We start from the raw sequence: 70954 nt of genomic DNA, 5'->3' as shown, positions 1-70954 counted from the left end.
ACATACAATACTAGGGCCCAACACCCCCACACCAAGAACTACTACAATACTAGGGCCCAACACCCCCACACCAAGAACTACTACAATACTAGGGCCCAACACCCCCACACCAAGAACTACTACAATACTAGGGCCCAACACCCCCACACCAAGAACTACTACAATACTAGGACCCAACACCCCCACACCAAGAGCTACTACACACAATACTAGGGATGGGGGAGACGGGGGAGGAAGGGGAGAAGGGGGAGGAAGGGGAGAAGGGGGAGGAAGGAGAGAAGGGGAGACGGGGGAGGAAGGGGAGAAGGGGGAGGAAGGGGAGAAGGGGGAGGAAGGGGAGACGGGGGAGGAAGGGGAGACGGGGGAGGAAGGGGAGACGGGGGAGGAAGGGGAGACGGGGGAGGAAGGGGAGACGGGGGAGGAAGGGGAGACGGGGGAGGAAGGAGAGAAGGGGGAGGAAGGAGAGAAGGGGGAGGAAGGAGAGAAGGGGGAGGAAGGAGAGAAGGGGGAGGAAGGGGAGAAGGGGGAGGAAGGAGAGAAGGGGGAGGAAGGAGAGAAGGGGGAGGAAGGGGAGAAGGGGGAGGAAGGAGAGAAGGGGGAGGAAGGGGAGAAGGGGGAGGAAGGGGAGAAGGGGGAGGAAGGAGAGAAGGGGGAGGAAGGGGAGACGGGGGAGGAAGGGGAGACGGGGGAGGAAGGAGAGAAGGGGGAGGAAGGGGAGAAGGGGGAGGAAGGAGAGAAGGGGGAGGAAGGAGAGAAGGGGGAGGAAGGAGAGAAGGGGGAGGAAGGGGAGAAGGGGGAGGAAGGAGAGAAGGGGGAGGAAGGAGAGAAGGGGGAGGAAGGGGAGAAGGGGGAGGAAGGAGAGAAGGGGGAGGAAGGGGAGAAGGGGGAGGAAGGAGAGAAGGGGGAGGAAGGGGAGAAGGGGGAGGAAGGGGAGAAGGGGGAGGAAGGAGAGAAGGGGGAGGAAGGAGAGAAGGGGGAGGAAGGGGAGACGGGGGAGGAAGGGGAGACGGGGGAGGAAGGAGAGAAGGGGGAGGAAGGGGAGAAGGGGGAGGAAGGGGAGACGGGGGAGGAAGGGGAGAAGGGGGAGGAGGAAGGGGAGAAGGGGGAGGAGGAAGGGGAGAAGGGGGAGGAAGGGGAGAAGGGGGAGGAAGGGGAGACGGGGGAGGAAGGGGAGACGGGGGAGGAAGGGGAGAAGGGGGAGGAAGGGGAGACGGGGGAGGAAGGGGAGAAGGGGGAGGAAGGGGAGACGGGGGAGGAAGGGGAGACGGGGGAGGAAGGGGAGAAGGGGGAGGAAGGGGAGACGGGGGAGGAAGGGGAGAAGGGGGAGGAAGGAGAGAAGGGGGAGGAAGGAGAGAAGGGGGAGGAAGGGGAGAAGGGGGAGGAAGGGGAGACGGGGGAGGAAGGGGAGAAGGGGGAGGAAGGAGAGCCAAGGAGAATGCTGAGTAAACATTAACCTGCTCTGGCGGCAAGGAGGGAGGGAAACTCCTTATTTAACTTTCAGTGAAGGAGGAGGGGTAAAGAGAATTAGTCTTCTTGAGTTGGCAACAGGGTGAGCTTGTGAAAGAGCTACACTACCCAACACCAGCAGTAGGGTTAACCCTAACCTTAACCCTAACACCAGCAGAGCAGCTGGAACCTGATCCCCTTGAGAGGAACAATCACAGGGAGCAAACCAGTGTTGAGCAAAGAAAGGTGTGAACGCATGAACACTGTTCCAGTTATGCGCATCCTGGTGAAAGGGGACATTTCATGAGCTAACGAACAAACATTTTGGATTAACCAACCAACCACCGTTTCTGACATGAGTGCGTAAACTATAATGATAGTTCGCTATGCTAGCTAGTGTTATAACTATGCTAGTATTATAACTATGCTAGTATTATAACTATGCTAGTATTATAACTATGCTAGTATTATAACTAGCTGGGCTCATTGGCCGTAGCGTTAAATATAATAGCCTTCTAACGTTAGCTAACCTTTAACCTCTGCTACCATAGCAACCTAACGGACTTGATCTGATTTTGATCAACTCTTCCAGCTCGCGCACGAAATCACCCGCGCTGCGCGTCAGAGAAAGTTAGTTTAAATTTAGTCACAACGTTAGAACAGCACTTAGACACATTAGAACAGCACCTAGACACGCGCTGTTTCTCACACATTGTGGTCAAGGTTTATCAATGAACCTGACTCGCACTGATTGACGCGCCGGTGAAAGACGCTTCCTTGAGATCTTTTGTTCGCCTTTGCTGACTGGACGACAGAACAACACAATCACACACGGAGGTCGATTAAAGTTACAGAAATAACTATCGTGCTGCAGCCCCGGTAGGTAGGTAGGTAGGAACACTAGGGAGGAACACTGACCACTTTGAGGTCCAGCACGCCGTCCTTGGCCTCCTGCAGCAGAGAGACGAACCTGACGGTCAGCAGACCCAGACTCTTCTCATGGCGGCTCGCCTGCGTGCTCGCGCGCTGCTCTGCCATGGTCTCGAGCTCCAGCTGGGAGAAATCTCAACCGTTTTTAACCGTCAACTGTCTACAGCAAACTTATCTTACTTCTTTGTCCGGGAGGTGTAGCCTATGACAAACTAAAAAACCCCCATTCCGCTTATTATTATTTTTTACCTCAGGACGGTAAACCTCAGTTTGAGGTTTTTTTTAAATGAACGGAAATTGCGTTGGATTACAGTTGCCTAGGTAACGACGACGCCGCCACACCTCCATGATGGACACGCCTCCTTCCAACCAGAGACGGGGCCAAGAACATTCATGTATTATTATTACTTTCTCAATGTGTATATTTGTAAATGTGAGTTGATGAATGTATGTATATGTATTTACAGTACAGGTATATACAGCTATTTATGTCTACTATTGTATTGCTCTCTATGTGTATATTTTACATTATTCTGTTATGAGGAGCACTGTGCTACGTTTGTAGGAAATGTGCTTCAATAATCTAATAGCAAGTCCTCATTTAAAAACCATATAAAATAGATTACTTAAACAGTTGATCAATAGTCCAGTGTTGGTTTTGTACAATGTATTGTCCTTGTTTCTTGATGAATGATTGCAAAAACACTTGAATGTAACACAATTGAGGTGAATGTGATGATGCATATATACATGATGTATATGAAGTATATGATGTTGAAGAGGAATGGTGATTTCAGACCCCAGGAAGACTAGCTGGTGCTATTCATCAGTTAACGGGGATCATTTTAAGTAAATACATAAATAATAATAATGTAGCTTGGTGTTGTGGTTAGCGAGCTGATACCTGATCTGTAAGTCACTGTGCTGTTGATGGTCATGGCACTTTCACATCTTTCAGGGGTGAAACGGTCTGTCCCCGGTGTAGTCTTCTTTGTCATGAACTTGTACAAAAATACTGCTAGACACACATCCAGTATTTACATTTTGGGGTCCTAATTAAGCTATACATGAATTCTGATTGGTTTATCAACTAGAGAGATCCCGCAATGTGCCTGATCTGCCAGACGATTAGAAGATGTTTATGAAAATCCATGATCAAACCAGAGCTGTCAACTAATATTAGAATTACTTAATATCATAGATAAAACTTTTCTCTATGGATGAAGATCATGAAATACGCATTCAGCCCACCACCTAACACACTCAAATCAAACTAAAAGTTAACACAGATTTAATTCACTGTTGTCAAATCATGATACACTTTAATAACTTAATAAAACATATTTACACATTTCCTCAAAAATGAATTTCAAACCTGTTCTTAATTCACCATTAATTCACAATTATATTGATTAAAAATCAGTTAATTTAAAGTAGGTTACTGTTACTGTCCCAGCTTTTGAGCCCAGCTGTGTCATAAACACAAGGCCTGGTTGACTGAGGCTAGAAGTCTTTCAGCACGCTGGCCAGACGGATCATCTTCTCCTCCGCCGTCCTCTTCTTGCTCTCCATCTCCTCCAGGAGCTGCCGCATCTCCTCCTCAACCTGAAACACTCTCTGATTGGCTTGTTCCACCTGTCTATGCTCGTCATTGGCCAGTTGCAGGAGCTCGGCCTGATGGGATGCCTGCACCGACTCCAGCTGCCTCCGGAACGCGTCGTCAACGTTGTGGAGTTTCTCCACTGCAGCTCTGGAGGACAAACACAAACACAGTGTGAACAGTGTTATTACTGTAGCTATCAGTGTTATTATCGTAGCTATCAGTGTTATTACCGTAGCTATCAGTGTTATTACCGTAGCTATCAGTGTTATTACTGTAGCTATCAGTGTTATTACCGTAGCTATCAGTGTTATTATCGTAGCTATCAGTGTTATTACTGTAGCTATCAGTGTTATTATCGTAGCTATCAGTGTTATTACTGTAGCTATCAGTGTTATTATCGTAGCTATCAGTGTTATTACCGTAGCTATCAGTGTTATTATCGTAGCTATCAGTGTTATTACTGTAGCTATCAGTGTTATTACCGTAGCTATCAGTGTTATTACGGTAGCTATCAGTGTTATTACTGTAGCTATCAGTGTTATTACAGTAGCTATCAGTGTTATTATCGTAGCTATCAGTGTTATTACCGTAGCTATCAGTGTTATTACCGTAGCTATCAGTGTTATTACCGTAGCTATCAGTGTTATTATCGTAGCTATCAGTTATTATCGTAGCTATCAGTGTTATTACCGTAGCCATCAGTGTTATTACCGTAGCTATCAGTGTTATTACCGTAGCCATCAGTGTTATTACTGCTATCAGTGTTATTAGGTGGGCTAGCTTGTAGAAGTTAGCCCAACTTGTTATATTCCCACTATTTCTTTCTTTCTTTATTATAGTTCTCCCCAGTTTTTGGCCCTCAACTACTTCTTCATACTTTGTGCTAGAAACTTCATTCAAACTTTAAAATGTTTTGCGATGTTTAGCTCTTTAACGGATCCATTCAGATTTTGGATATTTTTTATAGTTTTTTAGAAATTTAACTTTTAAACTATTTTTTGTCCCATTGAAACTGCTTGAAACTGCTTTTGGAATGTTCAGAAACTTAGTTTTTAGAGTGGTGGCAGCAGTTGCTTTGAAAATATTCACACATTTTGTAAACTGCTGGCACTCCTACAGTTTTAACAGCTCACACACTTATTATACATCAAAATGTTCACACAACTGTGCTTATTCGTACAATGTAAGTATCTAAGCTGTGTGACGTATAGCTTTCGCTGTATGACGATTTGCTCGGCAACTGCGCTCCCCATTGAAATGTATGGGCCCACACTACCTTTTGAGCTGCTAATTTTGCATTTTTACCTTTTTTCTAACTGGTCGCCATGGCTACTATAGTGTTTAAGCTACACAGACATATTATACATGAACATGTTCTGCAAGTTCTCAGGATTCCTATGGTGTCAATATATAAGCTGTAACATGTATAGTTTTTGCGATAGAGCTGTCTGCAGTGGACCATGTCTAGGATCAGTGTCAGTTGGGATTAGAGTGGTGGCAGCTATTGCTTTTTTTTTAAATTTGTGTGCATGTGCAGCCTCTCTTAAAGGTACAGGCACCCTTTTATAACTAATGTGGTAGCACAGAACTCAGCAGAGGGAAAGTGGAATAGAGACACATGATCTTCACTGGTGGGGGCCGGTGGGTAGCCCAGAGAGGAGTACACCGTCCCTGACTGGCTATGACCAAAAGGGGCGGAGCCTCGCCACCACACCACTATTCACGCTACAGAACCCACTTTTCAGCCCCTGAGTGGGCTAGAGACACACAGTCTTCAATGGTGGATGCATGGAAATTGCCCGGAGGTCACTGTACTGTCCCCGACTAGCTGTGACCCAAGGGGGCGGAGCCTAATCAGTACACCACTATCCACGCCACGGGCCCCACAACTCAGCCCCTGAATGGGCTAGAAACACATGGTCATCACCGGTGGAGTCAGGTAGGTGGCCCGGAGAGGGGTAAACTGTCCCCGACTGGCTCTGACCTGAGGGGGCGGAGTCTCACCACCATGCCACTGTCCACACCACAGACCCCACAACTCAGCCCCTGAGTGGGCTAGAGACGCACGGTCTTCGCCGGTGGGTGCATGGAGATTGCCTGGTCCGTAGTAGTTCTAGCAGTAGCTGTTACATACAGCTGCAGCAGCTAGCCCACCTCACATTTTCTCCAGGAAATGTACTTTCTAGTTACTGTAGCTATCAGTGTTATTACTGTAGCTATCAACTTGCATGTATCTAAATGACATTTGTTGAAGCGTACTGATGTGCTTGTGAGGCGCGGTCTCTCTCATCCAGTAGCAGCGCTTCCTTAGAGTCGAAGCTCTCCTTCATGCGCTTCACCTGCTCCTCCAGCCGGCTCAGAAGCTCCGCCTTCCCCCGCCACTTCTGATTGGAAGCGCTGGGGAGGAGACACGCCTTCATTAGAGTGAGACACACACCTCTCTCTCTCTTACACACACACACACACACCTCTCTCTCTCTTAAAAACACACACACACACGCACAACACACACATACAGACAGAGACATGCCTCTCTCTCTCTCTTATATACACGCACGCACGCACGCACGCACGCACGCACGCACGCACGCACGCACGCACGCACGCACGCACGCACGCACGCACGCACGCACGCACGCACGCACGCACGCACGCACGCACGCACGCACGCACGCACGCACGCACGCACGCACACACACACACACACACACACACACACAGCCTGCTACCTGTAGGCCCTGTTGACCTTGTCCAGCTCCAGCTCCTTGTCCTCCAGCTGCTGCTTGAGCTGGTCCTTGCGGAGGCTGAGCGTGTCCAGCCGCTCCCTGAGCTCCCCCAGGGGGGCCGTCTCCTCCTCCAGCTGCTGCTGGAGCCTCCTCTGGGCCTGGACACCCTCCTCACGCACCCTCCGGACCTGCTCCTCCCGCTCCTGCAGGGCCTGGGAGACCAGGAGGAGGGAGGGGAGGAGGGAGGAGGGAGGAGGGAGGGAGGGAGGGAGGGAGGGAGGGAGGGAGAGAGACAGGAGGAGGGAGGGGAGGAGGGAGGGAGAGGGAGAGACAGGAGGAGGGAGGGAGGGGAGGAGGGAGGGAGAGAGAGAGAGGGAGAGACAGGAGGAGGGAGGGGAGGAGGGAGGGAGAGACAGGAGGAGGGAGGGAGGGAGGGAGAGAGAGGGAGAGATAGGAGGAAGGAGAGGAGGAGGGAGGGGAGGAGGGAGGGAGAGAGAGAGGGAGAGAGAGAGAGGGAGAGACAGGAGGAGGGAGGGGAGGAGGGAGGGAGAGACAGGAGGAGGGAGGGAGGGAGGGAGAGAGAGGGAGAGATAGGAGGAAGGAGAGGAGGAGGGAGGGGAGGAGGGAGGGAGAGAGAGAGGGAGAGAGAGAGGGAGAGGAGGAGGGAGGGGAGGAGGGAGGGAGAGAGAGAGGGAGAGACAGGAGGAGGGAGGGAGGGGAGGAGGGAGGGAGAGAGAGAGGGAGAGAGAGAGGGAGAGACAGGAGGAGGGAGGGAGGGGAGGAGGGAGAGGAGACGGGAGGAGGGAAAGAGAGAGAGACAGGAGGAGGGAGGGACAGGAGGAGGAAGAGACAGGAGGAGGGAGGGAGGGGAGGAGGAAGAGACAGGAGGATTAACTGCTACATGTCCAGGTCATTTTCAGGTTCCTTCTGTGCAGGTTGCATGTTCTCCCCGTGCTCACTCGGGTTCCCTCCACATAGAACCCCTATGAACAACATGTAGAAGAACAGATGCTCTTCAGTCCTGTCCCTGACCAGGACCTGGACTGAGCACTGGGACTTGGTCCCTGGCTGCCCACTGCTCCTTCTGCCCCTGGAGGACAGCTTGGATGGGAGAAATGCAGAGGACAAATTTCATCTGCAACTGCTTCAGCATGTGTGTGTGTGTGTGTGTGTGTGTATGTGTGTGCGTGTTTCTTGTGTCTCTGCCCATTGCATGTGTGTGGTGTGTCACTGTATGACGATAATAAACAACTCTGAAAAAAAGTCTATATTTGTTTATGCTTGTTACCTTGGCAGGCACATTGTTTACGGAAACCTGTTTGTGAGTGTTGTTGTACCTGTTTGAGCTTGTGGATGGTCTGGGTCTGGTCAGGAAGCTGTTTCTGAGTGTTGTTGTACCTGTTTAAGCTTGTGGATGGTCTGGGTCTGGTCAGGTAGCTGTTTCTGAGTGTTGTTGTACCTGTTTGAGCTTGTGGATGGTCTGGGTCTGGTCAGGTAGCTGTTTCTGAGTGTTGTTGTACCTGTTTGAGCTTGTGGATGGTCTGGGTCTGGTCAGGTAGCTGTTTCTGAGTGTTGTTGTACCTGTTTGAGCTTGTGGATGGTCTGGGTCTGGTCAGGTAGCTGTTTCTGAGTGTTGTTGTACCTGTTTGAGCTTGTGGATGGTCTCGTCTGGTCAGGTAGCTGTGTCTGAGTGTTGTACCTGTTTGAGCTTGTGGATGGTCTCTGTCTGGTCGTCGATGACCTTGGCCTTTATCCTCACAGCGTCGTTGTCTCGTTCGTTCTGTTTCTTCTGCGTCTCCAGCTCAGTGGACAGAACCTCGATCCTGGCCTCCAGACGACCGCGGTCCTGGGCCAACGACACGCCTGCAGGAGGGGGAGGAGTCAGGATGACTGGACGTCTGATTGGACGCCTGACTGGACACCTGACTGGACGTTTGGACGTCTGACCAAAAGGAGGGGTGATAACTGGTGATAACAGAAGTATCAAGGATGTGATTGGAAGATACAGAATGAAAGAGGGCCTCCAGGAATAAACAGGCAGATTGTATGGAATGTACTTACACTAGCGAACTATATTATTAATTATATTTATGAAATGTAAAGTACTTACACTAATGAATTACTAACAATGACATTTTGAGATAGAGAGTCGTGTATTTATTGACTGTGTATTAAAATAGCCACAAGATGGCAGTGAAGTTACAGGACTAAAGGACTAGTTTGGTATTTAGCATTATACGCCCTGTTATAAGGTTATTTACATAAACAGTCCATATCCAAACTGACAGACTGTGCGCTCTTGAGAGATCAGTGCTCGTTGCTCGTGTCACAGCTCAGTTTAATGAAGTTTAATGAAATTCACTGATACAAGGACCCAGCTCAGGTCAGCATGTGTGCAGGTGGTCCGGCGGTCCTCCCCTGCTGGGCCAGCTCCTGTCCCCAGAGCCCCCACCCTGCTGGGCCAGCTCCTGTCCCCAGAGCCCCTACCCTGCTGGGCCAGCTCCTGTCCCCAGAGCCCCTACCCTGCTGGGCCAGCTCCTGTCCCCAGAGCCTCCTCTCCGCCCGGAGGCCGTGGATGAGAGACTCCTGAGCCGTGAGCTGGGACAGGAGGCGGGACTTGTCCTTCCTCAGGAGCTCCAGCTGCAGGCCCAGACGGCCGTCCTGCTCCGCCCCCGTCTCCAGGACACGCAGGCGAGCCTGACGCACAGACAAGGAAGAAGAGGTGAGAGGGACCAGCAGAGAGACCAGCAGAAGGACCAGCAGAGGGACCAGCAGAGGGACCAGCAGAGGGACAGCAGAGGGACCAGCAGAGGGACAGGGAGGCAGGCAGACAGAGAGGCAGGGAGGCAGACAGACAGACAGGGAGGCAGACAGACAGGGAGGCAGGCAGACAGACAGGGAGGCAGACAGACAGACAGGGAGGCAGACAGACAGGAAGGCAGACAGACAGGGAGGCAGACAGACAGGGAGGCAGACAGACTTAGAGACAGCAGGAGTTGATATTTCATCATGTCCCTAAGGCTTTCCTCTCAACCTCTCTCAGCCTGGTAAAGAGAACGAGGAAGACACAGGTAGCTTGTTAGCTTTAGACACAGGTAGCTTGTCAGCTTTAGACACAGGTAGCTTGTTAGCTTTAGACGCAGGTAGCTTGTTAGCTTTAGACACAGGTAGCTTGTTAGCTTTAGACACAGGTAGCTTGTTAGCTTTAGACACAGGCAGCTTGTCAGCTTTAGACACAGGTAGCTTGTTAGCTTTAGACACAGGTAGCTTGTTAGCTTTAGACGCAGGTAGCTTGTTAGCTTTAGACGCAGGTAGCTTGTCAGCTTTAGACACAGGTAGCTTGTCAGCTTTAGACAGGTATCTTTCTAGCTTTTGCTAGTTAAGGTTCCTGAAAACCCACATATCTCAGCTCTGCCATCACATTGTTACCTTGAGCTCTGTCACAGCGTCTTTCTTGGCTTTGATGAGCTCAGCGATGCGACTCTTCTGCTCCTTCACCATGGCGGTGAGCTCCAGCACCAGCGCCCCAGAACGCTCCTCTCTCTGCTGGGACTGGCTCAGGGCTGACCTCACCTCCGCCAGCTCCGCACTCAGCTGATCACACCCCGCCTTCACCTAGAGAGAGGGAGGAGAGAGAGAGAGACAAGGAGGTGATCACACCCCGCCTTCACCTAGAGAGAGAGGGAGGAGAGAGAGAGACAAGGAGGTGATCACACCCCGCCTTCACCTAGAGAGAGAGGGAGGAGAGAGAGACAAGGAGGTGATCACACCCAGCCTTCACCTAGAGAGAGAGGAGAGAGAGAGAGAGACAAGGAGGTGATCACACCCCGCCTTCACCTAGAGAGAGAGAGAGAGACAAGGGAGTGATCATATCCATCCTTCACCTAGAGAGAGAGAGGGAGGGTTAGGGGAGAGACAGAGGGATAAGGAGGTGGGGGGTTAGGGGAGAGACAGAGGGATAAGGAGGTGGGGGGTTAGGGGAGAGACAGAGGGATAAGGAGGTGGGGGGTTAGGGGAGAGCCTGGACTGGACTAACTGGACTGGACTGGACTGGAATAGACTGGACTGGACTGCTTCTACTCATCCTATCATATTAAATGAGATGTTACCTCATGTAAGGGAGGAAGGAAGGAGGCATTTAGAGGATTGGAACAGTGGACCTGGATCCTGGTGCTCTGGTGACACGAGCAGAGCAGCTTTCCTCTTCTCCTCTCACTCAGGAAGTACATCTGGCATCGTTTCCTGTTCTCCTCTCACTCAGGAAGTACATCTGGCATCGTTTCCTGTTCTCCTCTCACTCAGGAAGTACATCTGGCATCGTTTCCTGTTCTCCTCTCACTCAGGAAGTACATCTGGCATCGTTTCCTGTTCTCCTCTCACTCAGGAAGTACATCTTTCATCGTTTCCTGTTCTCCTCTCACTCAGGAAGTACATCTGGCATCGTTTCCTGTTCTCCTCTCACTCAGGAAGTACATCTGGCATCGTTTCCTGTTCTCCTCTCACTCAGGAAGTACATCTGGCGTCGGCACTTTCAGCAATCAACGTCACCTTCGAGACTTGATGACTGAAAGTGCTGTCAATCTAGAAGCTCTGTCTGTCCTAATCCACCATTCATTTGCCGCTCCTTAAAACACACTTTGCTGAAGGTCAAAGTCAAAGAATCGACATGTCTAAGTGGTTCCTAATGCATTAGTGTTTGAAAAGAAGATAGAATTTCAGAGAGTATGAGGAAATCTGACATTTCTACCAACTGATCCAGATGGAATTCTGAACTAACATTCTACAAAGAGGTTTCTAATATCTGCAGACTTGGGACAAGCGAAGGCTTCTCCCTGAATTCCAACCTTCAAACAACAGCTGGAGAAACACCTGCAGGACGACTCACCTGCAGGACGACTCACCTGCAGGACTACTCACCTGCAGGACTACTCACTCAGAAACCCCTGCAGGACTACTCACTCTAACCTTCAAACAACAGATGGAGAAACACCTGCAGGACGACTCACTCAGGACTACTCACTCAGGACTACTCACCTGCAGGACTACTCACTCAGGACTACTCACTCAGGACTACTCACCTGCAGGACTACTCACTCAGGACTACTCACTCAGGACTACTCACCTGCAGGACTACTCACTCAGGACTACTCACCTGCAGGACTACTCACTCAGGACTACTCACTCAGGACTACTCACCTGCAGGACTACTCACTCAGCCAGACATTCCACAACACACTCAAGAAACCTTTTCGTGTAGTTTAAAAGATATGTATAATTGATTGCTTAACACTCCCAATCAACCATATTCAAGTTTAGCTTTCGTAATTTTCTGATCAAGACCTTATTTCAGTGTTAGTCAGGCCTCTTGAGCCTGTGTGAGTGATGGAAGGGTTAGGGTTAGGGTTAACCCTCTTGGAGCCTGTGTTAGTGATGGAAGGGTTAGGGTTAGGGTTAACCCTCTTGGAGCCTGTGTTAGTGATGGAAGGGTTAGGGTTAGGGTTAACCCTCTTGGAGCCTGTGTTAGTGATGGAAGGGTTAGGGTTAGGGTTAACCCTCTTGGAGCCTGTGTTAGTGATGGAAGGGTTAGGGTTAGGGTTAACCCTCTTGGAGCCTGTGTTAGTGATGGAAGGGTTAGGGTTAGGGTTAACCCTCTTGAGCCTGTGTGAGTGATGGAAGGGTTAGGGTTAGGGTTAACCCTCTTGGAGCCTGTGTGAGTGATGGAGGCCTCGTTAGTCAGGTCTCCCGCCCAGCTGTCCAGACAGACCTCAGTGAAGCGCGCGGCCTCGATGGTGAGCGCCATGCGGAACTCGTCCTCCAGGGCGGCGTAGTGCTGCTTGGCCTCGGCCAGACGCTCCTCCTGCTCCGCCTCCCGCTGGGCGTGTCTCTCCTCCGCACGCCGCACCTCCCTCGCCACCGCCTCGCAGAACTCCGCCCCGCCGGGCGCCAGACGCGACTCCAGCTCCTTCCTGTGGAACACAACATCAACAACATCAACAACATCAACATCCACCAGGGTCGTACCATTTCACCAGTCAAACCTTTAAGGAACACACCTCAGATTACTGCAGTACCTCCAGTGCCAGATCAGCAGGGTGAAAGGTCGCGCCTGCAGTAACGTGGGATCGTATCTACAGGAACGATGTTGCACCTACTATTCTACACGCAGTAAACCCTGTCCCCCTGTACCTGTGTGCTTGTTCCCGGCAGGCCAGCAGCTCCTGCAGCTGCTGCAGCTTGTCTTTGTGCTGATTGGCCAGGGCTCTGTGGAGCTCCGCCTCCTTTCTCAGGGCCGCCGCCCGGCGCTCCACATCCTGCTGCTTCTTCAGCTAATCGGTCAACAGCACAGGTCAGAGGTCATGGGATTGTCCGTGGCTCAGAGTAAATATTGCTGAATAGTGTTTTTCATTAATACTGCATGAAAACACATGAGCCAAATGAGAGTTTGACCGTGCTTCCTGTTCTTGGTGATAAGACGACTCTGGCCTGGCCTAGCTAGCTACCTCCGCAGCCTGCTGTTGTGCCCTCAGGGCCTCCCGCTGGGCCAGGCTCTCCTCTAGGCTGCGCAGCGCCCCCTGCTGCTGGTCCTCCCGCTGGCAGGCCTGCTCCAGCTGCTGGGTCAGGCGCTGGCTCCGCCCCTCCAGCTCCTCCACCCGCACCCGCAGCCCAGAGCCCTCGGACCGCTCCCTCAGGAGCAGCTCCTTCAACCTGGAGAGAGAGAGGGAGGGAGGGAGGGGGAGAGGGAGGGAGGGAGAGAGAGGGAGTGAGGGAGAGAGAGAAGGAGGGAGGGAGGGGGAGAGAGAGAAGGAGGGAGGGAGGGGGAGAGGGAGGGAGGGAGGGAGGGAGGGAGAGGGAGGGAGGGAGGGAGGGAGGGAGGGAGGGAGGGAGGGAGGGAGGGAGGGGGAGAGAGAGGGAGTGAGGGAGAGAGAGGGAGTGAGGGAGAGAGAGAAGGAGGGAGGGAGGGGGAGAGGGAGGGAGGGGGGGGAGAGGGAGGGAGGGAGGGAGGGGGAGAGAGAGAGGGAGGGAGGGGGAGAGGGAGAGGGAGGGAGGGAGGGAGGGAGGGAGGGAGGGAGGTGTGTGTGTGTGTGTGTGTGTGTGTGTGTGTGTGTGTGTGTGTGTGTGTGTGTGTGTGAGAGACCTGTCGGTGGTGTGCAGGGCCATGTTCTGGAGGTCTCTCTCCTGGCTGGTCTCTCTCTGCAGCATCTTCATCTGCTCCGCCAGCCTCCTCATCGCCTGCTCTGCTTTCCAGCGCTGCTCTCTCTCCCGGTCTCTCTCCAACACGATCGCCTGCTCGGGACGCACACACACACACACATACGCTCACAATCGCCTGCTCGGGACACACACACACACACGCTCACGATCGCCTGCTCGGGACACACACACACGCTCACGATCGCCTGCTCGGGACACACACACACGCTCACAATCGCCTGCTTGGGACTCTCAGCCTTTAATACTACCTGACTCAACACACACACGCTAGCGGCCTGGCCATCGTCCGTACCCTGTAGGTGTCCTCCTCCGCGCTGGGCGTGGCTCTCTGGCCCCCCGGGGCCCGGGGCGTGGCTCTCTGGTCCCTTGGGGCCTGGGGCGTGGCTCTCTGGCCCCCCGGGGCCCGGGGCGTGGCTCTCTGGTCCCCCAGGGCCCGGGGCGTGTCCAGGCGCTTCCTGACCGGCCCCCCAGGGGCCTTCCTCCGGGGGCCCGCTGCACACCTCACACCTCTCAGTCGGCCGCTCTCTCCATCGCTGCACGGAACATAAAGCACACTGACTGGAACAGCTGAAAAAGCAATGATAAGAACCAGCCTTGGGCCGAGGTTGGCAGGTTCTGGATCAGAACTCCTCTAGAGTTCACCGGGCTGAACCCACGTCTGTGTAAGAGGTTGGCAGGTTCTGGATCAGAACTTCTCTAGAGTTCACCGGGCTGAACCCACGTCTGTGTAAGAGGTTGGCAGGTTCTGGATCAGAACTTCTCTAGAGTTCTCTGGCGGACCAGCCTGGGAGTTGACCTCCACTAGACATCCCCTTCCATGAGGACAGGAGGGAGTTTGCTCAGACAGAATGGTGGTGTTATAGGGGTGTGCGGTGGTGTAGCGGTCTAATGCATGGTGTTCCAGTGCAGCTGCCCACCGGGAACCGGTGGTCTCGCCAGATCCGAGTATAGCCGATCCCAGAGGGAGGGGCCTATAGGGCCACCGCTCCCCAAGGATGGTTAGTTTAATCTCGGCTTGAGAGTTCATCACACAACAGCAATCCTGTCTGGTGTTGGAATCACGGTTGTGAGCTGAGAGTCAGTCACATTGGTGACCGGCCGGGTTGTGTGACGAATCCTCAACAGTTAGTAGGGGGTAACTGGACACTAAGTCAGGGTCAATTGGCCACCAAATTGGATGAAAAATTGATAAAATCCTAAAATAAGTATATAAAATTAAATTAAAAAATTGTTGAAAAAAAGCTGTTATAGGCTACAAAAAAGTCAAAATTTCCTTAATTCCTGAGCTTAACTTCCCATGGAAAATCTCCAGAAAGTTTCCGGAAATTTACCGGAAATTTTCCTCCCCTTTGCAACCCTAGTATGTAGGAGTTTTGAGGACTTCCTGTTTCACCAATAGGTGGCGCTATAAGTATGACGCAATACTGACACGTAGATGTGTTCAGGACAGAACCGTCATGAAGAGTGAGATATATCGGACAAATTGGATAATGTATGTAGGAGTTATGAGGACTTCGTGTTTTATGGCGAAATGTCAAAATTTGGCGGGGCGCCACGGCAAGGGTGTTTGGTGAAAACTCAATTTGATAACTTTTGATCACAAAGGTCTTAAGATGAAGCTGACCCCCCCCCCCCCCCCCCACCTGAGAGAGCTTGTGGGCGTGTCCTCCCTGCTGGGCCTGGTGGGCGTGGCCTCCCTGCTGGGCCTGGTGGGCGTGGCCTCCCTGCTGGGCCTGGTGGGCGTGGCCTCCCTGCTGGGCCTGGTGGGCGTGGCCTCCCTGGTGGGCGTGGCGCTGCTGTTCCGGCGGCGGGCTGTCATGACCCTGGTCCTCGGCCTGCCGTCTTTCCCTCGGTCACTCTCACTCTCCGACGTGTTGTCTATGTCCCTCCTGGGCACCCGTAGCTCCCCCGGGGGAGGGGGGCCGCTGGGGGCGTCAGCTGCAGGGATCTGAGGGAGGAATAGATATTAACCCTAACCCTAACCCTAACCCTAACCCTAACCCTGGGGGCGTCAGCTGCAGGGATCTATTCAGAGGAATAGATATTAACCCTAACCCTAACCCTAACCCTCCCTAACCCTAACCCTCCCTAACCCTAACCCTAACCCTAACCCTAACCCTAACCCTGGGGGCGTCAGCTGCAGGGATCTATTCAGAGGAATATTCACCAGAGCTCAAACACGTCCAATACAAACAGGCTCAGTGTTCCTCTGAGCCAGGGTTTCCTAAAGTGTGGGACGCGGAGGTACTGCAGACGGGGAGCAGAAAAAAAAAGAAGCTAATTTTGATTAATATATTATTTAAATTATTATTATTTGGGTTTGAGACCTAATTATTTCATGGTGGCCAAAATAGTTCATTTTTGAATGAAATATAAAACTAAAATTGGATCTTTGTGTCTTGTTATTAGTAGTAAAGGAAATGTTATGTTTGTACAATAGCCTATAATTAATTCTACCAATCTAGGTGAGGCCCGAAAATATTTCCAATTACCCAAGTATTACCCAATTACCCAAGTAGGGCCTGGGAACCACTGCTCTGAGCAAACAGATGTGTGTAATCGATGAAGCTGCACGTCAGCCAGCCAGCCAGTCAGCCAGTCAGTCAGTCAGTCAGTCAGCCAGTCAGTCAGTCAGCCAGTCAGTCAGTCAGCCAGTCAGTCAGCCAGTCAGTCAGTCAGCCAGTCAGTCAGTCAGCCAGTCAGTCAGTCAGTCAGTCAGTCAGTCAGTCAGTCAGTCAGTCAGTCAGTCAGTCAGCTAGTCAGTCAGTCAGTCAGTCAGCTAGTCAGTCAGTCAGTCAGTCAGTCAGTCAGTCAGCCAGTCAGTCAGCCAGTCAGTCAGTCAGTCAGTCAGTCTAACACCAGTTATTACCAGTTCATTAGCACTAGCATCTGACAGCAGGAAGTCCACATAGTCCTCCAGCCCGGGGATGTCCAGAGGATGGTCCTCCCCCAGAGCAGCAGGGTTCCCCAGGCGGTCCACTCTGTCCAGGCTGGAGATCTGAGGCAGTGCCTGGAGGACCGTCTCCCGGTACCCTGGACAGAAGAGACACAGCACAGGCTAACACAGCTAACACAGCTAACCTGGCTAACACAGGCTAACACAGGCTAACACAGCTAACCTGGCTAAGAGCTAAAACCACTTCACTCAGTTCCAATATACCTGGTGAGCTGCAGACAGGGTTGCCTTTGCCATCTGCACTCAAAGTGACGTCCCTCAAACTCTGCAATCCCAGCATGCACTGCAGCAGCTGACTCATGCTGTCCAAGCGGTTGCTATGGAGACTGAGGTGTTTCAGCTTGTATTCCCCCCCATGGAGGTACAGGAAGCCTGCAGAGGTGATGGACTCAAATTATATAATTATGCAACATCTTCATGTGCTATTCAAGCTTTCCAGTGTTAAGGTAGGGGTGGAGGGGGTTGGCAGACAGGTAGGTAGGTAGACAGGTCGGTAGACAGACAGGTAGGTAGGTAGACAGACAGGTAGGTAGACATGTAGGTAGGTAGACATGTAGGTAGGTAGGTAGGTAGTAGGCAGGTAGGCAGGTATACAGGTAGGTAGGTAGACAGATAGACAGACAGGTAGACAGGTAGGTAGACAGACAGGTAGACCGGTAGGTAGTAGGTAGGTAGACAGACAGGTAGGTAGAACTTGGTATGAAGCTGGATTAATATGACTCACCTGTGAGGTCAACTATGTGGTTATATGATAGGTTTAACCTGGTCAGGTTCACAAGTCCAGTCAGTCCTGATGTACAGCAAAGGAAACATCGTCAATACTACATGAGACAGTGATGAAGAGCTAGATATTCTACTATGTTAATAACAGCAGTTTCATAAATGAGCTGATAGACTTGGGCTCACCTTCAACTTTGGTAATTACGTTGCAGGACAAGTTCAGAGTCCTCAGCGAGGCTAAGGACTCGAGTCCCTGGATGCGAGCGATGCGATTGGAGGAGAGGTCGAGGTGTCGGAGGCGCCGGGCGGCGGTCAAACCCTGGATCCGGGGGATCCGGTTACAGTGAAGATTCAGTGAGGTCACAGAGACACTCAGAGGGAGGTCCAGCAGGCTGCACAGGAGGAGGAGGAGGAGGAGAAGAAGAAGCAGAAGAAGAAGAAGAAGAGGGCGTCAGGTGTTCATCTCATAGAACCCGGGAGCATCTGAACATGGGCTTGAGTTGAACATGAACAGCAATGAATGGACCTGCGATGATCACCTTGATACCTCCTTGTCTATCAAGCACAGCTCTCCATCCGCCATTCCCTGCAACATAGTTCACTATGGTCAAGACCGTCAGACAGGGTGGAACAGGAATACTAGCTGGCTATAGACTATGAGGGAATATTAGCTGGTTATAGCCTCTGAAGGAATATTAACTGGCTATAGACTATGAAGCGTGAATGTTAGTTAGTTGCGGTGGTTTTACTGAGATGATGGATGTCTCAAAAAGATGATAGAATAGACAGACAGGACTGATATAAAGATAAAAAGATACTTTATTGATCCCCTAAGGAGAACTTTGGTAACTTGGGAAGGTAACTAGCTTGTTTAACTTGGGAAGGTAAGTAGCTTGTTTAACTTGGGAAGGTAACTAGCTTGTTTAACTTGGGAAGGTAACTAGCTTGTTTAACTTGGGAAGGTAACTAGCTTGTTTAACTTGGGAAGGTAAGTAGCTTGTTTAACTTGGGAAGGTAACTAGCTTGTTTAACTTGGGAAGGTAACTAGCTTGTTTAACTTGGGAAGGTAAGTAGCTTGTTTAACTTGGGAAGGTAAGTAGCTTGTTTAACTTGGGAAGGTAAGTAGCTTGTTTAACTTGGGAAGGTAAGTAGCTTGTTTAACTTGGGAAGGTAACCAGCTTGTTTAACTTGGGAAGGTAAGTAGCTTGTTTAACTTGGGAAGGTAAGTAGCTTGTTTAACTTGGGAAGGTAAGTAGCTTGTTTAACTTGGGAAGGTAAGTAGCTTGTTTAACTTGGGAAGGTAACCAGCTTGTTTAACTTGGGAAGGTAACTAGCTTGTTATTGATTTGGTAACTTGGGAAGGTAACTAGCTTGTTATTGATTTGGTAACTTGGGAAGGTAACTAGCTTGTTTCACCAGAAACTGAAACCATGCCACTGTGTTACCATAGGAACCCTGGGATTGAGCGGTAGTCACGCAGTCGTTACTCAGCCCTCAGCTCATGTAGCTCCGCGTCCCAGTGTGGGTTAGGGTTAATACATCCATGGTCTAGCCTAGTTCTATTAATACATCCATGGTCTAGCCTAGTTCTATTAATACATCCATGGTCTAGTCTAGCCTAGCCAACACTACAGCCTACCGTGTTAGAAAGTTTGCGTTATATCGGATTGAATGGTCGTGTTATTATGTAGCACAGGATCATGACATCGCGAGACTTTAACAAGGGCTCGCTAACTTAGCTGGACAACGAGCAGCTACTAGCTACTAACTAGCTACTAACTAGCTACTAACTAGCTACTAACTAGCTACTAACTAGCTACTAGCTACCGTTATATTATACCTCCATGCTAGCTACTAGCACCGTGGTGATGCTAACGGACCCAAAACCAACAGTCGGAGGAATCATGCAGAAGTTAGTTGTTGACATGAATCTGAAAGTAAAGCGCTAAGTTCCCCAACAAGGTCTCACACGGAACTGTGAAGTTGCTATCGAGCAAGATGACGGACAACTACCAAAATAATACATTATTTCATTTTGTCGAAACATTTGTTGTAGTTTTATTTACCGCCACTCAACTTGAACTCGCCGCCTCTGTCATCCCACTTCCTGGTTACGTAGACGCGGTGACGTGCGTCACGTGCCTCCCTCTCCACTGAAGACGGAGAGCACAGCGACACCTGGTGGTTTGAGAACTCATAGCAGCCATTGTAACTGTAGCCTAGTAGACTACTGCACACTACGCATGTTCATTGTGATCTTGTGAGAACCGTGTTCACTGATTGAAAGTGCTGCAATAAATATATATGATGTAATGTGAATATGCAAATGTGCTGGGTCTTCATAGGTGGCTCATATGGCCCTGTCTCTCAAGCTCCCTGATTCCAGACCCAGTCTAGAAGGTTTATACTGATGGAACATTATTATTTGTGTGCATTCATGTGGCAAGTAGGCCTATTTCATCTGAGTGGGTAAAGTGATCGTGCCACAAGAACAAGGTGAATAGGGGGATGTTCTTATACAAGGGGACAGAAACAAAGGGACAGTGCACTGGGGGACGTGCTTGTGCAACAGGGCTAAATGTGTTTTTGGGGGAAATAGTTCAAAATATTCCCACATTCTGGATCGCCTCTTTCCACTTGGTGCCTCCATCATTGCAGAATCACTTCCAAGCAGATGTGCCACGCTGTCAGAGGTTGTGCCACGCTGTCAGAGGATGTGCCACGCTGTCAGAGGATGTGCCACGCTGTCAGAGGTTGTGCCACGCTGTCAGAGGATGTGCCACGCTGTCAGAGGTTGTGCCACGCTGTCAGAGGTTGTGCCACGCTGTCAGAGGATGTGCCACGCTGTCAGAGGTTGTGCCACGCTGTCAGAGGTTGTGCCACGCTGTCAGAGGATGTGCCACGCTGTCAGAGGATGTGCCACGCTGTCAGAGGATGTGCCACGCTGTCAGAGGTTGTGCCACGCTGTCAGAGGATGTGCCACGCTGTCAGAGGATGTGCCACGCTGTCAGAGGTTGTGCCACGCTGTCAGAGGCCTCCTCGTCCTCCTCAGAACACCCGGCCTCCTCGTCCTCCTCAGAACACCCGGCCTCCTCGTCCTCCTCAGAACACCCGGCCCGACCCAGAGCTGCACAGCAGCTACAATTCAGGTTCTGATCAGATTTTGAGGCAGAGCATCTGATTTAGAAGACTCCCTCTCTCTCTCTCTCTCTCTCTCTCTCTCTCTCTATCTCTCTCTCTCCATCTCTCTCTCCCTCTCTCTCTTCATCTCTCTCCATCTTTCTCTGTCTCTCTCTTAATCTCTCTCTCTCTCTCTCCACCTCTCCATCTTTCTCTCTCTGTACCCTCATTCCAAACCAAACAAGATAGATACTATGAGATATGAGAGACTGTCTCTCTCTCCTATGCCTGCTCTTTCTCTCCCTGGCGCTAGGGGGCAGTACAGATCCATGACAAAGTCTATCAGAACCGCTCAGTGTCTCCTAGATTGGGTTTGAAAGGCCATGTGTCATGGAGTTAATGGATTACAGAACCAAGTTGGATCAGATCTGCAGACAACCATCAATGTCTCCTTATCATTACATTACATTACAGTCATTTAGCAGACGCTTTTATTTAATAATTGCATTAAACGTAGGAAAAGCCAATGTACTGCTACTTGTCAGAACTCACAAAAGCATCTCCTTTCCAGTCGCCCCGAGGTAGCAGAGCGTAGCGGTGGGGAGGGGGTGTAGGGTTTGACCATGGCCTGGAGGTAGGAGGGGGCTGTTCCTTTCATTGCCCTGTAGGTTAGCGCCAGAGTTTTAAACTGGATGTGAGCCGCTACAGGGAGCCAGTGTAGGGAACGGAGGAGGGAAGTTGTGTGGGAGAATTTGGGGTGGTTGAACACCAGGTGAGCAGCAGGTCCAGGGGTTTAATGGCTGACGCCGGGGCCCCAGCGAGGAGGGAGTTGCAGTAGTCCAGGCGGGAGATGACCAGGGCCTGGATGAGCACCTGCACCGTTTCATTAGTGAGGAAAGGGCGAATCCTCCTGATGTTGTAGAGCATGAATCTGCAGGAACGTGTGACGGATGTGACATGTGTGGAGAACGACAGTTGGTCATCCAGGGTCACAGATTCCTCGCAGTCCGAGTCGGGGTTAACACTGTGTCTTCCAGCCAAGCACCCAGCTATGCGTGTCTCCACTTGAGTATCAGAAGGGGGAAATGACAGAACCAGTTGGGCGTCATCGGCATAGCAGTGATAGGAGAAGCCATGCAAGCGAAGGACAGAGCCCAGAGATGTAGGGTAGAGGGGAACCAGGAGAACCCAGGACAGAGCCCAGAGATGTAGGGTAGAGGGGAACCAGGAGAACCCAGGACAGAGCCCAGAGATGTAGGGTAGAGGGGAACCAGGAGAACCCAGGACAGAGCCCAGAGCTGTAGGGTAGAGGGGAACCAGGAGAACCCAGGACAGAGCCCAGAGATGTAGGGTAGAGGGGAACCAGGAGAACCCAGGACAGATCCCAGAGATGTAGGGTAGAGGGGAACCAGGAGGACCCAGGACAGAGCCCAGAGATGTAGGGTAGAGGGGAACCAGGAGAACCCAGGACAGAGCCCAGAGATGTAGGGTAGAGGGGAACCAGGAGAACCCAGGACAGAGCCCAGAGATGTAGGGTAGAGGGGAACCAGGAGAACCCAGGACAGAGCCCAGAGATGTAGGGTAGAGGGGAACCAGGATGTAGGGTAGAGGGGAACCAGGAGGATGATGTCTCACTGGCGGGTGGGAGGAGAATGACAAGACAAGCTGCCTCTGTCCTCACATAGTCTGTTCAGTAGACTGTCCTCACATAGTCTGTTCAGTAGACTGTCCTCACATAGTCTGTTCAGTAGACTGTCCTCATATAGTCTGTTCAGTAGACTGTCCTCATATAGTCTGTTCAGTAGACTGTCCTCACATAGTCTGTTCAGTAGACTGTCCTCACATAGTCTGTTCAGTAGACACCACCAGTGTCACCAGTATACAGCCGGTTATAGCCTATTCAACAGAAATATCTGATATAATCTCTCTATATTCCTTTATTACCCTCAATGTTTATAAACATGTATTACCCCTGATGTTTATAGCCTATGAGAACATAGAAAAGGACAAACAATAAAGTACGTTTCCCTCGTACTGCTGTGAGGCACAACTATGAGAGCTACCCCAAACCATCAGCCTGCTGGCCTTGTCAATGTGAAACCAGTCAGACTATCAGCCTGCTGGCCTTGTCAATGTTAAACCAGTCAGACCATCAGCCTGCTGGCCTTGTCAATGTGAAACCAGTCAGACTATCAGCCTGCTGGCCTTGTCAATGTGAAACCAGTCAGACCATCAGCCTGCTGGCCTTGTCACTGTCAAACCAGTCAGACCATCAGCCTGCTGGCCTTGTCAATGTGAAACCAGTCAGACCATCAGCCTGCTGGCCTTGTCAATGTCAAACCAGTCAGACCATCAGCCTGCTGGCCTTGTCAATGTCAAACCAGTCAGACCATCAGCCTGCTGGTCTTGTCAATGTCGAGCGTGATTGAAAGGCTGCCAGCGGTATGCGGATAAAACCTTAAGTGAGCAGCAAACGTTCGGAGCACCTCGGCGTCCTCTCCAACTCTGGTAGAACAGGAGAACCCGACAGAAAACACACATTTACAAGACGACACCGGTAATTAAGGAGCATGTTTGCGCGGGCTGGGCTCAGGTGCTCATTAGCGCGCTGCGCTAGCTGCCTGTAAAGCTGTCAGCGGCGGTGGAGCCCCGTCTGGGGCGAGTGTTTGGGCTGCTGACAGGAGCCATGCAGGCGGGGCCCCGGGCCCTCTGCTGGAGACAGCTGCAGCTCACTAAATTATTAGCTGTGAGCAGGTCTATTCAGTGCTTCTGGCTCAGGGGCTGGGGGGACGTTTGACATATTGTGATGGATGACATTGAGATGCGCTGACGCTCACTGTGAAGCTGCACGGTGAAGCTGGGCTGAACCTCTTCAACTCCACGGTTCTAACCCTAACCCTAACCCTCAGTTCTCTTTCTTATCCAATAGATTGTTGATTTGCAGAAGACGACCTCCTTGGTCTAAACATGTTTCTCTCAATCAGAGGACTACCTCCTTAGTCTAAACCTGTTAGCCTTTAGCCTTGTTATAAGGTTACTTATGATCATATACAATGGTTCAGATCAAAACGTTGACAAAACTAGCACTTTTGAGAAAGTCTGATAATTACTCTACCACCGTTTTTGTCATACAATGGATGTGGGTGGGCACCTTGAAAAATCATTCAAAAAGATGTTAAACTCAATTTCAAAGACAAGAAACTCACCGAGGTGTTAGTTGGCGTTCTGACATATAATTCGCCATAAAGTAAGATTCTAGTTCATCTGGAAAGGCTTTTTAAAATATTTAGCATTGAACTATTTAGTCGCAGCACATACGTGTGTAAACTTCCGCGTGAACTGATTCCGATGTCAGCTGTTAGCTACAGGTCCCACTCGGTACAGCACAAACTTTCCTCTTCGGTGGGCATCTGTCGGCAATGTTTGCAAGCACACCAGCAAACAACCGTGGTTCGTGGTATACCACCTAAACGGTGGTAGAACAATTATCACTCTCTCAAAAGTGCCAGTTTTGTCAACGTTTTGATCTGAACCATTGTATATGATCATAAGTAACCTTATAACAGGGCTGAACATGATTTCCCCTTTACTACTCCTTTAACAGGAAAACATATGCCTGCACCAGTGTGTGTATATATGTGTGTGTGTGTATATATGTGTGTGTGTGTGTATATATATGTGTGTCCACCTAGACCCTCATATATTTGTGTTTTGTCTCCTTCGTCCTCTTCCTCCGCCCGGCCTGACCCAGTGAATCTTCATCGTGTTTCACTGCCTTTCTGACTAGTGAAGAGCTTTACTCTGCTCAACCTGAGCTCTGACTAGTAAAGAGCTTTACTCTGCTCAACCTGAGCTCAGACTAGTAAAGAGCTTTACTCTGCTCAACCTGAGCTCTGACTAGTAAAGAGCTTTACTCTGCTCAACCTGAGCTCTGACTAGTAAAGATCTTTACTCTGCTCAACCTGAGCTCAGACTAGTAAAGAGCTTTACTCTGCTCAACCTGAGCTCTGACTAGTAAAGAGCTTTACTCTGCTCAACCTGAGCTGTGACTAGTAAAGAGCTTTACTCTGCTCAACCTGAGCTCTGACTAGTAAAGAGCTTTACTCTGCTCAACCTGAGCTGTGACTAGTAAAGATCTTTACTCTGCTCAACCTGAGCTCTGACTAGTAAAGAGCTTTACTCTGCTCAACCTGAGCTCTGACTAGTAAAGAGCTTTACTCTGCTCAACCTGAGCTCTGACTAGTAAAGAGCTTTACTCTGCTCAACCTGAGCTGTGACTAGTAAAGAGCTTTACTCTGCTCAACCTGAGCTCTGACTAGTGAAGCACTCTGGCCAACTGAGTTGTTTGTAAATGGGCTTTAGAAATCAGTTTGATTTGATTTTAGTTTGATAGGGGATTTCTTTGTAACATATCTTGTTTCATGGCTGTTTTCTGTCGTGTGCAGTATTTTACATCAATGCCAGCAGGTTGTTGATAATCAGAAGAAAACAGTTTTGTTTTTGAACTTTTTTATTTGGAAAAACAAATCGGTAATGGTTTTGAGGTTTAAAGCTACAGAAAAACTATGAAAACAACATTAAATACACTTGAAAGGGAAGGTTCACAACATAAAGGGACATGGACAATATACAACACACTATATGCATACTTTGCATAGACACAAATTCTGAGTAAACCACAATCAAGAACATTACACTACCCCTATTCTAAAACACACAACTATACAGAGGATTCTCTACAGAAATACAATGTACTTAATGCACACATTTCACATGGTTTTCTATGGGACCATAAAGCCTACAGGGGCATGCTGAGACCTTCCTAATATAACAGATACCAGCCTCCTCCAGACACGCTGAGCCACTATGAGCCTCCTCCTAACCCCACCCTGGATCTCACGTATGGGCCTGAGTGTTGATGAGACCCTGGTCACTCTGATGTTATGTGTGTGTGTGTGTGTGTGTGCATGCGTGAAAAACACTTGGCTCACTTTCCTCCAGTTATCTGGCTTTGAGGTGATGTGTGATGTTGTGATATGTTGTTGTTATTGTTATTTACTTCTTGTACTGACTCATGTACCCTCTGAGGAAGTCTTCGAACCGTGGGGCGGGATACTCCGGGGCGGCGTGGGGGTGTGGCTCTGCGGCGGCCTCCTGCTCAGGCTCCTCCGCCTGACGGGCCGGCTGGTCGGCGGGGGCGGGGTCAGCGCGGCGCAGGCGGCAGTTGTAGTCGAACTCCGGGTCACAGTTGGGGTCGGGCTCGATCACGCCGTCCTGGGAGGCACCTGCGGGGGCAAAGTTGCTGCAGCTGGGGTCATAAGGGTGGCAGGGGGGGGGGCCGGGGGCGGGGGGGGCGGCGGCCTTGCCGTCATCGCCGGCCTCCACGGGCGTGCAGCCTTGGTCGTAGTGCACATAGCAGTCGTAGCCCTCCTTGGTCTTACCTTTGACCCCCAGGCGCGAGCGCACCTCGAACCGTGGCAGGACTAGCGGGGGCTTGCGCAGGGCGGCCGCCGCCCCCATCAGGCAGTAGGGGTTGTAGCGGGGGTCGCAGGCCAGGACGGGTGCAGGGGGGGCCGGCGCGTCCTTGGGGGAGTACTCCAGCACGGGCTTGGTGAGGCCGGCCAGCTTGGTGGCGGTCAGGGGGTTGCAGCCCTCGTCAAACAGGGGGTTGCAGTGCTGCTCCTTGGGGGGCTCCTCCGAGGCCGGGGCCGGGGCCGGGGGGGAGGCCACGCTGCCCACGCACAGGGGGTCCACGTCCGGGTTGCAGGTGGGGTAGAGGTGGAAGTAGCCGCTGGGGGACTTCTTCACCAGCAGAGGTTTGCAGTAGGGGTCCTTGGCGGGGTCGCAGCCCAGGGCGGAGTAGGAGGGGAGGGGCCCGGGCGCGGGGCGGTACCCGTAGGCGGCGCGCAGGTGGTACTGCAGGCACTCCACGTCCGACGGGTTACAGATGCGCAGCAGCTCCGTCTTCTGCTCGGCGCCCAGGAAGGGCTCCAGCACCGGGGCGTAGTAGAAGAACCCGCTGGGGCTCTTCAGGGGCCCGGGCAGCAGGGGGGTCAGGATGGGAGCAGGGACCAGGGCGGGGGCGGGCTTGGGGGCGGGCTCGGCTGCCTTAGGGAGCATGGGGTAGAGGCAGTAGGGGTCATAGAAAGGGTTGCACACCATGACTGAGGCGGCCTTGACGGGAGCAGGCATCACCATCTTGGCTGTGGGCTTGCTGGTGGACTCTGCGATGCACTCGGGGTCGTCCGAGTCGGCGCAGGTCTTGTAGATCTCACTGAGATGGGTGAGGTAGTGGTTGAAGGTGGGGCCCTCCTCCGACCGGTGCTTGTTCTGCAGGTAGGCCCGGTACATGCGGTCCAGATCCTCCACCTGGAACAGAGACCGTACCACTGTTCGACTATAGTCTATATAGACCGTACCACTGTTAGACTATAGTCTATATAGACAGTACCACTGTTAGACTATAGTCTATATAGACAGTACCACTGTTAGACTATAGTCTATATAGACCGTACCACTGTTAGACTATAGTCTATATAGACCGTACCACTGTTAGACTATAGTCTATATAGACAGTACCACTGTTAGACTATAGTCTATATAGACCGTACCACTGTTAGACTATAGTCTATATAGACCGTACCACTGTTAGACTATAGTCTATATAGACCGTACCACTGTTAGACTATAGTCTATATAGACCGTACCACTGTTCGACTATAGTCTATATAGACCGTACCACTGTTAGACTATAGTCTATATAGACCGTACCACTGTTAGACTATAGTCTATATAGACCGTACCACTGTTAGTACAATAATTTACTGTAATTTCCTATATGGGATTTGTTTTGCCCTTATGCCGTTTGTTTTACATTTTAAGAATAAAAAAAAACGTTGACCAAAATGCACTGTGATTTACAGCAATGCTTAGTTAATGGAGACAGCAGTACTGTACTGGTTTACAGGCCTTTGCTGTAAAGATATCAGTTTGTTACAGTGCAGAATCAACAAAACAAACGAAGCGCGACCGTCACTCACTCCTTCCTGGTTCCCCGTCTCCATGAAGTACTTGTACCAGCCCCAGAAGTCGGGCAGGCGCTTGAACATGGGCAGCGGCAGCGGCAGACTCCTCCTGCTGCGAGACGGCTCCTCCAGCCTGGACATGGCCTGGCTCCGCCCCCAAACAGACACTGCTGAGACAGCACCATGGAAGACGACAAGGATCAAGTCATTATAATGAACTCTGTATGTGTGCATATGTACATGCATGTATGTTCCATTCCATGTTCCCCCTCTATCTGCTCTGATTAAGGTTCTCCTCTATCTGCTCTCATTAAGGTTCTCCTCTATCTGCTCTCATTAAGGTTCTCCTCTATCTGCTCTCATTAAGGTTCTCCTCTATCTGCTCTCATTAAGGTTCTCCTCTATCTGCTCTCATTAAGGTTCTCCTCTATCTGCTCTCATTAAGGTTCTCTATCTGCTTTCATTAAGGTTCTCTATCTGCTCATAAAGGTTCTCCTCATAAAGGTTCTCCTCATAAAGGTTCTCCTCTCATGAAGGTTCTCTCACTCACCCTCCTCCTCCTGCTGCCTGACTGGACCGGCCCCCAGGAGGTCTGGAAAAGAGGAGTGGGAACGTGAGCGGAGTGGAACCAGATGTTCTGTCCCTCCAGACAAGGGCCCCTCCAGACCCCCTCTCTGTGCCCCACCCTCCAGACCCCCTCTCTGATGCCCCACCCTCCAGACCCCCTCTCTGATGCCCCCCCCTCCAGACCCCCTCTGTGATGCCCCACCCTCCAGACCCCCTCTCTGATGCCCCACCCTCCAGACCCCCTCTCTGATGCCCCCCCCTCCAGACCCCCTCTCTGATGCCCCACCCTCCAGACCCCCTCTCTGATGCCCCACCCTCCAGACCCCCTCTCTGATGCCCCACCCTCCAGACCCCCTCTCTGGGGGGGGGGGGTGGAGGGGTCTAGGGGGGGGTGGAGGGATGGGGTGTGGGGGGGGGTGGAGGGGTCTAGGGGGGGGTGGAGGGATGGGGTGTGTGGGGGGGTGGAGGGGTCTAGGGGGGGGTGGAGGGGTCTAGGGGGGGTGGAGGGGTCTAGGGGGGGGTGGAGGGGTCTAGGGGGGGTGGAGGGGTCTGGAGGGGGTGGAGGGGTCTAGGGGGGGGGGGTGGAGGGGTCTAGGGGGGGTGGAGGGGTCTAGGGGGGGGTGGAGGGGTCTGGAGGGGGTGGAGGGGTCTAGGGGGGGTGGAGGGGTCTAGGGGGGGTGGAGGGGTCTAGGGGGGGTGGAGGGGTCTAGGGGGGGGTGGAGGGGTCTAGGGGGGGGTGGAGGGGTCTAGGGGGGGGTGGAGGGGTCTGGAGGGGGTGGAGGGGTCTAGGGGGGGGTGGAGGGGTCTAGGGGGGGTGGAGGGGTCTAGGGGGGGGTGGAGGGGTCTAGGGGGGGGTGGAGGGGTCTAGGGGGGGGTGGAGGGGTCTGGAGGGGGTGGAGGGATGGGGTGTAATATGCTACTGTTCCCGACTGGAAGTGAACCCATAAAACTACAAAGAGCACGGGCACACTACTGAGAACCTGCCCAAAGCAACCAACACACACACACACACACACACACACACACACACACACACACACATCTCCAGTCCCAGTCTGTAGTCTCCAGTGTGCTGCTGAAGCACCAGGGGGTTCCTAAATAACATCTCCTCCCGTATGAGCTGGAGCAGCAGGAGGTCTCCTTCAGAAGTTTACGACTCCGGGGAAAAAAGCCCCGTCAGCTGATTCCACCACTCAGCTACCTTAGATCTGCTAATGAGAAACACTGCAGCTCTGGAGCAGCTCTGCCACGGCCTCTCCTGCCCCGCGGGGGAACACTATACTAGGACATTAGTTAAGAGCCTGTGTGTTCTAAGAGCCGATAGATTCATCTGTGTTCTAAGAACCGATAGATTCATCTGTGTTTTATAGGAACCGATAGATTCATCTGTGTGTTCTAGGAACCGATAGATTCATCTGTGTGTTCTTAGAACCGATAGATTCATCTGTGTATTAAAGGAACCGATAGATTCATAGATTACATACATGTTTATCTAATCACCCATGAAGACTCATCAACACTGACATTTTAGCACTATGTATATTTGTGCCTTTATTCACACTAATTTGTGGCAGTTGATAAAACTCTTAGTGTGAAGAATGAAGGAAATATGACTTAAATACCTAGAGAATGGCTACAGTGAAATATTGTTATTTTTCTGTGCCCCAGATAACTGGGATGTCCTACAGGGACTAGAACAGGAAAGTCTTACCTGGTAATAAGACGACCGCCAGCAGGATTCCAGTGAAGGCCAGCGAAGACGAGGGTCTTCCAGCACGCGCCATGTTCTGTCTGCAAGAGAGGTCATCTTCTGATCCACACTGAGACTATATACTGATCCACACTGAGACTATATACTGATCCACACTGAGACTATATACTGATCCACACTGAGACTATATACTGATCCACACTGAGACTATATACTGTACCACACTGAGACTATATACTGTACCACACTGAGACTCTCATTTCAACAGCTCACTTTTTTCAAGTCCATATTCTTAAAATATCTGACCAGTCATTTAGTACTGTACACATTGTACACAAGGTAAATTAAAATAGAAGACAATAAATTCAGAATAGATACCAGGAACATGAGATGGGCACTGCCATTGGTTACTAGACTCAATGCTGAACAATATTTATGATCTAAATGTTTGTTTTTGCTTCCAATAAAGATTGAACTGATCAATTCTACTACAGCAAAACATTATCACTGTAGGGATCGATTCTGTTCACATTCAGACATTACACTTTTTGAGAATTCTCCAAATACAACCAACAAATTTGAACCATAATTGCAAAATAAAAACCCAACCAATGATTAATTGATAATACAACCTGTACCTGTAAGGGTGTTGAAGTTCAGACCTCCTAGGATCACCTGAAGAGCCGCTGGCTCTCTGGACTCTGTGCTGTGGGGTCGTAGTTCGTCTGAGTCGTGTCCCTGTCTCTCAGCTCCCGCTATGGGACAGGTGGGCAGGGAAACATTTTTAAGGAGCTCGTTGATCATTAAAAACAAAAAGGCATGTAATATGACTGAGACATGCTGTTAGGCTCACCGGGATTGGCTCCTGCTCCACCGTAGAGACGACCAATAGGGGTCCTGTAATTAGGAGCAGAGAGACGGCAGCCAGCTGGAAGAACACGAGCAGAATGCCTTTATATATCACACAAAGAAGACTAGCAGAATGCCTTTATATATCACACAAAGAAGACTAGCAGAATGCCTTTATATATCACACAAAGAAGACTAGCAGCATGCATTTATATATCACACAAAGAAGACTAGCAGATGCCTTTATATATCACACAAAGAAGACTAGCAGAATGCCTTTATATATCACACAAAGAAGACTAGCAGAATGCCTTTATATATCACACAAAGAACACTAGCAGAATGCCTTTATATATCACACAAAGAAGACTAGCAGAATGCCTTTATATATCACACAAAGAAGACTAGCAGAATGCCTTTATATATCACACAAAGAAGACTAGCAGAATGCCTTTATATATCACACAAAGAACACTAGCAGAATGCCTTTATATATCACACAAAGAATACTAGCAGAATGCCTTTATATATCACACAAAGAACACTAGCAGAATGCCTTTATATATCACACAAAGAAGACTAGCAGAATGCCTTTATATATCACACTAAGAAGACTAGCAGAATGCCTTTATATATCACACAAAGAAGACTAGCAGAATGCCTTTATATATCACACAAAGAAGACTAGCAGAATGCCTTTATATATCACACAAAGAAGACTAGCAGAATGCCTTTATATATCACACAAAGAAGACTAGCAGAATGCCTTTATATATCACACAAAGAATACTAGCAGATGCCTTTATATATCACACAAAGAAGACTAGCAGAATGCCTTTATATATCACACAAAGAAGACTAGCAGAATGCCTTTATATATTAAACACCACAGTCTTCACTGTGTAACTGTCTGTAACTCACCAGGTAAAAAGTAATGTGAAATAAGTCAACACTTGTGAAATGTGTTTCCTGCAGATGAACGCTCAGTGGATTCTAGTACACCTTTCTTACAACACGAGTCACGAGTAACTCTTCCACAAGTGTGTGTGTGTTTTCTCAAAGAGGAGACAGGTTCAAACAAATAGCAGCAATTGCACATGGCTGGAACTCTGAAGCACCTGTCTGTCTGCATCATCTGTGGGTGCTGATACTCCACCTGTCTGTCTGCATCATCTGTGTGTGCTGATACTCCACCTGTCTGTCTGCATCATCTGTGGGTGCTGATACTCCACCTGTCTGTCTGCATCATCTGTGTGTGCTGATACTCCACCTGTCTGTCTGCATCATCTGTGGGTGCTGATACTCCACCTGTCTGTCTGCATCATCTGTGGGTGCTGATACTCCACCTGTCTGTCTGCATCATCTGTGGGTGCTGATACTCCACCTGTCTGTCTGCATCATCTGTGGGTGCTGATACTCCAGCGTCTACAGAGAGCTGAGGACTAGGAAGTGATGCTCTCTTATGTAAGAGCCAACTAACCAGACGCTCTGCTGCTGGCCCAGCCTAACCCGGGCCAGCCTAACCCGGGCCAGCCTAACACGGGCCAGCCTAACTCGGGCCAGCCTAACTCGGGCCAGCCTAACTCGGGCCAGCCTAACCCGGGCCAGCCTAACTCGGGCCAGCCTAACCCGGGCCAGCCTAACTCGGGCCAGCCTAACTCGGGCCAGCTTAACCCGGGCCAGCCTAACTCGGGCCAGCCTAACTCGGGCCAGCCTAACTCGGGCCATCTTAACCCGGGCCAGCCTAACCCGGGCCAGCCTAACTCGGGCCAGCCTAACTCAGGCCAGCCTAACACGGGCCAGCCTAACTCGGGCCAGCCTAACTCGGGCCAGCCTAACCCGGGCCAGCCTAACTCGGGCCAGCCTAACTCGGGCCAGCTTAACCCGGGCCAGCCTAACTCGGGCCAGCCTAACTCGGGCCAGCCTAACTCGGGCCATCTTAACCCGGGCCAGCCTAACCCGGGCCAGCCTAACTCGGGCCAGCCTAACTCAGGCCAGCCTAACACGGGCCAGCCTAACTCGGGCCAGCCTAACTCAGGCCAGCCTAACTCGGGCCAGCCTAACTCGGGCCAGCCTAACACGGGCCAGCCTAACTCGGGCCATCTTAACCCGGGCCAGCCTGCCAGCTCACTGAGCTGCTCCAGCTGAGGCCTCGTGGGAATCCTAGCTTCACTCAGATCCAATATGAATCCATGAGGTTGAACACGTTCTGACCGGCATGGCCGTTAGTTATCTTGGCTATTTTAGCAATATTTTTGAAACATGCAGCAAATTTGTTAGCATTTCCAAATGTCTATATCAGTCGGTTGTACTTACTGAGTGAGATTTTGGTGCTTTGATATTGTATTATTAGCTTTTTTTAAATGTTGTATTTTACTTGATTTATTATCTTTATCTTATTATTATTGTTTTATCTTCCATCTTATTTTTCCTGCTTTTTGTTCATTTTATTTCTATGTGAAGCACTCCATGCATGTACATTTTCTGCTGCAAAGCACTTTGAGCTGCATTAATTTGTATGAAAGGTGCTATACAAATAAAGTTGTATTATTATTATTATTAGGCCTTGTTGTTGTTGTTGTATAGTGACAGATAGGCTTAGTTAGTGACCCCAGTTGGCAAACACCACGCCATGTTTTCCTTCAGGTGATGAGGTCATGTGTTCTGCTGATCTATGATTGGTTGTGTAACATCCCAGCAAATTATATATTTTAGGATAATTTAGTTCTTGAACTGTTTCACAGTCACGGTGAGAAATACAGGACAGTTTTATACACATGGAAAATCAAGAGAGTAACATTTGTGTGAAAGCCAATGAAGCAGTTTCAAACCACTGAAAAACTCATTAATAACCAACCCTGGTTATAAAAATGATGATGCTCTGACAGCCACTTCCAGCGGTTTGTCAGTTGTTATCCTGCATGTTGTTGTTGTCCTGCATGTTGTTGTTGTCCCTCATGTTGCGGTACACAGCTGCAGCGTAGTACATGATGTAGTCATCAAAAGTAAACAAAAGAATCTGAGGTGTAAGATGGTGAGAATGAACAGACAGGACATGTGATTGGAATAGTGACCTCACTGACCTGGTCACCACCCACCAATGTCTCCCAGTGATTCATGTGATCACAGCACTGGGTGATTCATGTGATCACAGCACTGGGCACATTCAGAAGTTATTAACAAGTCATTAGACCACAGACACTGTGTCCAGTGTAGAGCAACATTTATTTATTTTATTTGTTGACTACATTATATTTCATGATTCCAAACCAAATACAACCTCGCTGTCAATATAGATGAAACATGTCAAACTATGTGCAGTAAATCAACACTTGACTGATTTGTGTGAAAACAAATAATTCAGACTATTCAAATGATTCTATGCAGACCACCATTCATCATGCGCCATCTGTAGTTAAGGGCGACTGTATATGGGCCTGTTTGGGTTCATATGTAATTATGTTCAGAGCACCCTGCAAACAGCTGGTCTTCAACACACAAAACCTACAATCCGGTTTGGGAGCAGTTTAAGACATGAACACCATGAAACTAATCATTTGACCATACCATATATGGGGGATCCTTGGGATTTTAAGAATTTTGCAACATCTGGAGCTCGTTGCGAATATTTCTGGGGGGGTTTTAAAACCTAGTAGCCTACAAGCACACCTATGAATGGAAATGACAGGTCATTGGGAAGTAAATGGATAGTTTGGCAGAGCAGCAAATAGGAAGAAATTATGTCCATGGAGTTTTGTGCATGCATCAAAATAGCCTACCTAAACACAAAAAAACAATAAAATAAAAAAAAAACTAAACACAAAATCTACATATTCCACTGGATGCCATTGTCAAAAAGGTATTTTAAAGGGGAACGCCACTGTCATAGCAAGTTTAGCTAGGTCTGCCCACGCAGGTTAGAATTCTTTTAACAACGAAGTGCAGTTTTCTTGGTTGAGCTGGTGAACGTAGAAAAGACTGCGGAGCTGTAGACAGAGACAGTTGACAAAGTGTGCTTGAGCATAGACTTATTTGCCCTTAACTCTGCTTTGATATTAATGGCAATCGAAAGCCACCTCGCTGAACCTCACAGCCACCTTTCCATTTTGCCAACAGACTTTATTTCACCTTGATCTACGCAGGTTCTCTTAAAATAGGAATCTTGACCATTTCTTTATATTCCAAGCAATTGCCCACCGTATTTGCCAGACGGGTTGTCGTGGCCGAGTGGTTAAGGCGATGGACTAGAAATCCATTGGGGTCTCCCCGCGCAGGTTCGAATCCTGCCGACAACGAAGTGCACTTTTCTTGGTTGAGCTGGTGAACGTAGAAAAGACTGCGGAGCTGTAGACAGGGACAGTTGACAAAGTGTGCTTGAGCATAGACTTATTTGCCCTTAACTCTGCTTTGATCTTGATGGCAATCGAAAGCCACCTTGCTGAACCTCACAGCCACCTTTCCATTTTCCCAACAGACGTTCTTTTACCCTCATCCATTCAGGGTTCCTTTTAAGATGGGAATGTTGACCAGTTCCAGATACCCAAGCAATTGGCCAAAATGTCAACAACAACAACAAGTTTAGAATGATTTCCATGGTATTTAGGAAAATGGCCGGTTACTGTACATAATATAGGTTACAGATGTCATATTTAAACTGCCTTGTAAGTGACAAGGTCTGGTGTCCTCAGTGAGAGGTCTGGTGTCCTCAGTGAGAGGTCTGGTGTCCTCAGTGAGAGGTCTGGGTCAGTCTGTGAGAGGTCTGGGTCAGTCTGTGAGAGGTCTGGGTCAGTCTGTGAGAGGTCTGGTGTCCTCAGTGAGAGGTCTGGTGTCCTCAGTGAGCGGTCTGGTGTCCTCGGTGAGAGGTCTGGGTCAGTCTGTGAGAGGTCTGGTGTCCTCAGTGAGAGGTCTGGGTCAGAGACCTGACGTCATTTAACATCTGTCACCAGAAGCAGCTACATACAAACACAACAAGGGAGAAAAACAACACTTTGACCAAAATTAGAGACTTTACCAAACAAAACACATAACAATAACAGTCCTGTACACCACGACACACACAGGGGACAACACCACGCACACACAGGGGACACAATAACAGTCCTGTACACCACGCACACACAGGGGACACAATAACAGTCCAGTACACCACGCACACACAGGGGACAACACCACACACACACAGGGGACACAATAACAGTCCTCTACACCACGCACACACAGGGGACAACACCACACACACACAGGGGACAACACCACACACACACAGGGGACAACACCACACACACACAGGGGACACAATAACAGTCCTGTACACCACGCACACACAGGGGACACACTAACAGTCCTGTACACCACGCACACACAGGGGACACAATAACAGTCCTGTACACCACGCACACACAGGGGACACAATAACAGTCCTGTACACCACGCACACACAGGGGACAACACCACGCACACACAGGGGACAACACCACACACACACAGGGGACAACACCACACACACACAGGGGACAACACCACGCACACACAGGGGACAACACCACACACACACAGGGGACAACACCACACACACACAGGGGACAACACCACGCACACACAGGGGACACAACTGTCATGTGGAAAATATTTAGTCAGAGGCAAGAACTCCAGGTACATATTTCTTCTTTTAAGAGACACATTTCACAACGTTGTGTGCCAATACTTACATCGCCTACTGTATGAGTGGATTTGTGAATGGATGAGTCCGATTCATCAGTATCCAGATACCTGTACTGTATGAGTGGATTTGTGAATGGATGAATCCGATTCATCAGTATCCAGATACCTGTACTGTATTAGTGGATTTGTGAATGGATGAATCCGATTCATCAGTATCCAGACACCCGTTTGCTCTCCTGGCCCTGGGTTCAAGCAGGCTCGCTGGCCGCTTCAAAAGCTTAACGTTCCACTTGAACCACTGGGATGCCTCTCCAACAAGACCATTAAATAGAGCACATATCCCTCTGCACAGGAAGTCCACCCGCTCTCCACACGTGAGACTCCACATGTTAAGTGGAAGTGTATAAGTGTCCCTGCAGAGGACACGGATCTGTGTGGCATATGGACACGTCCTGCATGTTTGATGTTTTTTGGCCGCAGGACAAGCATCACACTACATGATGAAACACACTTTGTAAAAAGAAAAAAACAGAATGTGTGCGTGTGAGAGAGGGGGGGGGTTAGGGCCAGTAAAGCAGTCCCCTGCTGCTACAGTGTTTACAGGTGGAAAACGTGCCCTAATAGATTCAATCTGCTCTCACAACACTCAAAACCTTTTTAGTCGACAGAAGGAGTGTCAACTCGAATCAAAGTTCACCTTGATCCTGTCAAGTATGACCTGCAGAAATAATGTGACGGACTTCACAGGCTGCTGGCATTCCTGATGAGCAACCAACGATCTAGTGCTAGTGGTTACCTCCACCCCAGCGACAGCGCTGGGCAAGAGGTCATGTTTTCGGTGGCGCGTGTTTATTGGTTGGTTGGTTTGTTTGTTAGCAGGATTATGCAAAAACTGCCAGACTGATTTTCATGAAACTCGGTGGAGGGTTGTAGCATGGGCCAACCTAGAACCCATTAAATATTGAAGCGGTTCCAAATCACAGAGATGGTCCATGAACCGTCCAAACATGGCCGGCCATTCACCTCCATTCATTTTTTGGACCGGCTCAGGAGCGCAAAATTCCATTCAGTGTCAATGGGGAAATTGAAACGGCCATATCTCTACATGGTTGGTTCTTTAACAGGATTACGCAAAAACTACCAGACCGATTTTCATGAAACTTGGTGGAGGGGTGTAGAATGGGCCGACTTAGAACCCATTCAACTTTGAAGCGGATCTAAATCACAGGGCAGATCCACAAAAGAAAACAAAACTTTGAACAAAGCCAACCCCCCGTGTGGGGGTGCTAGAGCAACACAGTAACATATCACTTCTACAGTTTCCCTCATGAGTGGACACATTTTCTGTCTAGTCGTTCTAGTTGTCAACAGTTCAGGCTTATTACCCGTCCCACACCCAGTACCTCCGGCCCAGCGACAGAGCAGGGCAAGAGGTATTATTTTTAGTGGCATGCGTTCGCAGGATTATGCAAAAACTACTAGACTGATTTTCATAAGTCGGAGGACGGGTGTAGCCTGGGAACTTAGAATCCATTAAATTTCGTCTGAATGACTCCCATCTCGAATCAAAATCTTGCACTTTCTGCAGAGTAGCCTAGTTTCACACCGCAGTAACACACCACACCACTTATGCTGCATTCCATTTGGCCCGTGAAGTTATGATTTACAAGATACTACTTGCCGTTTTAACAAGAACGCCCCTCTCGACTTCTCCATTCGTTAACTCGTACCACTCGGCCCTACCCCCAATTCACTCTGGAAGTCGTGAACAAGATGGCAGCTCCCTGTTCAGCAGCTGTCCAGGCTGACATGCCTCAGCTGCCAGCAGCAGTAAACACACCACCACTCACAACCTCAAGAGGCAGCAAAACACTACATTTCACCTCCTCAAACGGGCTTCTCGGTGCAGTGAGTGAAGGCAAGACCATCAAACCTGGTGTGGGACTGCTAGTAAGACCAACAAACCTGGTGTGGGACTGCTAGTAAGACCAACCAACCTGGTGTGGGACTGCTAGTAAGACCAACCAACCTGGTGTGGGACTGCTAGTAAGCCCAACACACCTGGTGTGGGACTGCTAGTAAGACCAGCAAACCTGGTGTGGGACTGCTAGTAAGACCATCAAACCTGGTGTGGGACTGCTAGTAAGACCAACACACCTGGTGTGGGACTGCTAGTAAGACCAACAAACCAGGTGTGGGACTGCTAGTAAGACCAACAAACCAGGTGTGGGACTGCTAGTAAGACCAACAAACCAGGTGTGGGACTGCTAGTAAGCCCGAACTGTTAACAACTAGGCCAACTAGACTGCAGAAAATGTCTCCACACATGAGGGACAGTTGATAATTATTTAGACTGGTAAACCTATAATCTATAGACAAAGAATCGTTAGGAATAACCTACCCTGCATTCATGGCAATAGTCCCTAAACCTTTTGTCTATGCTCAATGTGTAATTGTTCTGAAAGGCTACTGGAGGTGAGAGTCAGAATGGTGATGGTGCAGCGCAGATCAAAGGCAGAAATGAAACTCAGAATAGATTTGATGTTTGGTTTGACTCTACCTCCCCCTTGTGGCAATTTGCTTGACCGGCTACCAGGTGAGAGTGCACGTAGCAGGGCATACTCTACACGTGTTGTGAATATGTGTGTGTGTGTGTGTGTGTGTGTGGGGGGGGGGGTGTTAAATTTACAGCATGTTTCTGCATGTTTACCTTTGTAGCCATGGGGATTTTTTGTCTGTCATTCTGTTCATGAGGGTAGAACTTCCAGTAAGGGTCCATTGGTTCTGTAACTGTATCGCTGTGTTCCCCATCATTCAGCTGACATGGAGCGCTGACTCACATGTTGGACGGCGCTGAGCCCAGGGACACAGACAGAATACCACAGGCTGACTAGGAGTCACAACGAGGGACACGTGGAACTAATCACAATCACACAGGAGGGAGTCACACACACACACACACACACACACACACACACACACACACACACACACACACACACACACACACACACACACACACACACACACAATAGGACAGCCGGAGCAGGACGAGACAGACAACAGACCGCTTGTCTGAGATGAACAGCTTTTAGATCGGTTCACGTGACATTGAGTTCAGTCCATTAAACTTTATTGACTCTAATATGGAACCTCCTGCTTTTGCTTCGTGGCTTAAACATTTGAGTGAGGTCCCAACTCAAACCAACCAACTAATCAACTAACCCTTTCAGTCATTTGATTTGCCTGCAAATATCCTACTAGCCTACTGTAACAGAAAAACATTCATGATTTTAAAATATTTTAAATAATTAAGACAAAATATGACTGTACAGTATTCATCATAGCATGTTCAGCAAAGCATCTGAAAACCATCATTTGTGTCTCATTTGTGAGCTAAGACAGCAGAGGGAACCGAGCTGGGCGTTAATATTCCCTCTCCAACAGCCAGGTCTCAACAGACGTTCAGCAGACGTTCAGCAGACGTTCACTCAGAGCGCCTTGTCGCAGCCCTGCTGCTTGCTAGCGACCATCCTGCTGACGTCGATGTTGTTGTTGGTGAAGATCTCCTTGGCCTTGTTGACGGTGGCGTCCGGCAGCGAGCGCGTTCGGCCGAGGATCCAGGCGAAGTCCACGTGGAACAGCCTGAGGACGTCGGTGCAGGAGTACACCAGCGCCGAGCTCTCATAGTCCGTAGACAGGATCCAGTACGGGGAGTAGGGCAGCACTGTCAGGGGACAGACGGACAGACGGACGGACAGACAGACAGACAGACAGACAGACAGACAGACAGACAGACAGACAGGCAGACAGACAGACAGACAGACAGACAGACAGACAGACAGACAGACAGGCAGGCAGACAGACAGACAGACAGGCAGGCAGACAGACAGACAGACAGACAGACAGGCAGATAGACAGACAGACAGACAGGCAGACAGGCAGACAGACATGCAGGCAGGCAGACAGACAAAAACAAGACAGACAAAAACAAGACAGAGAAGTGCAGATCACATGAGGATCATTCCACTGATAACATCTCAAACCAGAAGCAATTGAATTATAAGGAGGCACAAAGAGGATTACAGGTATGTCACGCACGCACACACACACACACACACACACACACACACACACTCACACACACACAGGTGTTCCTCACCGTAAGAGTAGCTGATTCCCAGCTTGGCTGGGTTCTTCATGTCGTCTGTAACTCCGGTTCCTTCAATGGTTCTCAACTCTCCTTTTCTGTTATGAAAGGTCAAAAGGTCAAGTATCCTGTGATCTTCCTCTTGTCTCTATTGACTGCATACGTACTAGATAGACTCAGTCAGCTGATTCCACCATGTAGTCCATAGATGTGAATGTTATATATAATATATAATATATATATAATATTTATCCAGTGCGACACTCACAGTATTTCTGAGCTGACCACCCGAATGGTCTGGTCAGGTTTCAAGGTGAAGTTGGTCTCGATGCACCTTCCTTTCTCAAACTGGGCTGGCAGCTTGCCGATCTCGAACCATCTCCCCATGAACTACAACCAGGGAGACATGGTCCTCACAGGGAGGCTAGTAGAACAACATCTTATTCAAACGGTTGGGTGACCTAGTATCCACCTAGACAACTAGATTTAATCACAACTGACATGTTGCCTTGACGGACTGGTCATGTGTGTTGGACAGGCGTTGATGGACTGGTCATGTGTGTTGGACAGGCCTTGATGGACTGGTCATGTGTGTTGGACAGGCCTTGATGGACTGGTCATGTGTGTTGGACAGGCGTTGACGGACTGGTCATGTGTGTTGGACAGGCCTTGATGGACTGGTCATGTGTGTTGGACAGGCCTTGATGGACTGGTCATGTGTGTTGGACCGGCGTTGTGAGACTGAGGCGTGTGTTGGACAGGCGTTGTGAGACTGAGGCGTGTGTTTACGGGTGCGGTACCTTCTTGATGCTGAAGCTGGGCTGGACCGCTGGTTCTGGGCACGGACCCCAGTGGGGCACCTGGGCGCTGATGAGGGGCAGGAAGAGGAGCAGAACGAGGGCGAACGACGGCCTCATGGTCACCGGAGAGGGACGGAATCTAAATGTTGGGTTAAAACCTCCGTCAAGCATAAGAGCGCTGCAGCTGGGTGTCCTAGACAGGCTGTACTACGCCCAGGCCTCGACCACAACACTGAGGTTTGGGTCTTCAACACCCATCTTTACACCTTGGAGAATGTTGGATCATTACATATTAAACTGAATATCGGTATTCATAACTGTATATATAAAAGCAAGTAAGTGGTTTTAAAACATGTGCACTTACAAACCATCTACAGTAACATGAGTTATTACATCTCATTTGACAATGGACAACAATGGTCACTCGTACTATCTAATGGTTAAGACACAATATTAAGATTTTTTCTTAGGAACTGATGATTATTCTCAAGAAAAGAAAAACAATGCAAATACATCAGTAGCCTAAAGAAATCCCCCACCAATTATTATTGTACTGGCTCAGGAAATAGCACCATAAACTAAACACAATAACACACAAAACAACTGAGCTTACTGAAAGTAAACACATTTTCTAAATAAAAAATAAAACATATTTGTCATGTTTTTCTTATACACTGTAAAGATATGCTTTCAAATGCTATTCTACAATGTTCATCAGCAGTAAGCAGGGTCTCTTACCTCTGTGCACCTTTGGTAGAGATATCAGCTCCAGCCCTGAGGGTTGTGGTTTTATAAGAGACGTTATCTCTCCAGGGAGGGTGTAGAGATATCAGCTCCAGCCCTGAGGGTTGTGCTTTTAGAAGAGACGTTAGCTCAGCAGGGAGGGTGTAGAGATATCAGCTCCAGCCCTGAGGGTTGTGCTTTTAGAAGAGACGTTAGCTGTCTGAGGTCACGCCACACGAGGGCTACGGCTCCTGAATGAGGCCCTTTGTAGATGCGAGGGCTTATTTCAGACAGATTGTAAACAATTAGCTAATTGAAGTCATAGGGGACATACCAGAATAAATGTTATAACACAATCTGTGTGTTAATTCAGATGGCCGGTGGTTCTCTGGCGTGCTGAGAGGGAGGAGGGAGGATGACCGGAGCAGATCCTCACATGCTCCACTTCCACAGACACACAGCGCTTCGCTTGGCCTGTTCCCTGTCAAGGTCATTTTGGGGGCTATTTATTGAGGAAATGTACCAAAAAGTGTGTGAATGATATTGGTATGAGCACATACAACAACACACGAGTCTAATCTTACTGGTGAATTCTTCTCACATCACAGAACACACGTCTTAGTCGTAGCACGCAGACTCTTAATAAGACAAGTATGAGTAATAACATATTCATTCAACTCCATGTTGTGACTAACCATGTATCTCAATATACATTTGATAGGAACATGTAGACATATTATTTATTAGTTAATACTGGCAATTGTACATTACAAAAACTGTGTAAATACAAAATACAGTGCGAAGAAAATGTTATATATTGCACTGTATTTTGTTTGCACTGTATTTTGTATTTGTACTGTTTTTATATTCCATTTGCTCTGGCATGTCTTTGCACTGTCCTGCACCCTGTCCTGTCCTGTCCTGTCCTGTCCTGCACCCTGCCCTGTCCTGTCCTGTCCTGTCCTGTCCTGTCCTGTCCTGTCCTGTCCTGTCCTGTCCTGTGCCTATCCTATCCTGTCCTGTCCTGTCCTGTCCTGTCCTGTCTTGTCCTGTCTTGTCTTGTCCTGTCCTGTCCTGTCCTGTCTTGTCCTGTCCTGTCCTGTCTTGTCCTGTCCTGTCCTGTCCTGTCTTGTCCTGTCCTGTCTTGTCCTGTCCTGTCCTGTCCTGTCCTGTCCTGCCCTGTCTTGTCCTGTCCTGTCCTGTCCTGTCCTGTCTTGTCTTGTCCTGTCCTGTCCTGTCTTGTCCTGTCTTGTCTTGTCCTGTCCTGTCCTGTCCTGTCCTGTCCTGTCTTGTCCTGTCCTGTCCTGTCTTGTCTTGTCCTGTCCTGTCCCTGTCCTGTCCTGTCTTGTCCTGTCCTGTCCTGTCTTGTCTTGTCCTGTCCTGTCCTGTCCCTGTCCTGTCCTGTCCTGTCCTGTCCCCCTGTCCTGTCCTGCCCTGTCCTGTCCTGTCCTGTCCTGTCCTGTCCTGTCCTGTCCTGTCCTGTCCCTGTCCTGTCCTGTCTTGTCCTGCAGTATGTCTTCTGAAACAGCGTCTGACTCACCCTGGTCAGATTCCTAGTATGTGTGAACCATATACATGACCAATAAAACGGATCTTGAACTGTGAATCTGTAGTTATTTTAGTTATATGGAGCTATCCAGAAAAGGTGCAATATACAGTGTAGCTACATTAAATAACTAAATAGAGAACCAGTAACAGCAGCTTGGGAACAGAGAACCAGTAACAGCAGCTTGGGAACAGAGAACCAGTAACAGCAGCTTGGAAACAGCTTTCAATTTGCACATGTTATGTCAGACCTCTCTCTCCCCCCTCCTTCTCTCTCTCCCCTCTTCTCTCTCCCTCCCACCATGTGGACAGGAATCGAACCGCCGACCCTACGATCATTATCAATCAATCAATCAATCAAAGCTTTATTTATATAGCGCATTTCATACCCAGAGGCAACACAATGCGCTTTACAGAGAACAAGGGAGGTGGGCATACGACCCACTCTCTACATATTCCAGAGGGAAGCAAAAAAACAGTAATCACCCGGGGGCCAGATAAGTGAGCTGTAAAAATTCTTCCCTGACCCCTCTCAACAAGGCGATCAAGCAAGCTCCTGGAGTATGTTTGTCTACCGGCTAAGAACATTTATAGAGCAATAAATAACATTAAATTACATTTTCAGAGTAAGAGAGGCTAATAACATCATAGGAGAGACATGGCAAACATTGGTGTGTGTGTGTGTGTGCGTGAATGTGCCTGGGCCCAGATAGAGGCAGGGTCAGGGGTAGGATCGGGGTAGGAAAAGGATACGGACCCGGGTTAGGGTGAGGGGAAGGGGATCTGAGCCCAGGACTGGTGTCTGTCAGTGTGTGTGTGAGTGTGCCTGGGTCCAGCTAGAGGCAGAGGTCAGGGGTAGGGTGCACACAGTCTAGTAGCACACAGAGCCATATATAGAGCAATACATTACGTCAAACTACATTTTCAGAGCAAGAAAGGCTAAGAGCATCATGGGAGAGGTGTGGCAAACACTAATGTGTGTCTGTGTGTGTGTGCGTGCCTGGGCCCCGATAGAGGCAGGGGTTGGGGTAGACGACCCTCTCTACCAACTGAGCCACAGCCGCCCCAATATGGCTCCTGGAATCAGCCTGTATTTTAATAATGCCTTTTATTCAGATGCCAGTCATTAAAATGTAGAACTGTCCCTTTAAACTATCTAGAATTCAATGTGATTCATGATTGATAGCAGCATAGAGCTTCTACCGTGCTGTCCTGTATTAAACCATTACAAAGTCCTTATTCTCTCCTGCTGCACGGCAAAGATCTTTAGTGTTCAGTAACTGTGGTCTGACAGAGAAACTCTGCCTGGCGCCTGCTGTGGGCTTCTACATTGGTGTGTGTGTGTGTGTGTGTGTGTGTGTCTGTATGTGTCTGTGTGTGTGTGTCTGTGTGTGTGTGTGTGTTTTAGGTGTCTGACAAATAGAGAGAGTGTGTGTGTACCGTATGTGTGTGTACTGTGTGTGTGTGTGTGTGTGTTTGTGGACACTAGATGGCGCTATGCTTCCCAATGTGAGCCCACTATCGACCCCTGGGTCTTCTGAGTGCTTTAGCTCACTGTGGTAAAGTCTGGCTAAGAAGACGATGCTAATTTAGGTTGTAGGCATCTTCCACAACACATCTGGTCCCTTTCTTGCTTCTGAGTTCATCTGCACCATGAAGGGAACACAAATATTTTATACTTTTTTATGTGTTCTTTTTTATCCTGTATTAATCCCCCTGTTTACATCAGGCTTGTTGTTGTTGTTGTTGTTGTTGTTGTTGTTATACTGTATTAACCACCTGTTTACATCAGGCTTGTTGTTGTTGTTGTCTGTATTAATCTTCTGCTCTTCTATCTCCAACATGTTCCCTATTCCTTACATAGTGCACTACATAATATGTCCGCCGTGTTCAAATTCTCAACTCTGTTGTGGGTCAGAATAGCTAGAAAAGCCTGTTGGCTTGCATACTGCCAAACATGATAGGATGTAGTAGGACATCCTGGTATTTTTGCCATACTGCATGTGGCATACTATGTATTGGGATATACAGTACTACATATTTTTGGCATACTATATAGTATGAATGACGCTTAGAGCGCCACCTACTGGTGACAGGAAGTTTAGCTCAGTACTGGACACCGAAATAGCACACCCTTTAACGGCGCCACACCCCGTCACACGTGGGGTGCGAGGGCCCGCTCACTGCTGCTTGCAGCCCTAGTTAATATTCATTTCTCCGCGTGAGAATTGTAAAGTGTGGTGTGTGAGCGTGAGTGAGAAGAGGCTGAAATGCGTGTCTCACTTGGCAGCGCCGCTACTACTACTGCAGCCTAGTACTAGTACACAACTCAACCAGCTGCAGGCCATGCTGTGGTGGGTGAGCACACACGGACTACTACTGTAGCCTAGTACTAGTACACAATTCAACCAGCTGCAGGCCATGCGGTGGTGGGTGAGCACACACGGACAGATTAGCACCCTGAGAGGATGATCCGGCACTACATTCACAAGGATTTATAGCAAATTACCAGCTAGCAAAGTTATGGCCAAGCAATGTAGTCATGGGTAGTCTCAGTACAAGTCCTCAAACAAGACCCCCGATGAAAACAAAACACCTGTAGCCCCCCCCCCCAAACCAGCCCCAGGCTGCTGCCCTGTCCGTGGCTACTGGCCAGTACAGACCTACTTTTTGCCATCGGAAAAGGAAGCAAAGCACTTAGGTGTCTTAACCGCGGCCTAAAGTGCTAACAAGGGATTAGTGAGGTAAATGTTGAAAGAGGTTTAGCCTCCACGCTTAGGCCAGCGCTGCTGGAGTCATGGTGATGTCAGGGAAGGGAGGGCTTAACCCAGGAGATAAAGACAGCTAATGGAGATGAAATTAATCTGTATTTACAGGTCTTTTTTGGTTTAGGCTGTTAGTTGGCACAAGAGTGTAGTTGGTCGATTGGTCAGAGAGAGGCCTGGTCCATTCGGGAGGTTGAGAGAGAGCCAGGCTGCACCCGATCAGCAGTGTGGTCAACGTTTTATTTGGATTTTAATTAGATTTTGTTTTCAGCTCCTTGGTTTATTTTGTCTGATCAATTGGGTCAACTTAGCTCCAAGCTGTTCTCAACAGCAGGCCTGTCCAGGTGAGTCAGAACCGGTCTCCTCCTAGCGCTCTACTGGCCTTCACCTGGTTGGCTGGTCGGCTGGTTCAATCATTTCTCATTCTGATGTGATTATTATTCTGATGTGATTATTATTCTGATGTGATTATGGTTAAGGACCATTCTAATTACTCCACTCGTCTAATGCACGATAGGACGGATTTTGAAAGGGGAAAAAAAGGAAAAAAAACTAAAAGTTGTGATTGAGTGTAGGTACATTTTTACAATGTTAAACTGATTATCTCTTTGGGAAAATATTTTCAGATCAATATAATAATGTTTCATCATCAGAGAGGTCTGAGTATTACTGTAAGGACCATACTGTTTAACTCCAAGCATCTGCGTACGTCCTCATTTGTGAATGATTAAATACTGTACATCCATGTGACTGACCAATGAGGAATATAACTATGTTTTAGATTCAAGATTTAAATATAGATATCACTGTATGTGCATAATGATTCCAGATACAGGTATGGATATCACTGTATGTTCTTTTGTATTGCAACTTTATGATAACTGATGTGTCTAGTCTTTTCCCAGTGTATATGAATACTTTAGTCTAGAGATATATACAGTATATTGTAAATTAACCCCCCAAAAAATATTTACATTTAAAGTTATTGTTTTTTCATTTCTTAGAATTATTAATCTTTTGATGTTGTTAATTTGAACCAGATGATAGAACCTAAAGAGCGTGTATTCACTTCTTCCAGGTTCCCAGCTGGCTATAGGCCTACTGTAGAACAGTTATATGAGAATGTATGGCTACTGTAGCATTAGTATGTCCTGGAGAGGATTATGAGGGCTAGACAAAGCCTGTCTTGTCTGATATGACCTCCTCAGGGCTTCATGGACTGTAAGTCGTCAGCAATTTTCGCTTAAATCATTCCTGTAATGGGATTATCCAGGCAGGCCGCAGGTCCAGGCAGTCCAAGTCCTCAGCTGCTCTGCATGTCCCTCAGCTGCTCTGCATGTCCCTCAGCTGCTCTGCATGTCCCTCAGCTGCTCTGCATGTCCCTCAGCTGCTCTGCATGTCCAAGCCCTCAGCTGCTCTGCATGTCCCTCAGCTGCTCTGCATGTCCCTCAGCTGCTCTGCATGTCCCTCAGCTGCTCTGCATGTCCCTCAGCTGCTCTGCATGTCCCTCAGCTGCTCTGCACATGCATGGGAGATCTGAACTTTTTTTAAAGATATTTCACAAATGTATTTTAATTTATGTTCCTAAAATGTTTAATGAACTTGACTGTGATATAAATATATATAAATGGTAAATGGAGTGTACTTATATAGTGCTTATCCACTTATATAGCTCATCCAAAGTGCTTTACAATGGCCTCTCACTCACCCATTCACACATTCACACACACGCTGTATTTCTTTAAACCAATCACAATCGTCTTGGGCGGAGTGGTTGCTAGGTTGGTGTTGCTTCACGTATTCTGGAGGATTGAACCTGATTGGGCGGGAAAATCTTCCGTCCCCCACTGATTGGGCAGTAATAAACTAATCACAAGGCTTATCCCCAAAACCCCCATCTGGTGAGTCAAACTAGTAATGTAACAACTCACAGTTGGTCTCCTTTCCAATCAAACAACTCAATGTAAATAAATGTTGTTTAGTGTGAAAGGGGGCGTTTGCTGATAAGCAGACCTACAGTAGGAAGAACCTGACAGACAGACACACTCTTCTGGTTCAAGTTCATGCAAGTCCCACTCTTCCTCCTTGTAGGATTAATGACTGATTAAGAGTTGTTTTTCCAGTTGAGCTGTGCCCATCCTCTGGAATAGCAGCCTGCAGACACATACAGTCATGCTTTGTTTGAATATATAATCCCGTTTGTTGAGTTGGAGATTGGAGTTGATTTGATCACTAATTGGGTGAGTTTCGTTCATTTACTCAAGACAAAATCACAACACATGGAACACTTACAAAATCATTTGGAATCTGTGGGCTGTGTTCAGACATCCTAGAGACATTTACTAGTGCAGATGATCTGTTGAAACTTCCCAGGGTGCAATAGGCTGTGCTGGCTTTGACATGGCCCAGAACCTGTAGGAGGACATGTAGAAACCTGAAACACATCCATCAAGTCTGAATTCTCTAGCTCTTGTCTGTGTATGTGTTGCAGACTCTGGTGTCAGGCTCTGCTAACCAGCACCACACTCTGACATAAACCGCTTGCATCCCAGATCTGTCCCGAGGTGTTTTTAGGACATCTCGGGGCTAATGGGGGCTAATAGGCTTAGCTCTCAGGGCGTGTTGTCCAGGATGCTTACAGGCAAGGTTTGCTGAGGGTAAAACTCTAAACGCCCAGATTACCTCCAACACATCCCGTTAGGGTGCTGTATAGCCAGGACTTAGCTAATAGGATCCTGGGGGAGGCTGGGGGCTGGGAGGGAGGTTAGGGGGCTGGGAGGGAGGGTAGGGGGATGGGAGGGAGGTTAGGGGGATGGGAGGGAGGGTAAGGGGATGGGGGTAGGGGGATGGGAGGGAGGGTAAGGGGATGGGAGGGAGGGTAGGGGGCTAGAAGGGAGGGTAGGGGGCTGGAAGGGAGGTTAGGGGGATGGGAGGGAGGGTAGGGGGCTGGGAGGGTAGGGGGATGGGAGGGAGGCTAAGGGGATGGGAGGGAGGGTAGGGGGATGGGGGTAGGGGGATAGGGGTAGGGGGCTGGGAGGGTAGGGGGATGGGAGGGAGGGTAAGGGGATGGGAGGGAGGATGCTGGCCGGATCAGCAGGACCAGCAACACCAGGGTCAGCAGATGTTGCCGGCAGACTGCCGGACTAACAGGGATTCCTGCTTGAGGACACTTGGGCACACTGCCGGAAGCTGGGGTCGAACCGGGGACCTTGTGATCCCCATCCGGCCGCTCTGCCTCCTGAGCTACGTGCCGCCTCGCAGTGAAGTAACCCACATCAACATGTGTTTCAGAGCAGAAAAACAACCCTTTGGCTGTCCCTCTGGACAGAGAGACGAGTCTTCTGGAGGACACGGATCCCCCTGGACAGAGAGACGAGTCTTCTGGAGGACACGGATCCCCCTGGACAGAGAGACAAGTCTTCTGGGGAACTCAGATCACGCCATGACTCCGAGGGAGCAGCTGCGTAAGATGACATCACTGGGGGAGCAGGGGACGCTGGACGAGAAGCACTGGTACCGCCTGGTGAACGGCATGTCTGCCGGAGGTGAGGGGGGTGACCAGGGCCACACACCACGCCGGGGGGGGGGTCAGGAGGGTGACTAGGGCCACACACCACGCCGGGGCGGTCAGGGGCGTGACCAGGGCCACAGACCACAGCATGTCTCTGCCGAGGGGTCAGGGGGGTGACCAGGGCCACAGACTGTTAAAGTCGTTCACTTAACCAAATCTGTACTTGGAGCGAGCTGAATCAGGTGTATTGGGCTTGAACAACAAATACGCATTCTGTAAGAGCGCTTAATACCCAAACCCCGCACTTACAGTAACACAGCCCACAATATTCATCACCACACTGTATAGCAGGGTGTCACTGGTGTGTGGGGGTGTTGTGTTGGATGTCAGTGGTGTGGTGGTGTTACATGTCAGTCATGCGTGTTGTGTTACATGTCAGTCATGCGTGTTGTGTTACATGTCAGTCATGCGTGTTGTGTTACATGTCAGTCATGCGTGTTGTGTTGCATGTCAGTCATGCGTGTTGTGTTACATGTCAGTCATGCGTGTTGTGTTGCATGTCAGTCATGCGTGTTGTGTTGCATGTCAGTCATGCGTGTTGTGTTGCATGTCAGTCATGCGTGTTGTGTTACATGTCAGTCATGCGTGTTGTGTTGCATGTCAGTCATGCGTGTTGCGTTACATGTCAGTCATGCGTGTTGTGTTGCATGTCAGTCATGCGTGTTGTGTTACATATCAGTCATGCGTGTTGTGTTGCATGTCAGTCATGCGTGTTGTGTTGCATGTCAGTCATGCGTGTTGTGTTGCATGTCAGTCATGCGTGTTGTGTTACATGTCAGTCATGCGTGTTGTGTTGCATGTCAGTCATGCGTGTTGTGTTGCATGTCAGTCATGCGTGTTGTGTTGCATGTCAGTCATGCGTGTTGTGTTACATGTCAGTCATGCGTGTTGTGTTACATGTCAGTCATGCGTGTTGTGTTGCATGTCAGTCATGCGTGTTGTGTTGCATGTCAGTCATGCGTGTTGTGTTACATGTCAGTCATGCGTGTTGTGTTGCGTTGTCCTCAGAGCTGCGTCAGAGGCAGGAGATGATGATGAGGACCCAGATGGCCATGGCTCCTCAGATCCTGGCGCAGGGACAGAGGCTGCAGGGCTCCCCCCAGTTTGACCCGCGCTTCATGGAGAGGTGCGCCCCGCCCCTTCCCCCCAAACCACAAATAAGACTTGTTTCAGAAGCTGTTTAGGATGCACAAACACTGAATTCTGTTCCGTTAAACCTTGTTGCAGGCTTAACCTTTCTTCTCACTCCACAGAGAGATGGTCCCTCCCTCGGAGATGGTGTCGTCCGAGGCCAGGCAGATGCACCTGGGAGCCCACCTGGGCGCTCCCATGCCCCCACACGCCAACGCCATGCCTGGGAGGGGCTTCCCTGGAGCAGGTGAGCGAGAACGCACAGGTATCCAACGTGGGCAGGAAACAAAGGGACGTTCAGTATGACATCCACGACATCTGATATGTGAGATACATAATTCTGCTCTGTCCACGTACCGATCAGCAAGTTATCCTCACATCACCGTTCAACTCAACATTCCTCTTCTTCCCTCCCTCCGTCGCCTGCTGCTAGGATACCGCTTCCTGCCCTCAGAACCCATGGAAACAGTTGCTCGGCGACAGGAGCTCATTCACAAGCAGAATATTGCCAGGTACAGTATGGTCACTGTCTGTCTGTCTCAGCCTTCTCCCAAGATGTGTCAAAAACATGCCATCATACGTCACTGGAAATAGCTATATAAACATATAAAATGCAGAAGGTAACATGAAATACAAAGCTCCTCAACCTATATATCATATCTGTCTGGTGTTGGTCTGCTGAGAATTCACTCACTATACGGCACTTGGCAGCTATCATTTGATCACACAAAGGAGACTAAGCCATGTAAAGGTTTGTGAAAGCGGCGTGTTTGTGTCTCATTCAGGATGGAGATGAACGCCATCCTGCACCAGAAGGAGCTGGAGAGCGCCCACCAGAAGGGCCTGCTGGGCATGGAGAGTGGCGTGATGTACCCGTCCAACGCCATGGCGTTCAGAGGGCGCCAGCGTCTCTCCGACGGCCATGACGTCTTCGTCCACCGCACCACTCTGGAAGACCTGCAGGCCAACAGCCTCCTCATGTCCTCTAGCCCCGCCCCCTACCCACAAATCACCTCGCTGCAGAGGGAGAGGGGGCGGAGGGCTGGCAGGAGGGCGGCCAATCACAAGAGCGCGGAGAGTCAGGTGACCGGTCAGAAGGGCCAATCGGAGGACAAGGGCGCGGAGCAGAGTCCGGGCGCAGCCTCAGGGGAGGAGAAGGAGGCGGAGGGGAAAGGGGACGCGGACGGGGAGGCGGTCGGCGGCAAGACACACCCAACAAAGATGGACGCCGAGCTCACGGCAGGAGGCAGGAAGAACTACAAAGAGGCGGAGCAAGGCTTGCACAAGAGCCAAGATGGATGCTCTGACGGGCCCAGCTGCAACAGTGGAGCTGGAGATAAGGACATCCCGAGCCAATGCTCCGCCTTCCAGGAGAAGTTCCTGTATCCGCCACCTGGCGGCGCCATGGCGGGCATGCCTTACATGTTCCCCGCACCAGGAAACGGCCTGTTTACACCAGGTGTGTTCTGAGGTCTCATCACAATCACTCTAGGGTAATTCAGAGCAGTAACCCAGTTCTCTTTAAAGTCGCACTGAAACGGACGTTTGAGATCATCTAACTTCCGTAGTTGACGTATTTCCGACGCAAACAAGCTATGATGGCGGGACATATGTTTAGAGGAATTTGATTGGAACATTGACAAGTGGACGGGTTTTAAGAACTTTAGACAGATTCGATAGAAGGATAGCGTTGATTGACGGGTGGATGTTGTGAGATTATTGGCCTAAAATCTAAGGTACCTGTTGTCATCATTGCACGTGACCTACCGTTTTCCAGGAAGTAAGAAATGATATACTTTGATATAAGAATACAACAAAAGTAGAATTTTGTGATTTCTTTGGGATATATATCGTTGAATAGGTGAACACTATGACCAATTATGTGAACCAAAATGGGACAGAATGCTTTTACTGGCAGCCAGTAGCCTATGTACGGTGAATCTACTGCGTGTTTTACTATATGTTATTTTGGTTATATGTTTTACTATATGTTATTTTGGTCAGGAACACCTAATCTCTTTCTCAACGGGGACGATATATCTTCTCTGGAAGATATCAGGAAGTGGACCGTGGATGACGTTTCCGCCTTCATCGCCAACATACCCAGCTGCTCTGAGTACGCTCAGGTCAGTGGCTTTGCTCTGAATCCTTTACCGTGTAAATCTTTCAATTCTTCAAGTTGCGTAGCTCATCTGTCCGCTGGTGGAACTCTTCTTCTCTGCAGACGTTCAAGGACCACATGATTGACGGCGAAACCCTGCCTCTCCTGACGGAGGAGCATCTGCTGGACACGCTGGGGCTCAAACTGGGCCCTGCACTCAAGATCAGATCTCAGGTCTGTTGTGGTCTTCTCTGTCCCCTGTGTTCCAGAACATGTGCAGAGACATTGTCTCTGAATCAAACCTAAAAAAAAAAATCATCATTGTGAATTAATTTAGTTGACTGTATGCTACTACACAATACAACACAATACTGGTATATATGAAGGTTTTCAGAGCATACTCTGTTTTCACTGAGTGCTACACAATACAACAGAATACTGATATATATGATTGATTGATTGATTGATTGATTGATATATACAGTATCAGGGTTTTCAGAGCATACTCTCTGTTTTCACCACAAGGTGTCCCGTCGCCTGGGAAACACGCTGTACATGATGAACCTTCCGCTCTCTGGCCACGCCCCCCCGACGGCGCCTGAGAAGCCAGCAGACCAGAGGTCAGAGGTCGGCTCCCCAGCCCACTGCCACAGCGTGGATATGATGGGGAGTCCCGGTACCAGAGACACGGAGCTCCTCAGAACCACGGAGACGCTCGCTGAGACGGAACCGCCGTCTCCGCCCGGCGCTGGCGCAGAGAGCGCGTGAACCGGAAGGACGTCCCGTGGCCGGTGTTTGAAGCTGCTAATTAGCTAATTAACTCTCTCGTAGAAGGTGTTCGGGTTTCTAGTGTGTAAGCTGTGAAGAGCATGGTGTTTAAGCAGTGAAGAGCATGGTGTTTTGTAAGGGATCAGTGAAGAGCATGGTGTTTTGTAAGGGATCAGTGAAGAGCATGGTGTTTTGTAAGGGATCAGTGAAGAGCATGGTGTTTTGTAAGGGAGCAGTGAAGAGCATGGTGTTTTGTAAGGGATCAGTGAAGAGCATGGTGTTTTGTAAGGGAGCAGTGAAGAGCATGGTGTTTTGTAAGGGATCTGTGAAGAGCATGGTGTTTTGTAAGGGATCAGTGAAGAGCATGGTGTTTTGTAAGGGAGCAGTGAAGAGCATGGTGTTTTGTAAGGGAGCAGTGAAGAGCATGGTGTTTTGTAAGGGATCAGTGAAGAGCATGGTGTTTTGTAAGGGATCAGTTCAGATGTTTGGTACTTTCTTTTTCACCATGTTCGGCAACTTTCAATCTTTCAGGAGCGTCACGTAGCTAGTTATACTGACCTGGAGATGATGTAGATACTAGTCATGTAGCTAGTAATACTGAACTGATGATGTTGATCTTGTTCTTGTTCTTGTTCTTGTTCTGGGGAAAAACACGATGAGAAAGCCATTGTCCTCTTGTTTGGACAATAACTATAAACTATGAACCCTGAGAAATGAAACTGCCCCAAACCCACCCATTGTTTATTACGAGAATGTAGGCTAGTGGAAATAACTTTTTATCAAATAAAATAAATAATTTAAATAATTACATGTTAATGAATGCTTAATTTTAAGAAATGTGCATGACTACATTCAGCAAGCAAAATATGAAATATATCAAAGTAGCCAGTATTTACTTAGGCTTAAGTATTTTGTTGCAGAAGTAAATAAGTGGAAATTATATTTTATTTTAAATTATATTTATTTCGTAATTTTAACATATTTCAAGACTTATAACAACACTGGAAATTCTCATCATACAGTTTTGGGGTAAATCTAATGGAAGGGAAGGGCTTTTAGATTCAGAGTGGTTTGGCTGGAGCAACTTCATGGAAAAAGGTTCCTTATAAGAACCCTTTTCAGTTCCATAAGACGTGCTGTGTGGAACCTCTGATAATTGCTTTGAAAGTTGCTGTGGATTTTCTTAGAAGCCCTCATCAGTAGGCGATACACAGCCAGCAGCAAGCAGGATCATGCCTTCTTGAAAAATGTCTGGCATTATGTCCAGGGGCCAATTGTGTTATGGCCCACTACTTAAACATGTAATATACTGTGGGCTAGTCTAAAATTGGCCTTACACTTTGTTGTGGATTTGTCATTGAGTCTATTTTCAGCATTATTCATGTTATTGGCCAACAGCAGACTTCTTGAAGTGTCTGGTAAGGCTCTAGGGGGCTCTAAGGCTCCTGTTTTTTTTGTTTTTTTTTACAATATTGAAGCAACCCCCCACCCCAAAAAATGATTTACCGACCCCATGTGCGTTTGACCCATTAATGGACATGACCATAAAAGTGAAGCCAAAATATCTCCATCGCCCCCTGGTGGTTAGTTGCGGTAGGCGTTAGGAGTCTGGTGTATTCACACTGTATAGGAGGCTAATAAAAATAACATTCATTTTGTAAGAAAGTGAAAACATTAAACAATAAGATGCTAATTGGGTCTCAATTAATATGTTTTTGTTTATTAAAAAAATTTTGTTTATTCAAATTCCGGCCCCCCACAGTGTCTGCTTCGAAAAAGTCTGACCCTTGGACAATAAATTATTAATGTGGCCTAGCTCTGGGCCAAATGGGCGCTTTTATCACAAAATGCAGCCCAATGTTCTGCCAACGCGAGAGCTCAAGCGGTCATTGCCCTGATCTGGCTTCTTTTGGGGGGAATAATATTGGGTCAATTTAGCTCAAGAGAAATAAACTCGGGATAAACGGGTTTAAACAAATGAACACAATCATTATTGTTATAGTATCAATAGTGTATAGTTTGTGGCGTTTGCCTGTTGGAACTCTCGCGATGCTTCAGCCCAGGACCTCACACGTCAGAAGAAGAGCGAGCTGGAGGAAACTCTCGCGATGCTTCAGCCCAGGAGCTCACACGTCAGAAGAAGAGCGAGCTGGAGGAAACTCTCGCGATGCTTCAGCCCAGGACCTCACACGTCAGAAGAAGAGCGAGCTGGAGGGAACTCTCGCGATGCTTCAGCCCAGGAGCTCACACGTCAGAAGAAGAGAGAGCTGGAGGGAACTCTCGCGATGCTTCAGCCCAGGAGCTCACACGTCAGAAGGAGAGAGAGCTGGAGGGAACTCTCGCGATGCTTCAGCCCAGGACCTCACACGTCAGAAGGAGAGCCAGCCTGAGGATCATGGCGGAACGCAGAAGACACAAGAAGCGGATCCAGGTATCTTCCCAAGCATAACCTCGCACCACCTGGGAGGGTGACCATTCTCACGGTCTCTGGGTGATACGAGGCGGTCATCATTATTCAGTATATGACATTTACCATGTTTAACAACTGCCTTGATCTCATCAATGAATCATCAGTGGGGAATCGATGCAGCTGATAGCTAGCTAGCTATGCTAGCCAGGGCTAGCCAGGTTACCAGGGCTAGCCAGGTTAGCCGTCTACTAGCACGGAGAACCAGCTAGCTAGCTATGCTAGCCAGGTTAGCTGTGTCTACTAGAACCAGCCAGGTCGAGGGGCTAGCGAGCCAGAGCTGACTGTTTCTGCAGGAAATAATTGTCATGCCACAAATAACTACTTAGTAATAGTAGTATACTAGTAGGCTATAATAAAACTAGCTAGCATTAGTGCTAGCTAGCACTAACGTTAATGCCAACAATAGCTAGCTAGTTAAAGCTCTCAGCAAGATAAGACTTGCCTTTGCTAGCTAGCCAGCTGTTCCCTAGCTAACCCTAACCCTAACCCTCACTAGCCAGCTGTTCCCTAGCTGACCCTAACCCTAACCCTAACTAGCCAGCTGTTCCCTAGCTGACCCTAACCCTAGCTAGCCAGCTGTTCCCTAGCTGACCCTAACCCTAACCCTAACCCTAGCCAGCTGTTCCCTAGCCCTAACCCTGAGGACAGCTTACAGACTGGGCCAGTTGAGTTTATGTAACGTTTATTGCACCAGACATGTCAGCCAGGGTCGTTAGCCAGCTCGCTGCAGTAACCAGCCATCAGCAAGAGTTCTGGGCCAATGTAAATCTCCACCTTCCAGTGTTTTGCAAGCTTTATACCAAGTACTAGCTTTCTACCAAGTAGTATCTATCTATCTATCTATCTATCTATCTATCTATCTATCTATCTATCTATCTATCTATCTATCTACCTACACACACACACACACAGGACATGTTGTTGATTTAGCCAAAACTGCAGCATGTGTGTTTATTAAGTACTTGCCATTGAACTTGTTCAGGTAGGCCTACATTCAGGTTTGTGTTCTCTGGAGCTGGAGGCCTCCTCTTTGAGGCAGAGCCATATCAGCTGCTGGTCTCTGCCAGGGAACAGCTGGTCAGCTTGTTATGTGACCGATGGACCTCACTTTTACATCCTTGCTGGGAGGGCTTCCTGTTTCTTACAGCATCCTCTCTGGAAGGTTCTTTACCCTGGCCTGTTACTGAGAACAAAGACTGGCTGAGATTTGGACATTTGCCGTTGTCAGCATAATATCAACATATTATCAGCAACAAACAGGTTGATTGTTTTTATTGCCTGTTAGATTGAACATTGAGAGTCAGAATCAGCTTTATTGCCAGCTAATCTTTATACATAGTAGGGATTTGTTCTGCTCACTTGGTGCTTAACATGGATGGAGACAACATTAGTCAGGGTGTAAGGACCAGACAGGACAGTGAAAAATACAAAATGGTGTGTGATGTGTGTATTATACAGTATGTGTACAATGTGTTAAGGTGTGTGCAGTGTTTTATATAGTGTGTGTGCCATTGTGATATGTGTGCATGTCGGTCATGTGCAAGTCGTGTAAAAGGGACCGAGTCGGAGGGACAGAGTCATAGGGGACAGAGTCATAGGGGACAGAGTCGGAGGGACAGAGTCGGAGGGGACAGAGTCGGAGGGGACAGAGTCATAGGGGACAGAGTCGGAGGGACAGAGTCGGAGGGGACAGAGTCATAGGGGACAGAGTCGGAGGGGACAGAGTCGGAGGGGACAGAGTCGGAGGGGACAGAGTCGGAGGGACAGAGTCGGAGGGGACAGAGTCGGAGGGGACAGAGTCGGAGGGGACAGAGTCGGAGGGGACAGAGTCGGAGGGGACAGAGTCGGAGGGGACAGAGTCGGAGGGGACGGAGTCGGAGGGGGACACAGGCCTTATTGATGAGGCTGGTGGCCGTGGTGTAGAAGCTCTCTCTTTGGCGTGAGGTCTTGGTCCTGATGGACTGCAGCATCCTGTCAGAGGGGAATGGTTCAAAGAGATTGAGGTCCCGGGAGATGATGGTGCCAGGGTTAGGGTTAGATGATGGTGCCAGGGTTAGGGTTAGATGATGGTGTTAGGGTTAGGGTTAGATGATGGTGCCAGGGTTAGGGTTAGATGATGGTGTTAGGGTTAGATGATGGTGTTAGGGTTAGATGATGGTGTTAGGGTTAGATGATGGTGTTAGGGTTAGATGATGGTGCCAGGGTTAGGGTTAGATGATGGTGTTAGGGTTAGATGATGGTGCCAGGGTTAGGGTTAGATGATGGTGCCAGGGTTAGGGTTAGATGATGGTGCCAGGGTTAGGGTTAGATGATGGTGTTAGGGTTAGATGATGGTGTTAGGGTTAGATGATGGTGTTAGGGTTAGATGATGGTGCCAGGGTTAGGGTTAGATGATGGTGCCAGGGTTAGGGTTAGATGATGGTGCCAGGGTTAGGGTTAGATGATGGTGTTAGGGTTAGATGATGGTGTTAGGGTTAGATGATGGTGCCAGATCTCAGGTGGTGTAGGTGATCTCAGGTGGTGTAGGTGATCTCAGGTGGTGATTTCAGGTGGTGTAGGTGATCTCAGGTGGTGTAGGTGATCTCAGGTGGTGTAGGTGATCTCAGGTGGTGTAGATGATCTCAGGTGGTGTAGATGATCTCAGGTGGTGTAGATGATCTCAGGTGGTGTAGGTGATCTCAGGTGGTGTAGGTGATCTCAGGTGGTGTAGATGATCTCAGGTGGTGTAGGTGATCTCAGGTGGTGTAGATGATCTCAGGTGGTGTAGATGATCTCAGGTGGTGTAGATGATCTCAGGTGGTGATCTCAGGTGGTGATCTCAGGTGGTGATCTCAGGTGGTGTAGATGATCTCAGGTGGTGTAGATGATCTCAGGTGGTGTAGATGATCTCAGGTGGTGTAGATGATCTCAGGTGGTGTAGGTGATCTCAGGTGGTGTAGATGATCTCAGGTGGTGTAGATGATCTCAGGTGGTGTAGGTGATCTCAGGTGGTGTAGGTGATCTCAGGTGGTGTAGGTGATCTCAGGTGGTGTAGATGATCTCAGGTGGTGTAGATGATCTCAGGTGGTGTAGATGATCTCAGGTGGTGTAGGTGATCTCAGGTGGTGTAGGTGATCTCAGGTGGTGTAGATGATCTCAGGTGGTGTAGGTGATCTCAGGTGGTGTAGATGATCTCAGGTGGTGTAGATGATCTCAGGTGGTGTCACAGCCTGCGTATGTCTAGCTGACCAGGGGAGGCTCCAGCGTTCTCCTCGGCTGACTGGCGTGCGTGTGTGCGTGTGCGTGCGTGTGTGTGTGCGTGTGTGTGTGTGCGTGCGTGTGTGTGCGTGTGCGTGCGTGTGTGTGTGTGTGTGTGTCTGCCCCTGCAGGAGGTGAGCGAGCCCACCAAGGAGGAGAAGGCTGTGGCCAAGTACCTCCGCTTCAACTGCCCCACCAAGTCCACCAACATGATGGGGCACCGGGTGGATTACTTCATCGGTGGGCGTCCGTCCTGTCCTCTGATCACCAGCCTGTTCTCCATCTGTTTGACCAGCCTGCTCATTTGACTTTGTGACCATAGAGCATGGCTGGCATACCTCATGAGACATCTGATTTGTTTACATTTGCATGTTCAAGGGATTTCCCCTTTGGGGATTATGAAAGTATTCCATCTGTCTATCTATCTTTCTATCTGTCTATCTGTCTATCTATCTTTCTATCTGTGTCTATCGATGTATCGATCCATCTTCAGTCACTAAAGATTTAATTGAGATTGAAGTTACTGGTCACTGGTGTTGACTGATTTTTAGCTGTGAGGTGCTTTAGAATGATGATGCACCCTGAAAACTGCTTGAATTTGACTTGTGAAAAGCTGTACGAACCCGTGATGGCAGTTCTTGTAAATGCTGTTTGCGCAGTAGTTTAGGATATGCAGTAGTTTAGGATATGCAGTAGTTTAGGATATGCACGTAGTTTAGGATATGCACGTAGTGTTCTGAATTGTGCGTGTGTGTTTGTTTGGGTTAGCTTCCAAAGCGGTGGACTGTCTGATGGACTCGAAGTGGGCCAAGAAGGGAGAAGAGGCCTTGTTCACCACCAGAGAGTCTGTAGTGGACTACTGCAACAGGTGAGCTGACTGGACTACTGCAACAGGTGAGCTGACTGGACTACTGCAACAGGTGAGCTGACTGGACTACTGCAACAGGTGAGCTGACTGGACTACTGCAACAGGTGAGCTGACTGGACTACTGCAACAGGTGAGCTGACTGGACTACTGCAACAGGTGAGATGACTGGACTACTGCAACAGGTGAGCTGACTGGACTACTGCAACAGGTGAGCTGACTGGACTACTCTAACAGGTGAGCTGACTGGACTACTGCAACAGGTGAGCTGACTGGACTACTGCAACAGGTGAGCTGACTGGACTACTGCAACAGGTGAGCTGACTGGACTACTCTAACAGGTGAGCTGACTGGACTACTGCAACTGGTGAGCTGACTGGACTACTCTAACTGGTGAGCTGACTGGACTACTGCAACAGGTGAGCTGACTGGACTACTCTAACAGGTGAGCTGACTGGACTACTCTAACTGGTGAGCTGACTGGACTACTCTAACAGGTGAGCTGACTGGACTACTCTAACTGGTGAGCTGACTGGACTACTCTAACAGGTGAGCTGACTGGACTACTCTAACTGGTGAGCTGACTCTGTCTCTGCGTCTGGAGAGCTGACTCTGTCTCGGCCGGCTGGTGAGCTGACTCTGATTGGCTGGCTGGTGAGCTGACTCTGATTGGCTGGCTGGTGAGCTGTGCTGATGCATGCTGGCTCTCTGCTTTCTCTCCAGACTGCTGAAGAAGCAGTTCTTCCATCGAGCTCTGAAAGTGGTGAAGAAGAAGCCAGAAAAAGACACCAAGAAAGAAAAGGAGAAAGAGAAGGAGAAAGAAAAGGAGAAAGAGAAGGAGAAGGCAAAGAGCGACAGCGGTAAAGAGGAGGAGAAAAAGGGGAAGAAGGACAAAGAGAAGAAAAAGGATACTGAGGCTTCAGATGTAAAGAAGGACAAGGAAAAGGAAAAGAGTGTATGTCGATTTATACTCTACTAGTGGGCATAGCAAACCCTAACCCTTAATTACTGAGATCTGTCTGTTCTGTAATAGATCAGACTTCTATACTGACTGATTTAACATGAGGAGGCTGGGAACATTGTGCATATTATTGAAGTTGACGGACTGCCTTCTGACTTGTGTATCTGCAGGATGACAGCCCTGGAACACCCAAGAAGAAGAAAGACGTGAAGAAGAAGTTCAAACTGGAGCCTCATGAAGACCAGCTCTTCCTGGATGGAAACGAGGTGAGTGGGCTGAGATCCCCGGAGACAGATGGAGACCTCCAGAGATAGAGACCTCCAGAGACGGATAGAGACCTCCAGAGACGGATAGAGACCTCCAGAGACAGATAGAGACCTCCAGAGACAGATGGAGACCTCCAGAGACAGATAGAGACCTCCAGAGACGGATAGAGACCTCCAGAGACGGATAGAGACCTCCAGAGACGGATAGAGACCTCCAGAGACGGATAGAGACCTCCAGAGACGGATAGAGACCTCCAGAGACGGATAGAGACCTCCAGAGACGGATAGAGACCTCCAGAGACGGATAGAGACCTCCAGAGACGGATAGAGACCTCCAGAGACGGATAGAGACCTCCAGAGACGGATAGAGACCTCCAGAGACGGATAGAGACCTCCAGAGACGGATAGAGACCTCCAGAGCTTAGTAACTGAGAGCAACAATGTAGGAAAATGTTAGGGGTGCTCCAAGATGATGAGCGTTTAGCGTGTTTCTCTTACTGGGAGGGCAGTAGAAGGCTCTTACTGGGAGGGCAGTAGAAGACTCTTACTGGGAGGGCAGTAGAAGGCTCTTACCGGGAGGGCAGTAGAAGGTTCTTACCGGGAGGGCAGTAGAAGGCTCTTACTGGGAGGGCAGTAGAAGGCTCTTACCGGGAGGGCAGTAGAAGGCTCTTACCGGGAGGGCAGTAGAAGGCTCTTACCGGGAGGGCAGTAGAAGGCGCTTACTGGGAGGGCAGTAGAAGGCTCTTACTGGGAGGGCAGTAGAAGACTCTTACTGGGAGGGCAGTAGAAGGCTCTTACCGGGAGGGCAGTAGAAGGCTCTTACTGGGAGGGCAGTAGAAGGCTCTTACTGGGAGGGCAGTAGAAGGCTCTTACTGGGAGGGCAGTAGAAGGCTCTTACTGGGAGGGCAGTAGAAGGCTCTTACCGGGAGGGCAGTAGAAGGCTCTTACCGGGAGGGCAGTAGAAGGCTCTTACCGGGAGGGCAGTAGAAGGCGCTTACTGGGAGGGCAGTAGAAGGCGCTTACTGGGAGGGCAGTAGAAGGCTCTTACTGGGAGGGCAGTAGAAGACTCTTACTGGGAGGGCAGTAGAAGGCTCTTACCGGGAGGGCAGTAGAAGGTTCTTACCGGGAGGGCAGTAGAAGGCTCTTACTGGGAGGGCAGTAGAAGGCTCTTACTGGGAGGGCAGTAGAAGGGGCTTACTGGGAGGGCAGTAGAAGGGGCTTACTGGGAGGGCAGTTGAAGGATGGAGATGATTTTGTCTGTGATCCAGATCCTGGAGCGCTCCTTTAAGACATGAAGTAAGATGTTCTCCTCTCTAGGTGTTCGTATGGATCTATGATCCAGTGCACTTCAAAACCTTCGCCATGGGACTGATACTGGGTGAGTGATGGTTTTTATTCACCATGGCACAGCTCTCTTTGTTGATGAGAATCAATTTGTTATAAGATGTTTGATTTACACAAATATTACATTATTATGCAATAATGCAGCAATGAAATCTGTGTGTGTGCGTGTGTGTGTTGGCAGGGATTGCAGTGATAATGAGATCTGTGTGTGCGTCGCCAGTGATAACAGTGGGATCTGTGTGTGTGTTGCAGTGATAACAGTGGGATGTGTGTGTGTGTGTGTGTGTGTGTGTGTGTGTGTGTGTGTGTGTGTGTGTGTGTGTGTGTGTGTGTGTGTGTGTGTGTGTGTGTGTGTGTGTGTGTGTGTGTGTTGCAGTGGTAGCGGTGATCGCGGCCACCCTGTTCCCTCTGTGGCCGGCGGAGATGCGCGTGGGCGTGTACTACCTGAGCGTGGCGGCCGGCTGCTTCGTGGCCAGCATCCTGCTGCTGGCGGTCGGTGAGCAACCACTTCCTCTCCTGACCCACATAAACACCTGGACTTCCTCTCCTGACCCACATAAACACCTGGACTTCCTCTCCTGACCCACATAAACACCTGGACTTCCTCTCCTGACCCACATAAACACCTGGACTTCCTCTCCTGACCCACACAAACACCTGGACTTCCTCTCCTGACCCATAAACACCTGGACTTCCTCTCCTGACCCATAAACACCTGGTCTTCCTCTCCTGACCCACATAAACACCTGGACTTCCTCTCCTGACCCACATAAACACCTGGACTTCCTCTCCTGACCCACATAAACACCTGGACTTCCTCTCCTAACCCACACAAACACCTGGACTTCCTCTCATGACCCATAAACACCTGGACTTCCTCTCCTGACCCACATTTAATTGCACTGCCTACATCATGGACACAGTCACCCATGTTCGGATGGGATGAGTAGATGAGGATGATACTGATACACGGCAGATAGAATAGTAAACGGACATGTTGCGATGCTTTAAAGGACAATGCTCGTTTTTGACAACCTGGACCTTATTTACGACATATTATAAGGCGTTTGACTCACCGAGATCACTTTGGTGTAGTTCGGAGGCATGTAGAAGAAATTTAAAATCCAGCGCGAGCCAGTATATGCATGTAATGGCGGTGGTGGGGGCACCGAGAATGCAGCTTCTAAAAATCTATTTTCTGCTGCGAAACGGTTGTTTTCATTAATCTGTCTTTATGAATCGCTAGTTGTGCTTACATAGAGCGTAGGCCTGTTGTGGTTTTTCACATGCCTCTGTAATATGATCTTTAGAAAAGTCTTTAGACACGAAATAGCTTCCTCACTTGCTCCAGCACGCATGCGCACAGCGTGCTGGAGCAACGACTGTTGAATTGCGTCAGTATGATTTTCCAGTCTGACCACTTCCTGTCTGTGCTCAGCCCGCTGCATCCTGTTCCTGTTCATCTGGCTGGTGACGGGCGGCCGGCACCACTTCTGGTTCCTGCCCAACCTGACGGCCGACGTGGGCTTCATCGACTCGTTCCGGCCGCTCTACACCCACGAGTACAAGGGCCCTCGCCTCAACCCCAAGAAGGGCTCTGAGGGCAAGATCGGTGAGGGGGCGGAGTCAGAGAGCACGGCCGCCCCGAAGGGCCACAAGTCCGACAGCGAGGAGAAGTCTGACAGCGAGAAGAAGGACGGAGAGGAGGAGGACGAAGAGGAGGAGGAGGAGGAGGGCAAGGGGGCGGGGCCGGAGGAAGCCGCGGGGGCGGAGCCTCCGTCAGACACGGACAGCGACCGGCGAGAGGAGGAGGGGTCACAGCACAGCAACGGAAACGACTTTGAGATGATCACCAGGGAGGAGCTGGAGCAGCACACAGAGGAGGAGAAGGAGGATGAAGAGGAGGAGGAGGAGGAGAAGGAGGAAGGAGAGCGGGAGACTACGCCCTTGTCTGTTCAAACATAGACGTTTCACCAAACCCCTCTCCCCCCGGTGCAACCAGCCTGTGATCCCAGGATGCTCGTCCCTCACCAGGCCCACCAGGCCCACCCCTGTGCTGGTTGAGATCTTCCGACCCCTGTCCTGTTCTGGATATTCACCACAGTGAAGAGAGACACGGCTCTGATGGACATGATGGAAACAGCCTTATCGAGGATTGGAATCCCCTTCTCTTCTTTCTTTAAACAGGTTTGGTAGAACTACTAGTAACAGACATGTTTACCTCAGAGAGCCGCCGCCCCCAGGCTGTTCTGCCTGTGAGCTCCCTCCCTCCCTCCCTGCCTCTTCTTCTGCTACTTTAGGAGATGAATCACCCATATCAGCCAGTTCACTGACTCACTATGTTAAGTGCTATGTCCATTTTAGCTACGTTGGCTTTTAAATGTTTTGTTTAGTTTTGTTTGCGAAGTCGAGTCCTCGTTCAGTCAGACGAGGGAGGCGGCTCTTCTCCTCGTTCAGTCAAACAGGAAGTCGGGCATCTCCCTCCACATCCTGAGTTTGTCATCTGTGTGATTGATTGGTACAATCAAGGTAAAGAGAGACCCTCCAGTCGTGGTGCCCCCTCACCCCCATGTTCCAGAGGCATGCTGGTCTCTCCTGGGCTGTCCCTCCCAGAGGCATGCTGGTCTCTCCTGGTCTGTCCCTCCCAGAGGCATGCTGGTCTCTCCTGGTCTGTCCCTCCCAGAGGCATGCTGGTCTCTCCTGGTCTCTCCCTCTTAGAGGCATGCTGGTCTCTCCTGGTCTCTCCCTCTTAGAGGCATGCTGGTCTCTCCTGGTCTGTCCCTCCCAGAGGCATGCTGGTCTCTCCTGGTCTGTCCCTCCTAGAGGCATGCTGGTTTCTCCTGGTCTGTCCCTCCTAGAGGCATGCTGGTCTCTCCTGGTCTCTCCCTCTTAGAGGCATGCTGGTCTCTCCTGGTCTGTCCCTCTTAGAGGCATGCTGGTTTCTCCTGGTCTCTCCCTCTTAGAGGCAGACCTGGTCTCCAGACTGCTGTCCCTCCATCTCAGGCAACGATTCAACTTAAAACAATTGACCAACCGTGGGGCCACGCCCCTGAAACTGATCTCTCCTAATCTGGACGGACCAAACCCTCTAGTTCCCCTTCCTGCCGAGGGCCTGGCTGAGGGGCGGAGCAGCAGGGAGTCTAGCTCTTCCAGGTACTTCCTGTTTCCTGTTTCCAATGAAACGATGGCTTGTCCGATTGTTAATGACTGTAGTGCAGCTCTGCGCCTCTCAGACCCGCGGCTGCTCGGCCAGTTAGACTCCTTTAAAAGAGTTCACCTTTCTTAGTTGATCATTTCCCCAAAGTTCGCACACATTTTGTGTTTCTATTTACTAATAGATTCAGACATATGAAGTGAATTAAATCCTAGTGCCAAACACAGACATGACGTGCATGCTGTTCCCATGAGGCTGGTGAACCTGCTCCTGTTCCTAAACGCTCGTGTCAAACTCCAAACCGTACGTCTTTTAAAGACGGTTCGGTTCAGTATCCAATCGTAAAGCTCATTCCCTAACCATGTGATGGTGTGGATGTGGATAGGCCGTGCAGAGCTGGTCGCCTTCCATTGTTATTCTAGTCAGACGTACTGTCCTCACTAAGACTGAGATACCAGTGAGTGGCCAGTGAATCCTCATCCACCGGCCGTGGTCCAGTACTCATCCGACCTGGCCGTGGTCCAGTACTCATCCGACCTGGCCGTGGTCCAGTACTCATCCGACCGGCCGTGGTCCAGTACTCATCCGACCTGGCCGTGGTCCAGTACTCATCCGACCGGCCGTGGTCCAGTACTCATCCGACCTGGCCGTGGTCCAGTACTCATCCGACCGGCCGTGGTCCAGTACTTGTCTAGTGGGTTTGGTGTGCTATATGGGGCTGGGTTTGGTGTGCTATATGGGGTTGGGTCCAATACTGTCCGGCAGTAGGTTTGCATTATTTTGATAGTCGTTTTAGAAGCTCATTTACTCATAGTGAGGACAATATTTAAGGAGAGAAATGTATCATTTATATATATGGATTCTATTGATATCAAATATACGTACATACATACATAACAGTCCAAGAAATGATGAACCAACTTGTTCAACTTGAACAGTATCCATGTTTTTGGTTGTTTTTACATCTTTTTTTTTCCCCCCAATGCGTTTCCAACACATTTTGTATGTTCTGCCATCGCTAGGCATACTGTCAAGTGTACTCTTTATTTTGGGATTTAAACATGGGATTCAGAAACTGTGGATATGTCATGTGATTATTGTGACAATTAACTTGTTTAAAAAATATATATTTTATACTGTTTCCAGTCAAATCTTTGTGTAGAAAGAAATGAATGGTATATAGCTAGTTGTAGTCATATGACTGCTTACTGAGAGTCCGCAGTCTGTTTCTCTGAGTAAGAAGTGAATAATGAGCGTTCTGGTTGGAGAACCTGATTGGCTGGCACAAGCCCAACAGCATGCAGCCGTTCTACAGGCCGGCCTGGTGGCGAGGCCTCATGTTCAAATAATAAACCATCAGATATTTAATTTAAAAAGCTGAATATGAGTTTGTCGTCCCAGACCTGTCCCCAAGAGTTTCCTGCTGCTGCTTCTTGGCTGAAGAGCCTCTTCCCCTCCAGCTCTCTCTCTCGCTCCGTCAGACTTCCCAGCTCCGCCATTCCTCAGACGTGCTTTTAGCACGGTACTGAAGTGCACACTAGCTTGTGTTTCTCCATGTATGTTTTCCTGAAACAGCTGATGCGTTACAGTGTCCTTTTGTCTTTGATAAAGTGTGCCGGTAGTTGTGTTATGATGATGAATATTTGGCAGAAATATTTCCTGAAATCTCAGATTGTTCTCGTGTTGCCCAGTAGTCGGTCTGTTAGTATTACTCTCTGCTGCTTCTCATCACGTTTGTGAAATGGATAGAAAATGAATTAAAGGAGTTAAAAATGCCGTCATGTTTTATCGCTCACATGTCTTCAGCCACTTAGCTGTCCACGTTTGGATCAATATCTTTTTAAGGATCAATATAATTTTAAGGACTGTCATGCAATATCGGAGTATAATTTAATTGGATGTCTGGAAGTATATCTGTATCTTATAATTGCAATAAAATATAGAAAGCATCGTCTCCTGGGGTGATTTTATAAGATGGTGGGAATGAGACATTGAATAAGTATGGAAAAGTTGGGCAAGACCGTCCCCTACATTAACTATGAACACGGTCTCTAAAGACTGTCCCCTACATTAACTATGAACACGGTCTCTAAAGACTGTCCCCTACATCATTAACTATGAACACGGTCTCTAAAGACTCCCCTACATCATTAACTATGAACACGGTCTCTAAAGACTCCCCTACATTAACTATGAACACGGTCTCTAAAGACTCCCCTACATTAACTATGAACACGGTCTCTAAAGACTCCCCTACATTAACTATGAACACGGTCTCTAAAGACTCCCCTACATCATTAACTATGAACACGGTCTCTAAAGACTCCCCTACATTAACTATGAACACGGTCTCTAAAGACTCCCCTACATCATTAACTATGAACACGGTCTCTAAAGACTCCCCTACATTAACTACATTAACTATGAACACGGTCTCTAAAGACTCCCCTACATCATTAACTATGAACACGGTCTCTAAAGACTCCCCTACATTAACTATGAACACGGTCTCTAAAGACTGTCCCCTACATCATTAACTATGAACACGGTCTCTAAAGACTGTCCCCTACGTCATTAACTATGAACACGGTCTCTAAAGACTCCCCTACATCATTAACTATGAACACGGTCTCTAAAGACTCCCCTACATTAACTATGAACACGGTCTCTAAAGACTCCCCTACATTAACTATGAACACGGTCTCTAAAGACTCCCCTACATCATTAACTATGAACACGGTCTCTAAAGACTGTCCCCTACATTAACTATGAACACGGTCTCTAAAGACTCCCCTACATCATTAACTATGAACACGGTCTCTAAAGACTCCCCTACATTAACTATGAACACGGTCTCTAAAGACTGTCCCCTACATTAACTATGAACACGGTCTCTAAAGACTGTCCCCTACATCATTAACTATGAACACGGTCTCTAAAGACTCCCCTACATTAACTATGAACACGGTCTCTAAAGACTCCCCTACATTAACTATGAACACGGTCTCTAAAGACTCCCCTACATTAACTATGAACACGGTCTCTAAAGACTCCCCTACATCATTAACTATGAACACGGTCTCTAAAGACTGTCCCCTACATTAACTATGAACACGGTCTCTAAAGACTCCCCTACATCATTAACTATGAACACGGTCTCTAAAGACTCCCCTACATTAACTATGAACACGGTCTCTAAAGACTGTCCCCTACATTAACTATGAACACGGTCTCTAAAGACTGTCCCCTACATCATTAACTATGAACACGGTCTCTAAAGACTCCCCTACATTAACTATGAACACGGTCTCTAAAGACTCCCCTACATTAACTATGAACACGGTCTCTAAAGACTCCCCTACATTAACTATGAACACGGTCTCTAAAGACTGTCCCCTACATCATTAACTATGAACACGGTCTCTAAAGACTGTCCCCTACATTAACTATGAACACGGTCTCTAAAGACTCCCCTACATTAACTATGAACACGGTCTCTAAAGACTCCCCTACATCATTAACTATGAACACGGTCTCTAAAGACTGTCCCCTACATCATTAACTATGAACACGGTCTCTAAAGACTCCCCTACATTAACTATGAACACGGTCTCTAAAGACTCCCCTACATTAACTATGAACACGGTCTCTAAAGACTCCCCTACATTAACTATGAACATGGTCTCTAAAGACTCCCCTACATTAACTATGAACATGGTCTCTAAAGACTCCCCTACATTAACTATGAACACGGTCTCTAAAGACTGTCCCCTACATCATTAACTATGAACACGGTCTCTAAAGACTCCCCTACATCATTAACTATGAACACGGTCTCTAAAGACTCCCCTACATTAACTATGAACACGGTCTCTAAAGACTCCCCTACATCATTAACTATGAACACGGTCTCTAAAGACTGTCCCCTACATCATTAACTATGAACACGGTCTCTAAAGACTGTCCTCTACATCATTAACTATGAACATGGTCTCTAAAGACTGTCCCCTACATCATTAACTATGAACACGGTCTCTAAAGACTCCCCTACATTAACTATGAACACGGTCTCTAAAGACTCCCCTACATTAACTATGAACACGGTCTCTAAAGACTCCCCTACATCATTAACTATGAACACGGTCTCTAAAGACTCCCCTACATCATTAACTATGAACACGGTCTCTAAAGACACCCCTACATCATTAACTATGAACACGGTCTCTAAAGACTGTCCCCTACATCATTAACTATGAACACGGTCTCTAAAGACTCCCCTACATTAACTATGAACACGGTCTCTAAAGACTACCCTACATTAACTATGAACACGGTCTCTAAAGACTCCCCTACATCATTACCTATGAACACGGTCTCTAAAGACTCCCCTACATCATTAACTATGAACAGTCTCTAAAGACTGTCCCCTACATCATTAACTATGAACACGGTCTCTAAAGACTCCCCTACATTAACTATGAACACGGTCTCTAAAGACTCCCCTACATTAACTATGAACACGGTCTCTAAAGACTGTCCCCTACATTAACTATGAACACGGTCTCTAAAGACTCCCC

At 49.0% G+C, this 70954-nt stretch overlaps 6 protein-coding genes across 6 annotated transcripts in view; 2 read left to right on the top strand and 4 right to left on the bottom strand.

Annotated features, from left to right (window-relative positions):
* The window catches only part of e2f5 (E2F transcription factor 5), a gene marked incomplete at both ends in the record, with an annotated part of 12288 nt that extends 9804 nt beyond the window's left edge, over positions 1-2484 (bottom strand). The window contains one exon of the mRNA XM_084458360.1: positions 2365-2484. Within this exon, the coding sequence (XP_084314486.1) occupies positions 2365-2484 (120 nt within the window). The remainder of the gene's footprint in view (positions 1-2364) is intronic.
* Positions 2485-3818: 1334 nt separating this feature from the next.
* Positions 3819-18176, bottom strand: lrrcc1 (leucine rich repeat and coiled-coil centrosomal protein 1; the record flags this gene model as incomplete). The annotated part of the gene is made up of 17 exons (XM_084457758.1): positions 3819-4126; positions 6239-6376; positions 6709-6917; positions 8405-8568; positions 9228-9402; positions 10135-10320; positions 12470-12671; positions 12892-13031; positions 13206-13410; positions 13841-13989; positions 14210-14450; positions 15561-15865; positions 16787-16950; positions 17078-17245; positions 17598-17663; positions 17780-17985; positions 18133-18176. The coding sequence occupies 17 exons, from the start codon at positions 18174-18176 to the stop codon at positions 3880-3882; spliced, it is 3009 nt and encodes a 1002-aa protein (XP_084313884.1). The 3' UTR covers positions 3819-3879.
* Positions 18177-25768: 7592 nt separating this feature from the next.
* On the bottom strand, positions 25769-33085 carry and2 (actinodin2; the record flags this gene model as incomplete). Its single annotated transcript, XM_084458359.1, has 7 exons — positions 25769-27082; positions 27754-27905; positions 28289-28330; positions 30017-30096; positions 30692-30771; positions 30870-30944; positions 33080-33085. 7 exons carry the CDS (start codon positions 33083-33085, stop codon positions 25769-25771), a joined length of 1749 nt encoding a protein of 582 aa, XP_084314485.1.
* Positions 33086-40017: 6932 nt separating this feature from the next.
* Positions 40018-41593, bottom strand: apoda.1 (apolipoprotein Da, duplicate 1; the record flags this gene model as incomplete). The annotated part of the gene is made up of 4 exons (XM_084457754.1): positions 40018-40253; positions 40689-40774; positions 40945-41066; positions 41477-41593. 4 exons carry the CDS (start codon positions 41591-41593, stop codon positions 40018-40020), a joined length of 561 nt encoding a protein of 186 aa, XP_084313880.1.
* Positions 41594-49951: 8358 nt separating this feature from the next.
* On the top strand, positions 49952-54080 carry samd7 (sterile alpha motif domain containing 7; the record flags this gene model as incomplete). The annotated part of the gene is made up of 8 exons (XM_084458358.1): positions 49952-50054; positions 51089-51206; positions 51334-51458; positions 51645-51723; positions 51997-52670; positions 53216-53337; positions 53436-53546; positions 53838-54080. The coding sequence occupies 8 exons, from the start codon at positions 49952-49954 to the stop codon at positions 54078-54080; spliced, it is 1575 nt and encodes a 524-aa protein (XP_084314484.1).
* Positions 54081-56460: 2380 nt separating this feature from the next.
* sec62 (SEC62 homolog, preprotein translocation factor) lies at positions 56461-68277 on the top strand. The gene is made up of 8 exons (XM_084457821.1): positions 56461-56511; positions 59919-60027; positions 60556-60655; positions 61376-61607; positions 61784-61879; positions 63197-63257; positions 63600-63719; positions 64662-68277. The coding sequence occupies exons 1-8, from the start codon at positions 56476-56478 to the stop codon at positions 65186-65188; spliced, it is 1281 nt and encodes a 426-aa protein (XP_084313947.1). The 5' UTR covers positions 56461-56475; the 3' UTR covers positions 65189-68277.
* The last annotated feature ends 2677 nt before the right edge of the window (positions 68278-70954 follow it).

Source organism: Borostomias antarcticus, assembly GCF_949987555.1.
Source record: "Borostomias antarcticus genome assembly, chromosome: 24".
NCBI classification, from domain to species: Eukaryota; Metazoa; Chordata; class Actinopteri; order Stomiiformes; family Stomiidae; genus Borostomias; species Borostomias antarcticus.
This window is presented reverse-complemented; position numbering and strand designations above follow the sequence as displayed.

Bases quoted from the DNA above. Each gene is read 5' to 3' on its own strand.
- sec62 (XM_084457821.1), top strand. From the start codon at position 56,476: ATGGCGGAACGCAGAAGACACAAGAAGCGGATCCAG. The intron at 60,028-60,555 runs GTGGGCGTCCGT...TGTTTGGGTTAG, and splicing joins CCGGGTGGATTACTTCATCG to CTTCCAAAGCGGTGGACTGT. The intron at 60,656-61,375 runs GTGAGCTGACTG...CTTTCTCTCCAG, and splicing joins GTAGTGGACTACTGCAACAG to ACTGCTGAAGAAGCAGTTCT.